The sequence below is a fragment of the Eleutherodactylus coqui genome, chromosome 7 (genome assembly GCF_035609145.1).
Source record: "Eleutherodactylus coqui strain aEleCoq1 chromosome 7, aEleCoq1.hap1, whole genome shotgun sequence".
Lineage (NCBI taxonomy): Eukaryota > Metazoa > Chordata > Amphibia > Anura > Eleutherodactylidae > Eleutherodactylus > Eleutherodactylus coqui.
The window spans coordinates 48,458,182-48,530,270 of NC_089843.1; the positions used below are offsets into that span (position 1 = coordinate 48,458,182).

General features: G+C 46.1%; 1 protein-coding gene across 1 annotated transcript; it reads right to left on the reverse strand.

The window, feature by feature from the left end:
• Positions 1-268: 268 nt before the first annotated feature.
• On the reverse strand, positions 269-34,279 carry KDM3A (lysine demethylase 3A). Its single transcript, XM_066572976.1, has 27 exons — positions 34,117-34,279; positions 33,290-33,468; positions 22,727-22,882; positions 20,279-20,389; positions 17,768-17,870; positions 17,255-17,379; positions 17,060-17,129; positions 16,885-16,961; positions 16,614-16,781; positions 16,148-16,308; positions 14,835-15,343; positions 14,423-14,624; positions 13,405-13,619; positions 13,164-13,310; positions 12,932-13,030; positions 11,159-11,286; positions 10,915-11,077; positions 7,304-7,473; positions 5,791-6,027; positions 5,457-5,628; positions 3,786-3,876; positions 3,485-3,615; positions 2,706-2,825; positions 2,478-2,617; positions 1,961-2,137; positions 1,649-1,783; positions 269-1,116 (listed from the first exon to the last, which is right to left on the reverse strand). The coding sequence occupies exons 2-27, from the start codon at positions 33,458-33,460 to the stop codon at positions 1,036-1,038; spliced, it is 4,059 nt and encodes a 1,352-aa protein (XP_066429073.1). The 5' UTR covers positions 33,461-33,468; positions 34,117-34,279; the 3' UTR covers positions 269-1,035.
• Between the last annotated feature and the right edge of the window lie 37,810 nt (positions 34,280-72,089).

Genomic DNA, 72,089 nt, shown 5'->3' on the forward strand with positions numbered 1-72,089 from the left:
AATATAAACAAGAAATGTGTACGACGCATGACAGACAGATAGAGATATATAATATTTTTTTCCCCACCCGTTTTGTATCTATGTTACTATTTTCTACGGGATAAACATGGATAAGTATTTGTCCCGTTGCCCTGTAGACAAATGACAGTAAATGCGGATCAAATATGGACATGCACTTGTAGTCATTTGTAACACGTTAATACACTTGTCTGAAACGGACCTTAAGCAGAAATAGCTTATAGAGTAAAACAAAGCAAAAACCACCAACTATACGAACACAAATTAGTTTATTTTCTTCTCAAGTACTGAAGTAATAATAATAAAAAAAAAAAAAAAATTACAAGTGTTCTGAAAGGCCCACTGCTAATGGGCCCCCATCCTCCTCCCTCCCACCCTCTCTCCAATATGGTCAAAAAGAGAACCCAAAAGAACTGTTAAATTAAAGTCAACAAGCCAACGAAATCTAAATCAAAAAGTATTTAATTACACAATTCCAGGCACGTCAGTGCTAGTTCTAAATCAATGTAAAATTATAAGAGCCTGCTTATTTACATTTTACTTAGAACGCGCATTCTAGTAATGCTTCATGGCTACAATAACTCATTTAAAAAGGAAAAACATTTTTTTATCTAATGTTAACCGACCTACGAGCCCCAAAATATGGAAAAAACAAACAAAAAAGCATATTTAAGTCAGATTTACACAATGTTTCTGGAGGTTCTCCAAAAACGAGAGGTATATTTTGTACAGTCTAAAAAAACAACAAAAAACTTTTGGTTTTTCATCAACTGATATAGAGAGTATGGCACCTCTGAAGAGAGGAGTTTTTAGTAGTTAGGACAATGCAGCTCTGGAGAGTAGAACCAAACTTGTGGCGATCGCTTGGAATTTATCAAATTCCATCCCAGGGACTGTAAACATCTCCTAAGAAGTTCATGTTGTGTACGAGGTAACGTTCATAGAACTAGTGATGGGAATAGAAAGGGGAAGAAGCAGCTGCCAGTGGAAGTCTATCCGTGAATCCATGCATCAGTGTTAAACCTTCCCGAGGCTGCTCTCATTTGCTTTCAGTACTGCAACCGCATCCTTCACAGCATGGTAGATCACATTCTTCACCTGCAGGGAAAACACAGTTATACAAATGAAGATAGCGAAACATTTACCTATTACACATTGGCCATTGTGTAGGCTAAGGCTGCTCACACACAAAATAGGCGTCAGTTCAAAAGGTCCTATGTTTATAGGGGTTGGACTTGACTTACTTTGGCTGCCTACACTATGGGGAGCTTACAGAAGAGATTCAGTACGGTGCTCACTTGAATCCATATACAGTACACTTCACCGCTGCTGACACTTTTTTTAAATTATAAAGCTGTTTTTCAATGTTAAAAAAAAACCCCAAAAAACAAAAAAAAAATAACTTTTTGTAATACGCGGAAATAGTTAATTGTGGGATGAACAGATGATTTATTTAATTGTTCCCGTTAGCATCTGTTTAAAAAAAAATAAATGTACTTAATGGTGTGATGTCACATGAACACAGCACATCTCTGCAGCGGGCCTCTTTTCATTGCAGGCAGTGTTAGCAATAGCTGGAATATATGGCAGTCATCCTACCAATGATGTACACCCGGCATAGGAAAGGTACCTGAAGCTTGTCCTCATGGTTTGTGTGCGTATGGGAGAGATAGCGGAATTCCTGAGTCAGGCAGAAACAATGCTTCACGTGTTCTGGAGATACAAAGTCCTCGGCAACTTTTATGCAGCTGTATAAGTTATGAACCTGAGAAGATGAATGAGGATATTAGAACAAGCACACATTTATCAGTAATAAGGTAAAGGGGTTGTCACAGCTAGTCAGTTTTTACATAAACAATCTCCCTATTCTGAGAACCCCTTTAAGGCCACAGGAGGGAGGGTACATTAGAAGTATTAGGCTTATAACTTAGTCAACACATACCTGATGGGGAGCTCCAGCCGGAATGAAGACTGCATCTCCCAAGAACTGCACAATGGCCCATCCCTGAACCCCATGTTCTTGGAGCAGTCTTTTCCTCAATACAGTATCCAGGTACCAGCTTTGATCATGGATGGGATCATGGTCAGCTGGGTTCTCTTGGCCTTGTTCTTCTGCCACCTAATGAAAAAAAAAAAAAATGATCTCAATATACAGCCATGCAGGGAAGATGCAGCTCGTGCTGCTGCTCCATTCACTTCACTGACAGCACAGGAGATTACAGAGTTCAAGCACTTCAGTAATCTGCAGTGCCGTCATTGAGGTATATGGAGCAGCGGCATGCCTGTGCAACCTCTGCTCCATTCACTGAGGGACTGTCTCCATTCTCTGCATCGGTGGGGTCCCAATGGTCAGACCCCCACCAACCATAAAATTATCACCCATCTTGTGGATAGTCGATAACTACAACTTGGCACAACCCCTTTAATTTACATGGCACAGGAAAGAAGCAGCCAAATACCTTTTTTAAGAACTGTCGGATCTTTTCAGTGTCCTTGGCTGCATAGATATGCCACAAAGCTCCAGGCTTCTCCCTGAACTCCACAAACCGCTTAACGGTCAATTCATCTGCATCTCCATCACCTAAGGTCCTGAGCACTTCTGTTTAAAGTAAAAAAAAAAATGTCATCTCAAATTGCGAGAAAAAAAACCCCACATTCTTAATACATGAACTAAGCAAGAATTCTACCTTGCTCCTGATCACCCCCATCCTTTGGGATGCCTACATAGACCATCACATTAGCAGCATCTGATACATCCAGGTGAAGGTTTGTTGTACCAAATTTCCGATCCTCTGGCGTAATTAAACCTATTGGAGAAAAAAAAATAATGTAATACTTAAATATGATGTACAGCAATATGGACAGTGTGTAATGCCCATTCCGCTCAACAAAACCAGTCAAGTCGAAAACGCTGATAAAAAGATACGTTCCCACGCAGCAGAAATGTTGCGGATCTTCTACATCAGAAAATTTGTGGCAAAAACACACTGCATAAAAAACAAAAAAAAAAAAAACCCTACAAACACACGCACACCATTGATGTGGATTTTGGCCGACTTCAGACAGCACAAGCTACTCTCAACTTCTGAATACTGAGCGCTGCTAGCATCAAGCGGGCCAAGTGCAGTCACCTAGCAAATGCCACTAAGCGCCACCACTGATCAGGTGATGACACTTCCGGATCACCTGACAGGCGGTGGCGCTCAGCAGTGGTTGCCCAGTGATTACGTGCGCTGGGCTCTTGATGCTGGTAGTGCTCAGTATTTAGAGATGAGACGGGCGCCCCTATGTGTAGGCTGAAATCAGCTGTAAACCTGCATCTGAATCAGAGTCAAGATCCACACCATTGATTTTTTTTTTGATGTGGAAACGCTGTGGATTTTGTGTAGAAAATCCACAGCATTTCTGCTACGTGTGAACATACCCAATATAGAAAGCGCAATTCAAAAATCTAGTAATGTCTCACCGTAAGCATTGTACATTTTAGGTCCCAAGTCCGGGCGAACAAAGTAAGTAGGAAGCCGAGCGGCAAGATTTAGCTTGCCCTCTCTCCTTGTGTACTCAGGCAGTGGAATATTTTTCATCAAGTCATCAAACCTGTAAGTGGGAATGATCAGGTTACCATGTGCACAATGTCTCTATACTATAGCATAACATACAGGTAAGATCATCTATGGCAGCGTCCCCCCCCCCCCCCCCCCAACCTTCTCAGATCCTCACCTTTATAAATATACATACAGGTCAGAAAATTGTGATAGAAAACATACCTAGACAGCATCATATCTCTGAAGTCTTCACCAGGGGGCCAGTCCTTCAGTTTTAGCACCATAGGATCCCCAGCATCATTTTTAATGCGCTCTATTAAACAAGGATAAACATATTAAAAAGGAGCAGTAAACAAAGTCCGCTCACAAAACCACAACTCCGTCACACCCCTGTAGATATTTCTGGAAGCCCCCAACACAGCATTCCATTTGAAGACAGGCATTTTTCTAGACTTCCTATTAGTGTTCCCACTATTGTGCAGTCAGACATTCCCTAACTTTAGGATAGGGATACGAGATTCTACCTAGCCAGACATTAATGCCACACTTTTGGCCTGCAGAAACCAAGATGGCCACACTGGCTTCACTGACTACCTGATGTACACTGAGTATTAGTATATTTTATTATTCCAAGACACTACTATCTACACTGCTTAACCAGCGCTGGCCAGTCACAGCAGCTAACAGTCAGTGCCTTGGGGTTCCGTTACATGAAACCATTCTAGTTTATAAAAAAATAAATAAATAGTTGGATCGTGTGAATGATAATTGTTCAGTGTAAACCCGAGCAACAACTGGACGAACAACAATTTGTTTGCCATTCATTTTACACATGCATAAAAAAAATCTTGTTTGCTCGTTTCGGGTAAACGCCAATTGTCGAGTGGCACACATTCACCAGCATAGCGAACATGAACAACTAAATGATCTAGCAAACAAAACTTCAGCTATTTAACTGACTGCATAAAGTGTCTGCAAGAGCGAACTCTTATTGGTTCATTCGTGTGAACGATTTCTCACTCTGTATAAAAAGGCGCTTTAAGCCTGGTTTAGACACAAATCGACTGTTGTACAGCTAAGCGCTCCGAGCGGGGGATGCAGACGACAAGCGGGGCCACTTGTCTTCTGCATGTAGCCGTTTTCTGCACAAAGCGCCCGGCTGTTATACAGCTGAGCGCTAAGAGCGGGGTAAACAGAACACAGCTGGAGCGCTGTGTTTTTCATACCCCACCTGTGTTAAGGGGGCGGGTCACAGCTGAATGAATAGTATCAGCTGTATTCTGCTGTGAATCCCTGATCGTGCTGAAAGAGAACGATCAGCAATCCCCTAACGAAAACAGCACAATGTCAGTGCAGTTAGACAACGATTATCTCTCAAAAGACGTCTGAGCGATTTTTGAGCAAAAATCGTTGTGTCTAAGTCAGCCTTTAGACTTATTGCATACTAATGCACAGTGTGCATCAGGTGGACAGAGAAGCGGTTCAGGCATTTTTGTCTAGGTCGGGAGTCCGTGAGGGTCGGACCCTGACTGAAGCAGTCGCAGTGCTTTTGTGAGCAGGGTGTACCCCTCACTGTATAGTAGACACCGTGCTGTACATTTTGATGTGATTTGCCTGTTATTACTGTTCAGTCTCATTCAAGTAACCAGATAGCTTCTCGACCAAGTCTATGGTGCACTTGCTTTAAAAATTTGGACTGTCCAGGTCAGCTGATCTACGAGGGTGCCATGTTATCAAATCAACAGTGATCTGATATTGATGGCCCATTCTACAGGAATGCAACATTCTTTTAGCCTTGGTGAATCCCTTTAAAGAAAACCCTCTAACATTTTATAGAGTCTCAAAAATGTCAAATTCTGGGCAACTGCTTTAATTTGATCAAATCATACATACTGGATATGTCTTCAAAGCCTTCCCAGAAGTCGCCAACGGTGGCTCCTGTGATTATGTCATTAGTCCGACAATTCACCAGGTCAGCCTCTTGATCCCCAAACTCATTCCTAAAGGACTCTGGTCTCCATAAATCAGTATTCAGTTTTTGGTGCACCCCAGACACCATGACAGGCTGGAAGAGAGAGATTTGGTCATTAATAAGTGAACTTCAAGTGCTCCTGCTACTTCAGAAGAACTAAAATGTACCGTAAGCAACTATGTTCTCTGCCTAAAATCGTAGCTCTTAAAGGGCATGGATATATTTACAACCATGACAGCGTACCAGGCGACGTACCTGTCCTTGTTTCCAACATTCACGGAAGACATTCCAGTTGCTCTTATTGGTAGGATCTTGCAGACAAAGCAACCTATTGTCACAGAGCCAGTAGTGTGGTGTATTGAAGCCCATCAGACTGGGCTGAACAGCAAGGCCATGCGATACCTTTACTGGATCAGATGGAGGCTTGGTTTGAACCAAAGATGCAAAAATATCATCAAGCAACTTAGGCGTGCTCTTCTCACCTCCCTCCGGCTGCAGATAAAAAGAAAGAATGGTTTAAAATCAGCTATACTAAAATCTTAGTAGGTTCATCACTTTCATGTATGGGTAGGTCTAAATGCTGTCAACTTTCTGAAGAACATGAAAATTAGTTTTCCTCCTAAAAGCTGCCTTTATAGTGCAATCCACAAGGTGGCTACAGTGTAAAATCAATAAAAGCCTTAGGCCGGATGCCCACGGACAGATTATCGCTGCGGAAATTGTGGTCAGACACCCGCTGCGATTTCTGCAGTGATGTCTGTCCATAGACCTGCTGTGTAAAACGATTCTCCCCTGCCCACGAGCGGAAATCAGCTGCGATTTTTCCACTTGCAGGGAAGAAATCAGAGCATGTTCTAATTTGTGAGAACGCAGACGGCTTCCATTGCAGTCAATTGGAAGTCGTCCATCCCGCGATACTGCGCACAGCGGAAGTATTGGGGGAATCTACGTCATACGCCAGCGCCGGTTCGCCAGCCGACACTCTCGCGGCAGATCCCTAGAGGAGAGTATGGGGTTTCTGGGGGGCGCCGGGTCCGATTCCGCTGCAAGATTTTGTAGGGGGGAATTCGACCCGGCTGCGGGCATGAACCTTAAAAGGAAAAAAACTAAAAAATCCACTTACCAGCCAAACCAGAGACACCATCATTGTTTTGGAGTTTTTGCTCCCCATCAGTACAGAGTGGGGTTCTATTTATAGTTAGCATGTTTCAAGACCCTTTAATGAGTGGGACACTGATTCACATGGTAGTTACCTATAGGTGGCACTAGAGAACACTTCCTTTCTTCTGAAGGAAGCATTGCCAGTAAAGGCTCCCTACACTAGCTGGATCTGCGCAAGGAGGCCTATTATTAAAATATAATGTAACCATTTAAAACTACAGGGATCTCTCAATTCTGTCAGCTTCTCACATCTCATTGACCAGTTAAACACACTGTTGTAAAGAGTCATAAATTAAAGGTTTCCACCTCCTAACTGATGACCTAACCTCAGGATATAGCTGAATGGCAGGGGTCTACTGCTTGAGATTCTCACCGATCAGTTGCACTTGTACTACCAAAAGCAAGCGGCTGCAACATGTATGGAGCTGTCCGCTTCCTGCTCTATTCACACTGACAGCAGCCCGGAGAACAGACGATCAGCAGGGGTTTTGAGTAGCACATTCTCGTTAAATCAACTGTAGCTGACCTATCCTGAAGATAGGTCATCAATAGGAGAGAGGGGAAGACCCTTTTAAGGAACAGTAATTTGACAAAATCCTAAGCTCACCTTTACACTTGAGGAATTCAGTAGGTTCCTTAAGAATCCAGAACTGTTACTGCTCATAGGAGAAAGAATGGAGCTACTGAATGGCTGCAATGCCGAAGCTGGCTTTCCAAAACTAGCAAAAGAGGGTAGTGCTTTGTTTTCAGTTTTCAGTGCGGATGTGAAGAGGTTATCTGTGGGAAGATGGCAATGTTAATGAAGCTTATTCTAGAGGTAAGCAATTACTCCAATGAGAACTTACAATTGAACCCCCTCAGGACCAGGGCATTTTTCTCATAAATTGATGTTCCATTAATAAAATGTAGAACAGAAAACATCAAACATCAGATGTAAAAGCATTAAAGCACGGTGCACATCATTTTAACGGAGGGATATATCGAGGAGCAAATGTCAAGCACCAGAACAAGACTTTTGTATTTACCGTAAAATCCCACTCGTCTGTCATTGGGGGACACAGCTGCACGTTCCAGAGCAGTCCCACGGGGGTGGGTGGAAAAATATTTTAAAAATAGGCCGCATGTGGTCAATTTATAGACATTTGTAAAACTTTGACCGAGGGAGAAGACAGTATGCAAAAATATGCAGCCTATAAAACTTTTTAAAAAGTGTGTAAAGAGGTTCATGTAGTGGTCTTACACATTTGTATAGCGGACACACCACGAGGCACCCACCGCCCAAGGAAAATGTGCCAGGGAAGGGAGGCACTCCGCTTTCGCGACAGTGGGCCTCTACAACTGATTGGATCCAGTGAGAGATGACCACTTTGGAAGCCGCAAGACTACATCTTGTGCCATCAGGTATTACGAACAGAAAGTCAGAACATCTGAAAGAGGCAAGACCGCAAGACTCAGATCGAGTTTGTGAAAAGCACACACTCTCTTGGATGAACAAAAAGGCGGCAGAACAAGGTCTTCATTGATGTGGAACACAGACACCACCTAAGGTAGAAAGGAAGGCACAGAATCACCTTGTCCTGATGAAAGATGGTGAACGAAGGCTTGGCTGACAAAGCTAAGAGCTCTGAAACCTGGCAGATCGATATGACGGCTACCAAGAAGGCCACGTTCCAGGTCAACAAACGAGCTGGAACATCTCTAAATGGTTTGAATGGATGAGACTGTAATGCATCCAGTCAGATTAAGATTCTATTAAGAACAGGTATGGAGGAGCGGGATGGGCAACCCCCTGTAGAAAAGAATGAATAGTGCAGATACTGGACCCTTTAAAGAACCAAGACTCAAACCCCTATACAGACCCTCCTGTAAAATGATAGACGATGGCAGAGAAGCACACAGGGTGATGATTGTGGTGTTTATTGGGACATTTTTCCAAACGCGATAATAAACCCGAGAAATTTATGAGTGACTAAAGTTTTGCGAAAAAGGTTCTGGGAATTTAAAGGAGTCAAGTTTAAAAGAAATATAATACTCAAGAAAGAATGTCCATTTTTACGGCCTCCATTCGTCCAAATCAGGCTAGAAAGGAGGGTTCCAGGTGGCGAGATCTAGGACCAGGCCGTTTTTGACCTTCAGAACAATTCTTTTTTTTATTTTTTTTATTATTTTCTTTTGATCGTTTTGTCGTCCCCCCCCCTTCCCTAAATTTGGCATCATTTCACCAATATAGGGTCTTGTTCTTTTGCAGGACAAGTCTTATTTTAATTTAATTTTGAGAAGACAAGAAATAAAAAAAAACACACCCATTTACCTTATTTTTTACATTGTTAAAGTGACTGTCCAGTTTTGGGACAGCATTCTGCCCCAGTAAGGGGAGGGGAGATGGGTATATGACCTGTAGTTTTGCTTTGCCGTTCCTCCAATATGCTGGTTTCAGTTCCTATTTTTAGCTGGACAAGATGACTGCAGCAATGTCCTAACTATTTAATGCACTGCTCTGATTGGCCAGTGCTGATCACATGAGCAAATGTGGCCAGAGAGCAGATACACTGCACTGTTAGGCCTCATGTCCACGGGGAAAATCAGGCCCGCTCTGGATTCTCCATGTAGAATCTGCAGCGGGTCCCTCCTGCCCCGCGGACATGAGGGCTGAAAATAAGAATAAATCAGAATTAACTCCCCTCTCGCACGCTCCGGATCCTTCCTTCGCTGCCGCGTCATCTTCTCTGCGTCGCGGCCGGATCTTCTTTCTTCGGCCCGGCGGATGCGCAGGATGACGTCGGTGACGTGCCCCGCGCATGCGCCGGCCCGAAGCAAAATGATCCGGCCGCGACTAAGAGAAGATGGCGCCGCGGCGAAGAGAAGAAACGGAGCGGGTGAGTAAAATCAGATTTTTGTCTCCCGCGGATCCGGACGGCTTCCATAGGCTTCAATAGAAGCCCGCGGGAGACCCGCACGAAAATGGAGCATGGGCCAGATTTTTTCATGCTCCATTTTTTTTTAAAATCACTTTTATTGACCATCCGCGGGTATTTATCTACCTGCCGGTGGTCAATGCATCCCTATGGGGCACGGATCCGCGGGCGGGCGGAAGAGTTAAAATCCGCTGCGGATTTTAATTCTTCTTTTGCCCGTGGACATGAGGCCTTAGTCTAGCATAACCAATGCACTATGGGGATTAGGTAGTCTGAAGATTGTGTCGGCCATCTTTGACAGCTGAAAACAGGACCAGGAACCAGCAGATCGAAGATACGGCAAAGAACAAGTGCAGTTAAATGTATCCTAAGCCCCCTCTGGTCCTGGGACAGAATTTTGTTCTGAAATAGGAGATTTATTGTAATTTGGAGAATAAAGCAGTCAATACATCTATAGTACCGTGGTTCCCCTAAAAGCAGACACTGTCTTATATTAATTTTCGCCTCGAGAGGCTGGAAAGGGTGTTCCAGGTGGTGTCTTATACTTACCTAGTCGACGGCGTCCCGGTGCCTCGCACTGGTCTACGGCGCTGAGGCAGGGCGACGTGTCCTCCGCGCTGACACCATTCTCTTCCTGGTAACTAACAGGGCTTTAAATACCCCGCCTCCAGCAAGTGGGTGCTGCGATTCGAGCACGAGCACCGCTGGCTCAGCCAATTAAAGACATCGCTCGATGTACCATTCACTGAATGGCTGTGAATGATCGAGCGCCGGCTCTGATTGGCTGAGCCAGTGGCGCTCATGATCCAATCACAGCACTCGCTTGCTGGAGGCGGGGTATTCAAAGCCCCACTAGTTACCAGGAAGAGAATGCTGTCGGCGCGGAGGACACAGAACCCTGCCACAGAGCTGGAGACCAGCGTGAGGGACCACGCCACTACGGAGCCACCATGCTCAATGGATATTGCCTTTACCATAATAAAGATATGGATGTTATTATAGTGTGCCTCTGTATTAATAGATATGCATATGCACAGGCAACAGTTAAGGCATACTATTGACAAGACTTTTATCTGGGTCCGAAGCGGTCTCCATAGGTCCCCACTGTACAGCACTACGATAAGGCCTAAAACTGTCAGGAACAGCCTTTATTTCAAATTCTCCAATACTGGCAGTTGCGACTCTAGTACGACTGTGCGTTACCGTCATCCTCCTGATAGTGATTGCATAATGACAGTAACTAGTGTAGTAATAGTAAGTTAAAGTGCACCAACTAGTAAAAGCGGTAAACTGCCAGCCTCACCTTTGTTTTCCTTGTTCACGTTTGTGTTCGGAAGATTCGTTAGCCAACTTAAAGGCCCAGAGAGTGAGGATGAAGGCGCTTTGCTACTGCCTGATAATGGATCCTGTGTGGGAAGTTTGCTCGGCTGAGGGGATCCATCAGAGGGATCAGAACTAGAAGAACTCTGGGAACAGAATTGCACATTTATGAACTATATCTTCCCCTCTAAAATCTCAAAATCTACAAAAAGAGCAGCCAAAAATACCTGCTTTGGCTCTTCCTTCACAGCTGGTCTAGGTAAAGGCTTTTGGTGCTTGTTGGAACAGGGACAATTTGACTTGATACCCCACTTTCCTCTTACAGAGTGAACAACATCTCCGACATCATACAGGGCTGGAAAAGAAAGCTTAGTTTAGTAAGGGTTCATTCACATGGGTGTATGATGCGTGTAAAAATGCAAAACACAGCAAATGTATGCTTTGCATATTTTACACACCTATATTGGGGTGTAATACGTGCCAAAAAAGGACATGTTACATTCTACATGTGCAAGCACTTATTTTAATTGTAAAACTTGCAGAAGAGTTGTCTGCTCACAGGAAATGAAGTGTCGTTTTTATAGGCTGGATTGGTGACACTTAGCCGAAGTAAATTTAAATTTCAGCAAAAACACTGTTGTGTCTCTCGGTCAAGTGTTATGTTGTGCTCCTTACAAAGGCATGATGTTCTGGGCTGTTCATGGGTGGTCCATGGGTCACTTTCAAAGCAGTCCTGCGGTATTAGTGTACCATGTCTCCACTGAAAGTATTAGTGGAGACATGGGTTGGCAGGGGCGAGTTCCAGGGAATGCCCACAGCTGCTGATTGGCTGGCCGGACATACACCTTCACAATTCCGCAGCATCCTGGCCGCTCTACTACTTCTGCTCCACGCTTACTTTGCCCTTGTGAGGAGGAGGAGATGAATCCTGCAGAGAGGGGGTACTTGGGGCCGGCGGCTCAAGCAGCTTGGTGTACTAGGCCACGTGCAGCTTCGGAGCCGCTGACTAGCAGTGCGTGTGTTTCAGCACTCCTCACACTCGGCCATAGGAGGATGCCACTCTCAGCCAATGGAGAAGCGGCTGCTGGCGAAAAACGGATGCATGCCTTCCTTCCTGACAGCCACAATCAGAGCAGTCAGGATGCTGCAGACGGTCCATGGGACTCAGGCGTCGGGGGAAGCCCTCTCTTTCCACCTGAATGGCTGTGCAGTCCGCCAGCTGCGGAGCCGCCCCCCTGCCACATGGAAGGAGGGAGTGCTGAGCCAGCAGAGGCTGCTGTGGACATGCGCATTCCATGTCAGCTCCCAGGTGGGGATGATGGCCGCTGTGTTGTCACTGTAGGTCTCCAACCGGAGGAGCCAATGTGGGCGTTTTTCTGTGAAGGTGTGTCGGGCAGTCAATCAGCAGCTGTGGGCGTCCCACCCCCGCCTCCACCCACACCTCCGGGGTAGACATACTGCACTAATACCCAGTCTCGCCTGCTCAGACAGAAAGAACTGGATGGCCAATTATACAAGGCTAGGCATTCCATGTGAGGTGGAGGGGTTACTCAGAGTAGCCCATGTGACTGGCAGTCAAACCTCCATGCCACTGTTAGAAAAGCCAGACAGCATGTCATACGACCAGGGGACAGAGATGGTGTTCTTGCCCAAAATTGAAAAAGGATTTTTATAATTAAGTGGCTGCAATCCAACCTAGTTGTCCATACGGCAGCTTTGCCGTCTCTGCAAGAAGAAAAATACCCTAGAGCCTGTGCATATAAATGGTATGCATTAAGGCTAAGCAGTTTATAGTAGAGAGCTCTGTGGACCTGTTAGTCCCCAGTCTAAAATAAGCAGTCCCGGTGATTGTAATGCAAAGGGTGGTGGCGCGATGGAGGCAGACCCCTCTTCTCAGCACCTCAATCTGCATTAATCACAATGCAGAAGGGCTTATACAGCCAGGATCACAATCACCAAACATTAAAATTGATTATTCTTATAGAAATAATAAAAATTACCTTTTCCCGGTACAATCTGAGTTGGCATTAGATTGTCAGGTTCGTGTAACTGCCCTTTGCAACACTTCAGCCAGGCAAAGGTCTCTACTCCCTCATTATCTTTAACAAAAGGGAAAGGAAACAAAAAGTTGATAATGCCAGCTAGAATCAGAGACTGATAAAAGTAGATTAAAAATGCTGAAGTCAAGACCTACGAGAAAACAGAATTTCATTTTCTATTAGTGACACTTACTCATGCTTTTCTTCTTCATCCGGTGACAGTCTACACACACCCCAAAGCCACATTTGGGACAGACAAAATGGAGATTGAAGATGGTTGTGTCACAGACATCACACATTTCTCGCACACCACGCACAGCACGTTTCCAGGCTACTTGTTCTGCAGGAAACAAGCAAAAAAAGGTTAAGCAGACAAGAAAAAAAAAAGGATAGAAAATAGAAGATTAAAGTGGCCAACATCATGAAGTTCTTACTTTGTGGATCTACAGTAGCCATGACTTCCTTTTCTGACATGACGAGCTTACAGAAGTGGTCTCCAATGTTTGCCAGAATGTACTTGGCGGTGTCAAGGTCTAAATCCACAACACTGTTCACTAGAGGAAGCCACAAGTTTATTGCTTCAGCATCATATTTATTAGGAGTCAAGAAGCCTCCTTCCCGCAGTAATCCATGCTTATTGAAGTATAATCTGGGAACAAGAACAGATGGGTTAATTTGGGGCAAGTACAGACTCAAAGTATTACTGTAGTTTACAAATTCTACCAAATGCCAGAGACTACCAATAAATATCCAACAGCCACCTGAGCGGTACATTGAGCAAATATATTCTGACTGTACAGTTAAGGCCCACAATTCCACTATCCCTTTAATAATCTTCATAGGCTCAAACTCCTACATGGATTAATTTGCTTAACTATAACTTAACAGCAGTTGAAGCTCCATTTTTCTAATACAGAGCTCCAAATCTCCAGATTTAAAGCCCAACATTCTAACTAACTGTATCCACCACTAGAGGGAGCTGGCGTGTCCTCCTAGCAGTGGCTTTAGGTAGCCAGAATGTTACATTTAAAAACTATGGGGCAAACTGATTGAAAGAGTTGTCCAACTCTGAATGATTTAGGACCAATCCACCCACTGAAGGAGGAACTGTGAAATGGCCCGGCCTGGCCTTACAAGCACCATGTCTGCTTCTTGCTGTTCACACCAAAACAATGGCCCGGCAATCAGCAGGAGTCAAGGGGTTGCATACCCTCACTAACGAGCTATTTATGACCTACCCAGAGGATAGGTCAGCAATTTTTCACAGTTGGAGGATCTGCCCTTTGGGCTAAGCCCCACGGCAAGAAAAGTTCAAAGGAGCACATTTTAGTGCAAATGTAACATGAATCAAAGTTTGTACTTTTTATGCTAGAAAACTGGTGCAAAAGTGTTAACCCCCACTTGTAACATTTACAAAGCTAAATTTCGAGACTTCAAATAACAGACACTCACCTCCGAAAGTGAAAAAAGCGGCAGAAGACTGCTGCATCCCTCTGCTCCTTGCTGCGCCCAAAGCGATCCAGACGGCACTCCCTACACTTATGCAAATGTGGAGCAATGTCATTGCAAGAGCCATCCTGCACAAAGCAATCACCGCTTGCTTGGAGCCTTTTCAGCTTCTGTGGGTCCAGCAATATAGATCTGGGATATGTGACTAGAAAAAAAGGGGAAAGAACACACACTGAAATTAGTTACACCATACACAATATTCTATCTGATAGCATCGGGAATATAAGAAACACAAAATGCTTGCATCAGCTCCATCTAGATTAGATTTATGGAATTCTATAGATAAAATATGCATCTACATGCAAACTGAATCCAGCTTAACTGTAATGGGAACGTGTAGTTGATGCTCACTTACCCCCGTCATTTTTAATTGGACTCTTGTGCGGAGTAATCTCCATTTTTGAGGCATTTTGAACAGGAAAGTTTAGTGGCCTGGCCTTGAATTCATTTTTCACAGGCGGTAGATGAGCAGCAGGCTTGGTCTGAGTCGCTGGAGCTTGGCCAAATACACTTGCCGGCTGCCGGGCTAAGCTTTTACAAGCCTCAGAGCTTCCCAGCCGTGGAGAGTCTTTCACAGTCAAAGTGTTTTTATCAGGAAACCGTTCCACAGAAAACTCAAAGCCTTTTGGGAACACAGTTGAGGGTTTTGTAAAGGCCGCAAAGAGGTTTTCTGACTTAGGTCCATCGTCGCCATTAGCGTGGCTGGCCCAGGATGAAAATCCTCCAGTAGATTTGTCAGTCAGGCCAAATCCTAGCCCCTTGCCCTGTGACATTGCAGCGCTGAGAAACAAGTTCTTCTCCTCCCCTTTTCCATCACCGTTCAGAATGGAGGAAGTTTCACTTGGCAAGTTCTGAGAACATTTCCTGAAAAGTCAGAGGTATTGTTCTTTTAAAGTAAAAGTGTTGGACGTACAGAAAAAGCACTTATACACCAACTTCGGACAATGGTAACCCCCTAAAATGTAATGTTCAAACACTTTATTCATTTCTTCCCCTACATATACTGAGGTGAAGGTTTATTCTTGTCTTATTACGTGATGGCATATCGCTAGGGTATATATGCCACCACTTTATGACAGGTGGTGGTCAGACTTCTAGGACCCAAACCAATCCCTGAACGAAAGCAACACAATGCTAATTTAGTGTGACGTCCCCATTCACGTTTCCCCTACACGGTGGTGATCCCAGCCACCTGGCCGAGCCTTTACATCTGCATCAGAGGCGCTGTCTAAAGCCTCCAGTACACATGCTGCATAAAGTTCCAGCCAAAATATTGCAGCAATCCGCGCTATTATACCGGGAAAATGCTGGAAAGCATACCAGAAGGACCCCGTTATAATCAATGGGTGTCAAGTCAGCGCCATTAAATTCCATCACAAGACTGACCCCCTTCCCAATCACATAATGGAACAGGAACACTGAATCCTAAATGCAGATATGAATGTAGCCTTAGGGAATGGACCAATGCTTTGTCACCTTCCTTCTTAAGATTTTATCAAATATCTTTGTCTGCAGTGGATTTGGCGCTCTAACATAATACTAAACACTGATCACGATGGAGATGTATTCTGAAACCGACACAGAAATTTGGATATAGTTAGGAAATCAAGTTCTATATTAGTACACAATGTCTAAGCAGAAATGTACTTTTCTTTCAAGTAATTTTACCCTGGAGGTGTTGCAGCACCAAAGCTTGGAGGAGAATTTGCTTGGGGTGGAGTCGCACGCGAGGTTTGGTTTTGGCTGGAAGGCGTAGAGGCGGTACATCCCAACAATGCTTCTCCAAATCCAACAGGCACAGACTGCTTAGATGACGGACTTGATGTTGTCTATAAGAAAATAGAATTCCCATTACAAGTAAAACAGAAACAGACCTTTAAAATCAATGAAGATGATTTTATTAAGTCCCCAATTTTACTGAAAAGATATTGCTAAGGGAATGGGAAGGGAGTAAAAACACTGTCATACTAAAGTACACTGATTCAGCTCCAGGGTAGACCAGCAGGGAACAGGGAAGTATAAAAAGCACTCTCCTCTGACCTCAGCCGCCCCTGTCCTATGTGCCCATAAACATAGCTTATAGTACGCATACAACCTCACGGTTTCTTTAAAAGTACATTAGCAGCCTACTTACTGTTTGGTCAACTTTTCCACTTTCCGGTGGCGTTTTCATGAAATTAAGAAGAGAGTTCCCTGAGGACTTGGGGTTGTCCACCACTACCAATGTCTTCCCATCATCTCTGGAGTAGGTAAGGAAGTTTGGCTTCTTAGCAGATGCTTTAACAGATGCCTTAACAGGTGCCTGAAAAGGACATAATGAACATAAGACTCTGCATAGAGACGCGTGCAATGATATTAATTCCCAACACAATGCCAAATCTTTTCATATAGCTCAAGTCATTTACCTTTGCAACTCTGCTCTGTTTGGCGTTCACCTTTGCGGTCCCTCCTTCAGATGGCCTTTTCATAGGTGGGACAAATACTGAAAGAAACATGAGCAGTCTGTCAGCCACGTATATATGTCACACATAAAGCCGGTCATTCTGTAAGTAATGCTTGTGGCAGATGGTGAAATCTTACCTCTATCAGCGTAGTTATGTACGAGTTCAACGTGTATTAGAGCTGGATCAATAATCTTCAGATTGGGGACCTATTGGAGAATACAGACAATGCATGCTAACTAGCAGGAAAACATATCAAAATCAATAAAAAAAAACGATTCAAAAAGGTAATCTAAATGACCCCCAACCCAATAATGCATAACTGGATGTTTACCTGTTCACATTTAATCTCCAAGGTCCGATGTGTAAGGCTCGAGTTCATCACTGAGGCACTGAACCACTGGCATCCTTCACTCATACTATACACTCTTATAGATGATCCAACTAAATTCTTGGCTCCTTTAAACAGACAGGAAAGAAAACCATGGCGATCTAGTGATTCAGTCATTCTTTCATAACCATTTTACGTTTTTACAGAAAGACCTTAGGCTCCGAAGTGAAGAATAAAAGGCCCTCATAAACAAACATTAACAGCCCGGACAGAACCCATCAATAAAGGTGGAGATGAACAACTGTTTTGGAGTGACTCAACTTTCCCATTAGTTCCTCTAATTGGGACATATGGAAAGACTGTCCAATGTGAAAAGCTCCTAGATCAAACAAGACTACTCTAGAAGCTTCATTTTTAGCAAAAATCACTTTCAGCGCCAAAAAACCTGATTCTGTAATTACACATTTCTACTTGTAGAAGTCTTCATAAGATCCATAGCAGAAGATGCCGGCTCACCTTGCAGTATACGATTTTCATCCACACTCCTCCGTATGAGCTCCTGAAAGGACTTGTTAAATGTTCGGTTTCCCTGCATAAATTGCTTCAAGCTCTCACGATCCTGTAATAACGAGAATAAGAGACCAATCAGCTTATGGATGGAGGAGCAACTCCGGCATCTCATGGCCTCCTGCAAGCCTTTATGCACTATAAAGCATAACTATGCCTGGTCATTAACAGGTGAGAAAACCTACCTGGTCTGAAAGGGAACCTGTCACAGCTCCATAAACCAAGTTATGGTGCTATTAGGGAACATGAGACGGAGCCGGGTATGGTATTTTTATACTCGCCTGTGAGATCCAGAGTCCCGCGCACTCTCCTATACAAGTCTATGGACTTCTGAGACAGACACTGCTAAATCGTGATATATATCTGTCACGTCCTCTTAACAGCACCATAACTTAGTTTATAGTGCTGTGGGGACGTGGCCGGACACGGACACGGACACACACACACACGGACACACACACACGGACACACACACACGGACACACACACACGGACACACACACACGGACACACACTTCCTATTGTTGTCCGATTTCTGGATGAGAACAGTACTTGTCAATGTGTTGTGTTCAGCACACAGATGGGATGTCCAAGTGCTGTCAGCTGCAAGTTGCACCCCAGAGTATCGTATGCATGTACCCCAAGGGCTCGTTCACATCAGTGTTTTGGTTTCTGTTTTAGTGACAAGACTATTTTTTACCTTAAGGACCAAGCAATTCATCGATTTCACTGCAAGAGCCATAACTCATTGGACAGTCGTATGAGGGCTTGTTTTTATGGGAATCGGTTGTATTTTTAATCGCTCCACTCTGTGGTACATTTATATTGTGTTGTAGAAAAACAACTGAATTGGCATCACCGCATTCTACGATCCATAGCATTTTTATTTCTCTGGCAACCAAGTCGCAGTTTTCTTGGTACCATCTTGAAGTACATGTGATTTTGGATTACTTTTTATTGCATTTTTTTGGGAGTCGAACAAAAGAAATCGCAATATAGCAATTCTGGCCTTACTTTCAAATTATTTTTACAATTATTTTTCTCCCATGTTCACCATGCAAGATAAGTAACAATATTTTCATTGTCTGGGTCGTTACGAACGCGGTAATACCTATTGTTACAACTTATTTTGGCATTTCATCTATTTAAAAATAGCTTGTGTGCGCAAAATCTATTTTTATTAAACCTTATTGAACTTTTTACACGTTTCAGGCAGGCATGCAAGACGGCACATGCTCTGTTCCTTCATGTCTGTCTGGATTGTTTAATAAAGACTGAAAGCTTTTAACCCAATGCTGGATTTTCTCCATTTTCCTGTGCATCGGTTGTGGTTTCCAGCCAGTCCTTGCATGGGAGCGACTGCAGAGGAGCTGGTTTCTGGTTTGTATTTCTTATTGAACTTTTGGCGCCCTTTTTTCAGTTCCTCTATGGGACTTGAAGATGTGATCATTCGATCACTAGGATAGGACACTGCATTACTTGTGTAGTGCATTCAACAATGCCTATGAGAGCAGCCTATTAGACTCTGCTTATAGGCTGAGGGAACATTGAAGCCTTTATAAGTTTTCCGGCTGCCATGGAAACCCATTGATACCTTACAAATGGACTGCGGGGTGCCAATGGGTGACAGAAGGAACCCCTCAGGTCATCTGCTTACATGCTGCAGTTGCTATTGGTTATAGCATGTAAGGGGTTAAAACTGGCAGGATCTGCGGTTTCTCCGCTCCTGGTTGTTAGAGAAGGAGCCTGGCTGTCAGTAGAGATACAGTTTGATTTTCTTTTCTCCCCCCACCAGTCTGCACTGTTATTACCTTTTAAAGAAGGGTAATCAACACAGAAGGGAACTGATCTGAGCATAAATGAAGCTCAGAAAATCACTGAAATCTCAAAAAATGCCCAGCGAACACCTGCACACGCTTAACAATTAACAGGAGTCATGTGTTATTAACTAATAAGCTGGAAGCCAGCAAAGACAAAGGAATATGTGATAAAGGTCATCCAAAACCATTAAACATTAACCCACATATTCTAAGGCAAGAGCTTCATTCACATTGGCTTGCCTGGCAGGATCCCCTACATACGCTTCATTTTGTGACCATTTTACACCAATCTATAAGAGGATATAGTTCATATTTGCAGAACAGCTCAGAAAGAGTGTTAGCTCTTCAGACAGTTTACAGGCTCATCTCCTTAATTTACATATCACGGTAAAAGGGCTGTGCCCAATTATATCGTGGGAGACGGCCGCGCGTATGTACTTGGCAAGTTCCAACATCGTCATTGAAATTAATGGAGTGGCATGCACAATACTTGCTTTATTCATGCAGGGACCTTTGGGGGTCTCAGCAGTTGGACCCCCACCGATCATACAGTTATTCCTATCCAGTGCATAAGGAATAACTTTAGAACTTGACACAACCCCTTTAAGCTAAACAGATAAGAAAGACAGAAGACAATTACCCGTAAAGCCTTCACGACATCCTTATTCATAAAAGCTTTGTGTCGGTCTCCAAGGAACTGTATGCAGGTCATGGGCTCCATGGAGGTCTTGCTCACTATTACTTTATATTGCTGCAGGATGGTAACAAAAGGAAGATTTAAACAAAACTGAAGAACAAAACAAAAACACACATCCCATTAGAAAAAGGTCATTCCCCGTGCGCCGCAGGAGCTACAGAACTGTCAAGAGATGGTAATGGACAATGAAATCCACAGCATAATACAGTACAAGTAGAGGCTCCGGTGACGCTGCAGAGGGTTATGTTCATGTGGGGTCTCTAAAGATCCAGAGGCCAAAACCACTTTATTTTAGGCCATTAAACTCAATATTATGACGCTGAAATGACAAAATGATGATTAAAAAGAGACACCCGTCTCTACATATAGGCATCTCTCCCTCCCTATTCCTGCAAAGGAAGAGTTAAAATGCATGTGGCCGATGCTTCAGTGCATCGCAGGCGTGCCGTATGTAGTACACATGACGCCTCCAGAGAAGGGGTGTATTTTTAAAAAAAAAAAACCCTTTTAAGCAGAAGAGGGCAGGAGAGAGCCGGACAGCCTGCAGATGGGAGCTGCCCATTGGACGGTCTGAGGCCAATTAACATATGTGGTAGGAAGCCTTTCTGTGGGTATATCTAGAGGTGGGAGCTGTGGTGCAGAGGTAATGGTGCTGTTGTAATCAGTCACTCATGCGTCAGTATATTGAGTTTAATAGGCAAAAATTAGCTGTCAGACCTCCTTTAAGGCCTCATGTCCACGGGCGGGTTGGACTCCACATGAAGGAGCCCGCAGCAGAATCCACCCCTGCCCGTGAATGGCGACCACATGTACCTGTCCAGGTCTTCTTCCATTTCTGTAACTCCTCCTTTCCCGCGGCCCGTCCATAGTGTCATGAAATGGAGCATGCTGCGATTTGTTTTCCAGACCAAAGGATCCGCAAAACAAATCTGCATGCTTTAATTCAGGTGCGGACACCCATGTGTCCCTATAGGCGGGTTAAATTACAGATCTCCCACAAAACAAACCTGGCCATGGGCCTAAATCTCATCGGCTATATCGCTAATATGAACGCTGCGAGTTTTCTACACAGAAAATCTGTAGTATTTCCCCCGTTGGAGCGCCACACTGATGTACCTGTAGGAAGATGCCCTGTCTACATACCATGGTGTATAGGAAATGCCAGACAGCGCACAATTGTGAGAAAAGTTGTTCAGATGGATGGGTTTGCACAATAATTGTTTGATGTAAACATGTGCAGCGGTCAGTAATTAATTGTTTCATCAGCAATAATCTTTCATGCAGTGAAAGCCACTATTTGTCGGCCGCTGCATTGTACGATCCGCTGAACAGAAAGCAGCGGCAGAAGGCTGACCGGAGAGGTCGCCATGTAGGATGAACGATTATTGTAATTATCATAAACTATTATCCAACTATTGGTTACACGCCCATCCTAATTTATCCGCGTGTGTAAAAGGGCCTTTAGGAGGCCTCAGTAAGGTCTCAGTAGGAGCTGTAATCCAATTGCCGGTGGACTTTATTTTTTGGAAACATGCCTATAAAATTAATCCAGTCGGCTCGCCAATAACCTTGCTTAATAAAAAGAACAAAAGTGATTGTGCAACTACTTGGTAATCACTGCTACACACGGCGTGCTGACTGAACACTATAAGGGTAGGTTTACGTAACATATAGGGTGTTTTCACGCGGCGGAAACACTGCGGATCATCCACCAGTAAGTTGTAATTAATGAATCAAAATCATTAAAACAAAAATACATGTTCAGCACCGCTGCATCCGTAAAAGTCCGATCTATCAAAGTAACGCATTATTTACTCCACATAATAAATGTCCGGAGAAAAATAAATAAGAACGCCAGAAATGCAATTTTTTTTGATCATGCTGTCTCTATGCAATAAAAAGTGATCAAAAAGTCATATATTTCAAAATGGTACTAACGCAAGCTACAGGACGGAAGTGAGCCTTTGCACAACTTCGTGGACGGAAAAATAAAAAAAAGCTATTTTCTGCTGCCATCTTCTGCTCACAATAATTTAAAATAAATGATCTTTGAAAAAAAAAAAAAAATTGTACAGCAAGAAAAACAAAAACAAACAAAAAAAAACTACATACGTTTGGTATCGTAATAATTGTACTGACCAAAGAATAAAGTGACGATAAGGGGTTAAATAACTGGAATTGGGACGTAATACTATCATTTCGTTTTATCAGTGTAATCAGCAGGTTTTAATTTTACAGAAAAATATCAATTCCTTTCTGTTATAAAATTTTTTATAAAGATTCGCTGCAGTGTGATCCCCCTGTCTAAAACCCCTTTGTTTCCTCGGCCACTTCTCTCCGGAGAGAAGAGATAAACAGAAGTCATTCAGCACTACGGCATGAGATCCTCACCATAGCCGGGCAGAGGACAGACATAGAAGGGTTACTCGGACATTTGCGGTCAGCGATCACCAAGCTGTGCTCCACTAGAAACATCTGGACGTCTGCGCCGTACACCTCGATCCACACTCTCTTCTCCCACGGCTCGTCTTCAAACTCCACACAAACCTGCAAGACATAAGATGCATGTGAGTCTTAGCTGATAGAACCCCCCAACAAGGAGGTCGGCTGGGCGACACACCGACCGGAGGAATAGTGACTAAGGTCCTACCCGGTAAAGCGTGGATCCCCGCCAGGTCACGACTGACATAGACTGCTGACTAGACGCATCTAGATGATCATCTAACCAGTAGGGTCTTCCAGCAGTCCTCACCCCCCCCCCCCCCCCCCCCCCTCACCATCTGCACTTCTCTCTGGGGAAATTACAGAGACGTATTCTGCGGGGTACTTTACATTGTGCCGCGGCCCCAGCTGTCTGCAGGCTGCAGACATGACATGTTGGGTCCTCGTGGCATCACAACCTTAACAACGGGAGAGCTGCCGCCGGTAAAGGAAACTAGAAAGAATAGAAACTGACCGGGAATTGTTGTGGAGTTTAGAGTAACACCGCCTCCCTGATACCACACTCATACACTGCAATACTTGGAGGGATGGGCGGTGTATTTATTTCCAGCTTCATTCACAACAGAGGACACCATAGTGGGGAGTACAGAGATAACCTAGTAAAAGCTTCCCGTGGGAGGGACATACTGGAGACACACACTGTATAGTCAGTATAGCATGCTGCGCTCTTTATGGCACCTGCAATGATGGGGACCAAGTGTTTTTACAGATTGTTTCTAGGAAGTGGAGTACAGCGCCCCCTCTGGGGCCTAATGTGGATTACACTGCCCGTCAGCATATAAGCGGAGTACAGCGCCCCCTATGGGGCCTAGTGTGGATTACACTGCCCGTCAGCATATAAGCAGAGTACAGCGCCCCCTATGGGGCCTAGTGTGGATTACACTGCCAGTCAGCATATAACCCCAAGTCATATAAATCTCAAGGAGAGCAATCTGTCCTGCAGCAAAAACGGGTCCTTACAAGAGCTAAACCACCACAGGCAGAGCTACGCTGATTGCGGCCGGCACCGGGACTTGCCTGTTCTATCACTATGACGAGTCCAGGTGCCAGTCACAATTAGCAGACTGCAGGGAAGCGACGCTGCACCCTAATAGCATCCCAAGTGATTATGAAGCAATTCCATCTGCTTTGGTGCAAATGAAGGTGACAACAGGAGCGCCGGAGAGGAACAGCAAGACACCCCAAAAGTGACCGGAGACAATCCCTCTCCTTCCTGACCGGTTTTAGTTTTGCTGGTGTCCTTCTCACTTCCAGTACACGAGGCGCCCCCTGCAGCCCAATCAGCTTGTACAGGTAGTCCTGCTCCTCAATACGTGCCATCACAGGGTTTGCTGGGTCACCCAAGACAGTCTCCAGAGCCTGGAACAGATACCAGGACATGGGCCGTTACACTGGAGAGCTGGACAGGGACGGACTATTATCCTACACGCTTCTGATAAAGCTGTCAGCCTCTACAAGGGAGGTACGAAGGCCCAATATCCTGTAGTGGGACCAGTGCTCACAGCGCCCCAGAATGCCAGGTCCACCACTGGTGCCCCATTCTCCTCACTGAGCACATGGCAGGATCTGGAGACATGGTAACACTATCGGATGCATTCATGTTTGCAGCCGTGTATAATTTTCAGATTATATATTCCCTTTATGACTAATTAACTCCTCAGTAGAAGCAGCGCTGCTTACAGATACCAGGCTGTCAGGTGTGCAACGGGAAAGTCTGGTTGGAGCCAAGAAACAGCAAGAAGGAGGTGTAGTCCTCCCGTTCAGTGAGACGGGGCGGGCCTGCACCCACCACCGCCCTCTGCTGCTGAGGGGAGGGATGTGCCACCACGTGGCTACTGACAGTGTGTTTACATGTGCGGGGAGGAGGTGACACAGTAACGACAGTCTGGGATTGGTCAAGGTCCCCTGCAAGCTGCTGCACAACATCGGCCGACTGAACAGAGGGCAGGAAAGCTTCTCCATGGAGATTGTGCCATCTACTGGCGGCTCCGCTCACAACAGATACACATCAGTCACCAAGTCTGGATCCGGGACACTGAGGGCCGAACGGGCAGAAGCCTCGCCCAACACTGTGCCCCATCATCACTCCTCGACGGCTCTTCTCGGCTGCAGCGATCAGTGATCGTTTGTCAGCTGGTCCTTTTACACGGCACAACTGTTGGGCAAACGCTTGTGCCCACTACTCAGGGCGTGTAGAAGGACCTGTAGTATCTGGCGGTGTACAGCGTGGTTGGGATGGACAGGACGTGCAGAAGGACCTGTAGTATCTGGCGGTGTACAGCCCGGTTGGGATGGACAGGACGTGCAGAGGGACCTGTAGTATCTGGCGGTGTACAGCGTGGTTGGGATGGACAGGACGTGTAGAGGGACCTGTAGTATCTGGCGGTGTACAGCGTGGTTGGGATGGACAGGACGTGTAGAGGGACCTGTAGTATCTGGCGGTGTACAGCCCGGTTGGGATGGACAGGACGTGTAGAGGGACCTGTAGTATCTGGCGGTGTACAGCCCGGTTGGGATGGACAGGACGTGTAGAAGGACCTGTAGTATCCGGCGGTGTACAGCATGGTTGGGATGGACAGGACGTGTAGAGGGACCTGTAGTATCTGGCGGTGTACAGCGCGGTTGGGATGGACAGGACATGTAGAAGGACCTGTAGTATCTGGCGGTGTACAGCCCGGTTGGGATGGACAGGACGTGTAGAGGGACCTGTAGTATCTGGCGGTGTACAGCCCGGTTGGGATGGACAGGACGTGTAGAAGGACCTGTAGTATCTGGCGGTGTACAGCGTGGTTGGGATGGACAGGACGTGTAGAAGGACCTGTAGTATCTGGCGGTGTACAGCGCGGTTGGGATGGACAGGACATGTAGAAGGACCTGTAGTATCTGGCGGTGTACAGCGTGGTTGGGATGGACAGGACGTGTAGAAGGACCTGTAGTATCTGGCGGTGTACAGGACGTGTAGAGGGACCTGTAGTATCTGGCGGTGTACAGCGCGGTTGGGATGGACAGGACATGTAGAAGGACCTGTACTATCTGGCGGTGTACAGGACGTGTAGAGGGACCTGTAGTATCTGGCGGTGTACAGCGCGGTTGGGATGGACAGGACATGCAGAAGGACCTGTAGTATCTGGTGGTGTACAGCGTGGTTGGGATGGACAGGACGTGTAGAAGGACCTGTACTATCTGGCGGTGTACAGCCCAGTTGGGATGGACAGGACGTGTAGAAGGACCTGTACTATCTGGCGGTGTACAGGACGTGTAGAGGGACCTGTAGTATCTGGCGGTGTACAGCGCGGTTGGGATGGACAGGACATATAGAGGGACCTGTAGTATCTGGCGGTGTACAGCGCGGTTGGGATGGACAGGACATGTAGAAGGACCTGTAGTATCTGGCGGTGTACAGCCCGGTTGGGATGGACAGGACGTGCAGAGGGACCTGTAGTATCTGGCGGTGTACAGCCCGGTTGGGATGGACAGGACGTGTAGAGGGACCTGTAGTATCTGGCGGTGTACAGCCCGGTTGGGATGGACAGGACGTGTAGAGGGACCTGTAGTATCTGGCGGTGTACAGCCCGGTTGGGATGGACAGGACGTGCAGAGGGACCTGTAGTATCTGGCGGTGTACAGCCCGGTTGGGATGGACAGGACGTGTAGAGGGACCTGTAGTATCTGGCGGTGTACAGCCCGGTTGGGATGGACAGGACGTGTAGAGGGACCTGTAGTATCTGGCGGTGTACAGCCCGGTTGGGATGGACAGGACGTGTAGAGGGACCTGTAGTATCTGGGGGTGTACAGTGTGGTTGGGATGGACAGGACGTGCAGAGGGACCTGTAGTATCTGGGGGTGTACAGTGTGGTTGGGATGGACAGGACGTGTAGAGGGACCTGTAGTATCTGGGGGTGTACAGTGTGGTTGGGATGGACAGGACGTGCTCTGCCGGCTCACTGGATACAAACTATTCTACACAAGCCAAGTTCAGCGATGGCTACAGATGACTACATATATAGAAAAAAAGGTTTTAAAAAAAGCAGTTCACCAGCAGCACACAATGCCAACCAACACAGCGGGACCAGAGAAATGCCACAGCCACAACAGGAACATGGACCATTAGTCCAAAATAAAGACCCAGTGGGTGGAAACGTAGCCTGCTCCTGGCATGGAGGAATAAACCTACTGATCTGTTTTGCACCAACTTATGGTGCCACCGACTGTTCCTCACTACAGATGGCGTCCAGCGGGAACACTCGGGGCTGGAGCTCACGGTCCTGGCCGCAGGAGGTCATCTGGTCCCAACTCAGGACTACACAACTGTCACCACCTCCTGCTGTAGGGAAGTCCTACCCAGGTTTTTACTTCTCTACATTTGCCACGCAGCTGAATGCCGTCTATTGTTCCCTGTAAGCAGCCGGGGAGGGGCAGGACTGGAAGACCTCCAGCAATATTTACATCCACGTGAGTGATCTCATCAGGTCTTTTCTAGCTCCTTCACGCTCTCATCTAATCAGACAATCCCCATTACTGATGGTTCCTCTCCTGCTACACAATTATGAACATACAGACGGTGTTGTGAGGGGAACACATGCTTCCATGTTAGAGCCTATTGAAGGCGGCAGCTGCCGGTATAATCCCCTCGCTCCCTCCCGGCAGCAGCACAAAGCCGGCATGGATGCCTTTTATAGTATGCAATCTGCAATGCCAGCAGCAGGCAGTCCGTCCCCTTCCAACTCGCCGCTGCAGCCTGCCGGGAGACCGCCAGAGCCACCCCGCCGCTGCAGCCTGCCGGGAGACCGCCAGAGCCACCCCGCCGCTGCAGCCTGCCGGGAGACCGCCAGAGCCACCCCGCCGCTGCAGCCTGCCGGGAGACCGCCAGAGCCACCCCGCCGCTGCAGCCTGCCGGGAGACCGCCAGAGCCACCCCGCCGCTGCAGCCTGCCGGGAGACCGCCAGAGCCACCCCGCCGCTGCAGCCTGCCGGGAGACCGCCAGAGCCACCCCGCCGCTGCAGCCTGCCGGGAGACCGCCAGAGCCACCCCGCCGCTGCAGCCTGCCGGGAGACCGCCAGAGCCAACCCGCCGCTGCAGCCTGCCGGGAGACCGCCAGAGCCAACCCGCCGCTGCAGCCTGCCGGGAGAGCCCCAGAGCCAACCCGCCGCTGCAGCCTGCCGGGAGAGCCCCAGAGCCAACCCGCCGCTGCAGCCTGCCGGGAGAGCCCCAGAGCCAACCCGCCGCTGCAGCCTGCCGGGAGAGCCCCAGAGCCAACCCGCCGCTGCAGCCTGCCGGGAGAGCCCCAGAGCCAACCCGCCGCTGCAGCCTGCCGGGAGAGCCCCAGAGCCAACCCGCCGCTGCAGCCTGCCGGGAGAGCCCCAGAGCCAACCCGCCGCTGCAGCCTGCCGGGAGAGCCCCAGAGCCAACCCGCCGCTGCAGCCTGCCGGGAGAGCCCCAGAGCCAACCCGCCGCTGCAGCCTGCCGGGAGAGCCCCAGAGCCAACCCGCCGCTGCAGCCTGCCGGGAGAGCCCCAGAGCCAACCCGCCGCTGCAGCCTGCCGGGAGAGCCCCAGAGCCAACCCGCCGCTGCAGCCTGCCGGGAGAGCCCCAGAGCCAACCCGCCGCTGCAGCCTGCCGGGAGAGCCCCAGAGCCAACCCGCCGCTGCAGCCTGCCGGGAGAGCCCCAGAGCCAACCCGCCGCTGCAGCCTGCCGGGAGAGCCCCAGAGCCAACCCGCCGCTGCAGCCTGCCGGGAGAGCCCCAGAGCCAACCCGCCGCTGCAGCCTGCCGGGAGAGCCCCAGAGCCAACCCGCCGCTGCAGCCTGCCGGGAGAGCCCCAGAGCCAACCCGCCGCTGCAGCCTGCCGGGAGAGCCCCAGAGCCAACCCGCCGCTGCAGCCTGCCGGGAGACCCCCAGAGCCAACCCGCCGCTGCAGCCTGCCGGGAGACCCCCAGAGCCAACCCGCCGCTGCAGCCTGCCGGGAGACCCCCAGAGCCAACCCGCCGCTACAGCCTGCCGGGAGACCCCCAGAGCCAGCCCACCACTACAGCCTGCCGGGAGACCCCCAGAGCCAGCCCACCACTACAGCCTGCCGGGAGACCCCCAGGCCCACAAATGTACAGGGCCCAGAAGCACTTTCATTAAAGAAAAAGAGTGTGTTCAATACTACAGGTGAGGCGTTGAGAACCCAAAACCAAATCCAAGTCTGAACACCAAACCCTAAACACATGCTCCGTCAGTGCAGATGGACCAAACCCATTCATGGAGTACATTAGGGAGGGCACTGGACGCACCTCCAACGGCAAAGATCTCCGGACTTCCTCTTGGGGTCATCAGCTAATGAGCACAAAGCTGAAACTGAAAGGATGGCTTGGATTGGCTGGGATATCTGGTGGGAGGAGTCGTTCGTATAAACAACTGGAAGTATGCAGATAATGGTAACAATGTAATAAAAGCAGGAGACGCCTTCGGCAACCATATAGCGCGGACCTAAACACTGGTGCACCGACCGCGGCAGCAACTATACAGCCCGTTAGGGGTTTAATCACCAATACCCCATATAGAGGACCACAGCGCCGGCGGTCTGACCAGATGAGTATGTCTATCCAAATAAGCACAAGTATATAAGAAACTATTTGCTACAAAAGGTCAGAAAAGCATCAGAGGCGGCGGCCGGTCTGGGATCCCCCGGGGGCTGCACACGGACAGGACTCGGTCTGGGATCCCCCGGGGGCTGCACACGGACAGGACTCGGTCTGGGATCCCCCGGGGGCTGCACACGGACAGGACTCGGTCTGGGATCCCCCGGGGGCTGCACACGGACAGGACTCGGTCTGGGATCCCCCGGGGGCTGCACACGAACAGGACTTCGGATAACACCAGATTTACACTTTCCACCACTAATACATCAAAAATCAACGATCAAAGTAAAAACCATCCATGGCCGACTCTTCAGCAGACAACCCCCACTACCCACGGCTGCACAATACAGTCATGTTGGGAGCAGCCTGACTACGTCTCCAGCTCCCCCTCCCGTGTCTCCAGCTCCCCCTCCCGTGTCTCCAGGACGCGCTCCCTCCCTCCTCCGTGCTCAAGAATGTACAAGTTTACACACATGATAAGCAGGACCCCCTCCCCCACGGCAGAGGAACTCCAAACAGCTGGGGGTGGGGAAGAAGCCGCAGGACTACAGAGGAAGACAATGGCCAACTGCCTGGACTCCGCAGCTTGCTGGCCGCAGACAATAAGACCGATAGTCCTGATTACACCACAATCCGACATCGTCCCCGGTAACACAACACACTATGGTGCCAACTCCTCTACTGTACGTCGTGCCCACAACAAAGGACGCCCGGGTCGTACCCACGGACGATAGACATAACCCTGCATTTGCCTCCGTATTACACAAGCAGCCGAACCCAACAGGAAGCACAAAGGAAGAGCTGACTTACGTCAGCAGCGCATGAGAGCCCGGTGTACGAGCCATATGATGGCCGCCCGTAGCCGGGTAATGCCAGCAGGCGTGATGACATAACACTTGTGATGCCGCTGGTTGGACTAATCCTTCGCAGTCCCTGGAAGACCCGACTGCCCCTCCATGAGACGGCAGTCCTGCATACCAAGACTTCTGTCATGGTGGCCACATAAAGATGTCACCAAGAGACACTGACAGGCCACCAAGATGGTCACCTCCATCCACAAATACCTCATGGCTAGGGAAAGCTTCCCAGCACACCGCTCACTCTGTGCCATATACTCATCACTTCTCCCCCCACCTAACAGAATGGTCAAGTACTGCCATGTTGTGGAGCAAGAGCAGTGTGCTGCACGTGTATACACGTCACGCCTACTACACATACAGGCAGCATGGGCACCAAAACAGGAAGTCACTGACAGCGGAGGAGAAGGAGGAGGAGCCAAGATCAGACTGCACAATGCATTAACATTATTAGACTATAGGATAAGTGTTGTGTGCAGCTCCAAGAGTTCACCATGGTTATTGGATCCCTGTGAGAATTGGTACGAGACTGACACTCTCTACTACTATATGTATTGCAAAACTCATTTGGGTTTTGAAGAGTTCTAGTTTTTGGCCTCAACAGTCCCAAAACAAGCCATTATGCCGGCCCTCCAAGAAGTGTCCACTTGTGGACGAGATAATAGTTCAAACTGGGGCTCATCGGACGCAGGAACATCATCAAGAACACAAGCGAAGACTACCAGGTTAGTAGACGGCCAGAACAAGGAGGTAATCCTCACAGTAAGTCATTACCAATCCCACCAATGATGGGTCCCTGTGTACGGTGTTGTAGTATTACACACGTATCGCTAAATGACCCCAGAACCATCAGAAGCCACCCAATAATAAAGCAGACAGATCTCTGCATTATGTGTAATGGGACAACCGAAATGATGATCCCACATACCATATCATTGGGAGTTACCGGAGAGGAGGCCATGTTGGAAGATTTATTTATAGGGAACACGTGATCCAATCGCACATCGAGAAGCAGGACACGATCATCTGAGTGACCGGATACTCCATGTATAACTAGTGAGCAGAGGGCTCATCAATGGACTTTAGGGGTGCTGGGACACGTCCCCCTTCTGCAGAGTTGTGAGACAATACTTCCTAGGAGGTGCCCATACAAGCGAGATGACCAGCCCAAGCCAACGACCAACCCAATGTGTCATGTGTGCCAACTCTTCCTGGGCACAGGGGAGAAACCCCAAGTAGGTATGGTGGCGGAGGGGTACAGCTACACCTTTTACTGTCAGAATGACATGTTCATCAGGTAGTCCTACGTTGAACCCGTAGCGTCCCTCTGTGACTCCAGCAGCGTCAGACCCCCTCCTGTCCTCTCCGGGTCCCCACTACATCCGTGGAGCTCACCAGCCCATGCCAGCAGCAGATACAGTTGGCACATATTACCCTCACCAGTGTTGTGCCCGCTTTCACTACTAACACAATTACCTTACGGAGGGCCCTATACCCCGCACAACCTTTTTCTGATTTGGTCTCTCCCAGTTACAGATCGGCCATGTGTGATTGTAACTTGTCCAGCCCTCGTTCTTCCAGGTAATCAGTCTCTGGCGGTGGATTATTCCCATCACTCCACTGTAAGCCCAAGCAGAGCGGTGCTTGTATTTTGGTGGGGGGATGAAAGAAACAGCTGTTGACCACATGAGCATCCAGCTGACAGCTGAGTTATACGGGCGGCTCCCCAAAAGCCCCTTCCCCCCCGCCGGCTGCTCTCCAAGACTCCGACTTGAGGAAAACCCAATGAGATCGTTTTTCACGCTGCGCATTTTTAGAAAACGTCTGCAGCAAATTTTCAGCAATATTCTAGAAAACATTTCCCCGATATTACATGAAGGAGCCGCGCATTAACCCTTCAGCTCCAAGGAGAGACACAAGACGACTACAGATTACAGCGAGGCACACCGAAGACTCCTTGTGGGCAACAACCCAGTGAGGACGGCCGACAACACCCACCACAAACCAACCAGCGAAGACCTGCGCCGGGCACAGTGAAGTAACAAGCCATTGGTGGAGCTGCCGTAACCCGCCGGTCATACAGTAATCTGCGATGGCGACCGCCTACTGGCCCAGGAGAACTTCTCAACTGTGGAAAGGTACAGTTGGTTCCTGAACAGTAAACCGCACCGCAAGAAGGCGAGCTACTAGTAGAGACCCCCATACATGGGTTCAGTCATCCAAACCCGTGGGTAACATCGGGGCAGTGATACTCAACCCGACGGGGAAAAGATCAACCCGACGAGCCAAGAGCTTTAACATACCCATTAGGTACCCGTCAGACATCTCTCCGACCCCTCCCCATATCCATGCATGGAGGAAGTTGTACCCGTACACAGTTGGCAGCGGTCTACCAGAGAACAAGAAATTGGGCAGCCGAAGCTCCGTACCCTCTTCGATAACCGCCATCAGTGGAGAGTCAGGAGACACCAGTCACATTAGACAGTCGGGTACTGGCGTCACGTTCGGACACTCTCTAACATGCAGTACCAAGTTGTCTAATAGCGGGCTCACACAACCGCAACTCGTGGCCAATGTGAGGCCCGCAATGACGCTGTACTTTCTGCACGCCGTCTGTCGCCATTTACTATGGGCGTTTATGTGCGCCAAGATAGAACATGCCGCAATTTTTCGTGTGTGTGGCAACATGGATGCCTATGGGAGATCGGCACAGCGTATCCCACGCGGAATACGCTCTACTGGAGCGGTCATGTGACCCCGGCCCAGGGCAGATCTGTGAATTAGAACATACTTCACTACTAGACGTCGTCCCGGACGGAGATCATCACACGTCAACCAAGAGGTAAACAATAAGAGTCAACAGTAAACAAAGAGGAACTACAGGGAAACAACATAAACAACCACCCATAAACAGCCGTGTCAACAGCGCACTCCTCCACGGAAACCTCCATAAGTGCTGCCGCCACGGACGTACCTTCAGCTCGGCGCAGTTGACATCTTTGTGGGAGGCCGCCCGGATGATGCCGCTCCTCCACGGCCAGTTCTCCATCTGGTTGAAGTCCAGCTGCAGGTCGCCCCCCAGGACGCAGGTGAAGCGCTGGCCCACCAGGACCTGGAAGCTGTCTTGGTGCATGAGCACCATCATGGTGACGCCTACGGGCAAAGAGGGAAGAGGCGGGCATTAATAACAACCTTTATTAGCACAGCGCCAACTTACTCCGCAGCGCTTACAGGAATGAGAACCGGCTGGGACTGCGCCGGCCGCCGGTAGACTTGGTGGTAAAGGGGTAAAGCCGCTGCCAGCAACCTGCCCGCCCCCCCCATTACATGCCAACACGGGGGCAGGTGGCTCAGGAACGGGCATTTTAACCCAAAAATGTCACTTAGTGGACAAAAAGAAAGTGCCGCCCTGACCCCCTATAATTGGCACGGGTGAATGTCACCACGGCATCTGCACTCAGCATAAGGCCACCGAGTCACAACTGTGCCAAGCAGCGTGCCACCAGACGGGTCCGCGGGCACACGCACTCCGCAACTGTTAATAGTGGCTCAAAAGTGCCAAGACCACGGATCAGCGGACATCAGCAACGAGCGGCACAACGACTGCCGCCGACCATAAAGTAGACGAGCCAATAAAAGTAACATTGTTATGGTCCCCCTAATTAGCATATATGCAGATTACACCCCCATGCACAAGGCGGTGTTTAACCCTTCCTCCGCCCCGTGGGGGTTATGACGTCGCGGATAATTAGAGAAGCCGGCTAATACATCGCGTTATAACTGGTACCGGCCGGGACTCACCGTTTAATGTCGTTCTGGCATACACCGGAAAACAAAATGTCAGCCAGGCAGCGCCTCGGCGGCTCCAGCAGGGTCTACGCAATCAGCGCCCGCTCTATTGTCGTCCCCTCAGAGGACCGGGCGCAGCTCTCGCATCGGGCCAGGACACTACTATGCAGGAGAGGCGGACAAACACTACACGCGCACCATCCAAACCACGCCCCTCCGAAGCCTATTGGAGGACGAGAAACAGGAGGCGGGCCGATCTGAGGTAATACGGTTAACCATTGGCGGAATGCATCTGTCAATCAAAACCTGAGTTGCTAAGCGCCAGTAGCTCCGCCTTTCGCCGCCTCCACTTTCAACTTAGAGCAATTCTTTACAGCGCAGGGGACTCCAGCGCCAACCAACGCAAAACATATCCCTCCGCCGCCTTAGGTAATACACACGAGCGGCCATGAGTCGAAGAAAAAGTCCGCCGTCCGCCTATTTGCTTTATGATTACATTAAATGGCCTACACACGGCGCGGGATTGTCGGATTACCTACTGCTTATCGAAGTATACGATACACAGGCGATGTCAAAGCGCGGTGAACGATAGAACGGGGTAAATTAGTTCCGGCCGGCGGAAGAAGCCGTTTTGGTGCTTGGTCTAGGCCTACGTGCAGCTCTGTGCATCCGCAACGGGGGAAAGCGTCTAAAGAGGGGGTGGGGCAGGAAGGCAGCTGGTGCCGTGGGAGGGGTTCCGAGCGAAACCATTAGTCAAAGCGAGGCTGCGCCTTGTTTTCTTGGCTGCCATCTTGGTTCATCCGACGTGTTTGGCAAAATAGAAGCCAAGAAATAACGGTGATTTAGGCGGCAATAAAGTCCCGATTTGTATACATAATTCTCACCCCCGAGCAGTGCCTGTTGGGCTCGCCCATCCCCCGCCGCTTCCAAGCTTTGTCTCACTGAGCGGCGAGGCTTGGAAGGGCGGGAACTCCAGTGATTGGCGGCCATTTTGTGCTCGTCAAGGAGTTGAGTAGAGCCGTAATGGCGGCCGTTGTTGGTCACAAGCCTCCCATTCTGCCTTGTGTGCCGAGTCTGACTGGAATGTGGGGGGTTTTACTGGATTTTCCACTGAAGTCCCATTGTTTATGACGGAAAATAGAGTTTAGGGGCTTTTGTTGGATAGAATAGGCGTTTTATAGAGCTCTACAGAAGTCTTTCCAGAAAGCCCTAATTAGTCAGTCCAATTAATGATGGTGGCTCCATAATACCAGCTGAGGAGGAGGCATTACTGGTGCCCAATGACCATACATGGTTTAATGTGGGATCCAGCCAGGATATCATACTTTGTATCAGACAGTTCAGGTTTATTATAGAAGCAATTAAAATGTACAGGGATTGATCAAATCTACATTTTTAGAGTGTGTATATATATATATATATATATATATATATATATATATATATATATGTATATAATAAGCATTCTGTATATATATATATATATATATACAGAATGCTTTTAGAAATACCAAAACATTACACCAAGGTAAAAAAATAAAATTGTATATGATATATATGTGTGTATATATAATATCATATACAATTATATATATATATATTGTTAATATATATAATAGTATTAAACTCCCATATTTTTTTTATTTTTGTTATTTTATTGCTTAATTATGTTTAATTTTCTATTATAAGCTAATGAAGTCGAGATCTTTTATATAAACGTGTAAATAAGGCGTGTTGGTCTGGCGTATTCCACATGCGATATGTTGCCACGTGCGAGGAAAATCGCAGCATGGCTCATCTTAGCGCATATTATGTGAGCATAGACGCCAAGATGGCACACGGCGGTGGGCGGCACGCCAAGATGGCACATGGAGGTGGGCGGCACGCCAAGATAGCACACGGCGGTGGGCGGCACGCCAAGATAGCACACGGCGGTGGGCGGCACGCCAAGATAGCACACGGCGGTGGGCGGCACGCCAAGATGGCACATGGCGGTGGGCGGCACGCCAAGATGGCACATGGCGGTGGGCGGCACGCCAAGATGGCACATGGCGGTGGGCGGCACGCCAAGATGGCACATGGCGGTGGACGGCACGCCAAGATGGCACATGGAGGTGGACGGCACGCCAAGATGGCACATGGAGGTGGACGGCACGTCAAGATAGCACATGGAGGTGGGCGAGACGCAGCCAGTATGTAATATCCATTGCTTACTGACTCCGTGCCGCTCGCACTTATCTTGCACCCTGCACGTTTTGAGATACGCTCGTTTGCGCCCGGCCTGAGATAGGGGACCTGATCATGTTACTTTATTTTACTTTTATTTGTAAACAGCAGTTTGCGGTATTCATCTTTTCCGCACGGCGCGGCGCTCTCTAGATTTCTGTATAATACCCGTGTTCCATCATGGTAAAAGAACAGCCCAAATAACTGCGTGACGGCTCCATCATGTGACGGAGCGGCGGTGCCCAATGGACTACGATGGGTCCTCGCAGGCTTCTGTCATGGTGCCTGTCACATTAGCACTGGATGATGCACCGTGTTCTCCGAGATTTATACTGGACGCCACGGCTGGACATGTGAACAGAGCCCAACATCTCCGCCATACAGAAACAGGCAGATCCAGCACCGAAGGCCGGGGATCAAAAAAGATCTTTAGAACCAGATTAAAAATGAATGCCGCAGTCATGAAGGAAAGCTCGCGCGGTTCACACCCCGTACGTCACTAGGAGTACGAACACCATGTGCCATATTGAAATGCACACAATGTTTTTTGTGTCGAAATACTTCCTTTCAGTCCCTGGCGCCCACCTTGTTACATACCTGGCGCAGTGAGATCTTATCCGTGCGCCGATCAGACTCGCTGCTGACGTGGGCACTGGAAGCCGAGGCTGTGAACGGTTTGTGGTTTTTTCCTCTTCATCCTACGATCGCAGCCCGACACTCCAAATTTGAAACTTTTCATCCATCCAACCTGCACCTTCTACATTTAAAAAAAAAATGCCCAAAAAAAGTACAAAAAAATTAGGAACCGCGTAAAGCCACCAATGTAGTATTTGAAAATATTTTAAAATTGTAAATAAGATTAAATAAAATATAATTTTAATGTAAACTTTTGAACTCTTTTTGGTAAACATTTTAAGCTCATGATTTTAGAAGAACGCAGCAGATGAACTGAACCAAATCCATCATTGTGTCGGTACGTTTCTTGTGATTTATCCCCGTTTTCAGACAATCAAAAGCATGGATTTGCAAAGGGTTAAATGAAGAGGCCATTACACAGTCAGCGTTCTGGCTCCTCCATCTTGATTTGTTTGGGGCTGTGGGTCAGACGCCTCGGAGGCTCGCACCTAGGTTATTTGTCTTCAGTGTTGCTTCGCCTTTTAAACTTCATCCATATTTTAACATTTTATGAACCAACAATATAAATTCAAGTACTCTTGTTTGACAAAATGTTTGCATGATAATTAAGGCCTCATGTCCACGGTAAAAAGATGATTTAAAATCCGCAGCGTTTTTCCCGCACTCGGATCCGCGCCCCATAGGGATGCATTGGACACCCGCAGGTAGTTAAATACCTGTGGATGTCATTTTTCCCTTCAGACGTGGATTGCGTGTGCGCGAAAAAAAACGCGGCATGGTCCATTTTAGTGCGGGTCTCCTGCGGGGACGGCTCCCGCAGGCTTCTGTTGAAGCCTATGGAAGCCGTCCGAATCCGCGGAACACCCGTACCTGAATTAAAACTTACCTGTCCGGACGCTGCGGATCTTCCCTCCATCGTGGCCGGATCTTCCTTCTTCGGCTCGGCGGATGTGCCCGGCGCATGCATGCGGCATGCTGCCGGCGTGCCGAGCACATCCGCCGGGCCTAAGAAAGAAGACCCGGCTGCGACGGAGGGAAGATCCGCGGCGTCCGGACAGGTAACTTTAATCTTTTTTTTTAGCCTCATGTCCCCAGGAAAGGAGGGACCCGCTGCGGGATCCTGCATGGAGAATCCGCGGTGTTCCTGATTTTCCCCGTGGACATGAGGCCTAAGTATGTGTGTGTGTGTATGTGTGTATAATATATATATATATATATATATATATGAATGAGACAATCCAAATAAGGCCAGCTGCACACGAACGGATTTGCATTGCGGCATTGACGGTGCGGATGCAGCAAATACCGTTGATTACATGCTATTGAGAAGCTCTTCTCCCTGCACACTCGCGGAATTGAATCGTGATTTTCGGTAGCGGAGGAAAAATCGCAGCATATTCTATTTTAGTGCAGATTCCTGACCCATTAGTGATTGTACGAGGGGTGACTGAAAAGTTCTCAGCCCACCCATGAAATACTTGTCCTAGCCGAATCTCAGTTTAGCAACTAATAGTACATTCCTTTGCTTAGTTACATATCCAGGATATCATCATGGCAGACCGGCATGTGACAGAGCGCTACATTGCTGAGAGAGTGGGCATATCTCAGGAACGCGTTGGACACATCATAAGAGTTGTACTTGACTTGCACAAGGTCTCATGTCTTTTGGTTCCCAAGAATGTTGGCAGCAGAAAACAAACGCCAGAGACATGTCATGTCCGCCGAAAACTTGACCCTTTTTGAGGCAGATCCTGTGACATTTCTCAAACGTTTTGTGACAATGGATGAAGCATGGGTTCACCACTTTCAACCCGAAACCAAGGTTCAATCGAAACAGTGGAAACACCCCTCCTCAACCTACCCCAAGAAGTTCAAGTCAGTATCTTCAGCTGGCAAGGTGATGGTCCCTGTTTTTTGGGATTCGAGAGGTGTTATTCTGGCTGAATACCTGAAAAATGGTGAAACGGGGAACGCAGCATATTATCCTGCTCAACTAATGCGTTTGAGGGAGGCCATCAAAGTGAAACGCGTCGGGGTGTTGACAAAATGAGTGCTCTTTCATCAGGACCATGCGCCGCGCACACATCCGCCATTGCGATGTCTGCCATCGAGTCCTGTGGCTTCAAACTGCTTCGGCACCCACCTTATTCACCCTATTTGGCCCCCTCTGACTTTCATCTCTCCCCTAAGCTCAAGAAACATCTAGCTGGAACCCATTTTCGGTCAGATGACGACGTCATGGCTGCGGTGGAGGACTTTTTTGCCATGCAGAAAGAAACGTTCTACAAGGAGGGTATAAGGGCCTGCAGCACCGGTGCCAAAAGTGTGTGGCCCTAAAAGGGGACTACGTTGAAAAGTACCCATAAACATTTAGACTACTGACCACCTTTATTGGGTGGGCCGAGAACTTTTTAGTCACCCCTCGTATGCCTGGCTTAATTCTAGAAAAATTGTTCTAATCATTTAATTTCCTTTCAATTTTATCATATATGAAAAGAAATTGATTCAAATTGTATTTTTTTTATTCATGTTTTCTGTTTCTTGTAAGCAAGTATTCTTCTATTGTGTATTATTGGAAAGACACAGACTAAAAAGGCTAATTTTTTTTTTGTCAGTTCCATTGTATATGCACTAAAAGACTAAAAAAGAACAGATGCGCCACATAAAGCTGCTTCATAAACTGCTGACTGATCACTTCCGATATAATCCCTTCATTGAAACATTACAGTTTCTTGTTGATTTTGTAAAAATTGTGTGGTAATTTTTTTTTTTAATTTTCCCCTAGTTTCTATGGCCCCAGCATCTGCCAGAGCGCTGTACAAAGATCATCACCCCGATTATACATGGTCATTAATGGTAAGTGATTGTGTTACACATCAGACTACCCAACTAATGATGGGATTAACTTAAAGGGGTTGTCCCGCGAAAGCAAGTGGGTCTATACACTTCTGTATGGCCATATTAATGCACTTTGTAATGTACATTGTGCATTAATTATGAGCCATACAGAAGTTATCAGAAGTTATTCACTTACCTGTTCCGTTGCTAGCGTCCTCGTTTCCATGGAGCCGTCTAATTTTCAGCGTCTAATCGCCAGATTAGACGCGCTTGCGCAGTCCGGGTCTTCTTCTTTTCTGAATGGGGCCGCTCGTGCCGGAGAGCGACTCCTTGTAGCTCCGCCCCGTCACGTGCCGATTCCAGCCAATCAGGAGGCTGGAATCGGCAATGGACTGCACAGAAGCCCTGCGGTCCACCGAGGGAGAAGATCCCGGTGGCCATCTTCAGCAGGTAAGTAAGAAGTCACCGGAGCGCGGGGATTCAGGTAAGCGCTGTCCGGTGTTCTTGTTTAACCCCTGCATCGGGGTTGTCTCGCGCCGAACGGGGGGGGGGGGGGGGGGGTTGAAAAAAAAAAAACCTGTTTCGGCGCGGGACAACCCCTTTAATGTAAGTAGTTGAAGATATATTTTGAAACAATATATTTTTTAGTGTTGACAATTTTTTTATTTTTATTTTTTTTTGTTGCCAAGGGGAATTAAATAGATTATTATTTGAATACATTAATTAATACATTCAATAAAAAAAATACTAAAATGCGTTACAAATATGGATTTGATTCCTTTTCAGTGAGGCCTTGTCAGATGTGAGGAACCTTCAAGCGAGTTGTGAGCTTGCATACTTTAGCCAAAACATTTAGGCTGCATCCACATGGGCGATGTGATTTCGACACAAGACAATCGCAGTGATATCTCATTGGTGGTCTGTGCTATATCACTGCGTTTTCTCGCGGCGATAACGTGATTTTATGTCGCTACAAAATCGCCTGTGTGGATGCTCGTTCACAGGGGTGTATAGCCAACAGGTAGTATGCGGTGAATGAAGTCCATAAAAGTCAATGGACTTTCATTGTTCCTTGCACAACGGCATGTGGACACTGCGTATCGATACGCAAGAGAAATAAATCACAGCATGCACTATTTCTCTGCGTACCACACAGCATGAGCCATGTACCTTGTATGGACAGTGTTTTCATACACATTAAAAAAAAAATGAAGAGTCGCACTGCCATGTTCATGTGTAATTGGTAAATTGGTATGCGGCCATTCGCAGCGCACTTGCAGGAAATACACGGTCTCTGCTGGCTCCTGCTGGCAGTGTGTTAGGCTGCTAATGTCTAAAACGCTGCCGGTCTATCTGCAGTTACGCCAGTGTGAATGAGCCCCAAGAGTGTAATAGCAGTACCTGGTGGGGTTGAGCCCTTGGCACTTCTATGTTGGCTTAGAGAGTAAAATAAACAACCTGTCTGCTTTTGCACAGTTTAGAACAATGCCTGTAGTCAACCCAGGACCAGTTAAAGCGACCCTCCGGTCATAGAGAAACAAAGATGGCCGAACCGCTTTTCTGACCACCTGACGCACACTGTGTATAGCATGTGTTGGTAGTCTAAGACACTACATACTGCTGTGACTGGCCAGCACTGGTTAATCACAGCCGGTGTAGTGTCTGACTAATGGTGCATACTAGTGCACCGTGTACATCAGACAGTTGGAAAAGCTGGTTTGGCCATCTTTGTTTCTCCAGTCATAGAGGGACACTTTAATGGTAGGAAAGGTATTCTCACAAGAATCTTTTTGATGCTGGGCACTGCTGACCCCTTTCCAATAATCACAAACCCACAAAGGATGCCCGGAGACCCCACACCGAACATGCTGTAATAAGTCTTTTATTTGAACACATGACCCACAGCATAAATTAACTTGTCATTCATACTGCATGGTGATTATCATAAAGAAAATGCCTTAAAACAATGGTGGAATTGCTGTTTTTGTTTTCTATTCTTTGCGCCTTGCGCAAAAAATAAATTTTTCAATACATTATCTGTACTGCAAAATAAAAAATACAACTTGAACCACAAAAAACAAACCTTCATACAGCTAAAGGCCCTTTTACACACAACAATTATTGCTCAAAATGTGCTCAAAAGCCATCTTTTGAGTGATAATCGTTGCGCTGTAAATGTGCCCATCTTTCACTTTTCTGCCGAACGATGATTGTATGTTCGGCATAAAATCCATTGTTGGGCAGAAGAGCTGATAGGAGGGACTTCGCTGTGTTGTCCACGGGGAGCGCTGATAACATAACATCTCCGCTGTCAGCCCCAAACAAAAGGGAACAAAGGGAATGTAGTCAGAGAACAGACCACCTGCTGTTCTCTGAATAAAGGTGCATTTACACACACAGATGATCGCTTGAAATTTGTCAAAAACTGACAGTTTTGAGAGATCATTCTGCATAAGTACTAATGGGCTAATCAGCCCTATAGTACTTCATTGCATGTATTTAGAGAACAGCGAGGGGTCTGTTCTTTAAATACATTGCTATTCTCCAGCGGGACAGCGGCTGTTAAGAGCTGTTAAAGGATATCAGCTGTTATCAGCGCTGCCCACGGAGAACAAAGCGTGCGGTCTGTCCTATCTTATTGTCCTGAGGGACGAGGATTCCATGCAGACCTGAAGTCAGCGATGGGCAAAAAGTGCACGATGGGCACACATTTACACACAACGATTATCGCTTAGGAGATGGCTTTTGAGCAATAATCATTGTGTGTAAAAGGGCCTTATAGCTCCCGGCCATTCACACTCATTAATAAGCTAGTAATCTGCATTAGTACCAATTAGTAGTTTATGCAAAATGATCGCTCAAAGCCATCTTTTGAGCGATCATCTTTGTGTGTAAATGGGCCATAAGTCAGCAGTAAAATTGAAAAGTCATGACCTTTGGAATAAATCACTACTTCTTCAAAGCCCAAAATTGCTGCTCCTTTAAAAAGTAAACTGCATTCGATGATCTTTTAGTTTTATTATTAAGTATCTCTAAAATGTTGTGTTGGTTAATGCAGAACTTCTACATTAAATGAAGTTTCGGGATTTATGGAGACTAATTTATAATGGCGTTTATTTGCAGTAGACTGCCCCTAGAGATGATTAAAGGCAGCATGAATTTATAAATTTATTATTTATTTGACAGCAGCATTAAAGGGGTTGTCCCGCGCCGAAACGGGTTTTGTTTTTTTTCCAACCCCCCCCCGTTCGCCGCGAGACAACCCCGATGCAGGGGTTAAAAAAGAAAACCGGAGAGTGCTTACCTGAATCCCTGCGCTCCGGTGACTTCTTACTTACCTGATGAAGATGGCCGCGGGGATCTTCTCACTCGGTGGACCGCAGGGCTTCTGTGCGGTCCATTGCCGATTCCAGCCTCCTGATTGGCTGGAATCGGCACGTGACGGGGCGGAGCTACACGGAGCCGGCATCCAGCACGAGCAGCCCCATTGAAAAAAGAAGAAGACCGGGACTGCGCAAGCGCGGCTAATTTGGCCATTAGACGGCGAAAATTAGTCGGCTCCATGGAAACGAGGACGCCAGCAACGGAGCAGGTAAGTAAAAAACTTTTTATAACTTCTGTATGGCTCATAATTAATGCACAATGTACATTACAAAGTGCATTAATATGGCCATACAGAAGTGTATAGACCCACTTGCTGCCGCGGGACAACCCCTTTAACGGGGTATTCCAGGCATTTAACACCCTTTAAATACTTATCACCTAATATCCTATCAGTAGTTGATCAGCAGGGGTCTGCCGCTCGGGACCCCCAGCGTTCACCTGATCTCAGGCCCTGCACACACTGCAGTGGCTGGATGTTATGGCTCCATCCACATTGGGGTGGGAGTCAGAAGTACTCCTGTTGTTTTCAATAGGAGCAAAGACTATTACATTCTGGCTTCAACCTTCTGGATGTGTAATAGAAGGCTTTGCTCCCATTGACATCAATAGGTGCTCTACTTCCTGTAGCACTTCCAAATCTGATCCCAGTTCAGATGTCCAGCTTTGCTATTGTGAGTGTGGGATGAAAGATCAGGTGATCACTGGGGGTCCTGATCGGCAGACCCCGCCGATCAACTATTGATGCCCTATATATCAGTACTAAAAGGGATTAAATGTCCCAAATACAGCTTTAATTCCAGGGCACGGTACATATGAGAATATAAGGAGGGGTTTGAGTACTTTACATGAGAAAAAACAAGACAAACAATGAACATTAACTAAATAAGTTATAAACTGATAGAGAAGAGGAGAGGCTCCTGCCTGAGGGCTCACACTCTACAGGGGAGGGAAAGGAGACAGCGGGTACAAGTTGCTCACACACTGCTGTCTATGGTGAAAGGCTCCTCCCCTGAGGGCTCACACTCTACAGGGGAGGGAAAGGAGACAGCGGGTACAAGTTGCTCACACACTGCTGTCTATGGTGAAAGGCTCCTCCCCTGAGGGATTACAATCTACAGGGGAGTAGAAGGAGACAGCAGGTACAGGCTGCTCACACACTGCTGGCTATGGTGAAAGGCTCCTCCCCTGAGGGATTACAATCTACAGGGGAGTAGAAGGAGACAGCGGGTACAGGCTGCTCACACACTGCTGGCTATGGTGAAAGGCTCCTCCCCTGAGGGATTACAATCTACAGGGAAAGGAGACTGCGGCTACAAGCTGCCACACTGCTGGCTATGGTGAAAGGCTCCTCCCCTGAGGGCTTACAATCTACAGGCGAGGGGAAGGAGACAGCAGGTGCTTGGCCTATAAAAAGGCTCTCGGAGGCTCCTTGTCTCTGTAGAGCTTGTTGACCACTTCTATTAACTGTCACATTCATAAATCTGTCACATTCCTCAGCTCGGTGGACTGATGAAGCATGTATGTCTTTGCTTAGATTGGTGTTAGTTTAAGTCTCAAATTTCTGTGTGAACATTTATTTTGATCAAGAACGGTGTCCCTCCTCCCCTCTGCATTTGCGTATTATTATTGTGTGCCCACTAGAGATGAGCGAGTACCAAAATGCTCGGGTGCTCGTTATTCGAGTCGAGCTTTTCGTAATCTTCGAGAGCTCTATTCGAGTAATGAACCACATTGAAGTCAATGGGAGACCCGAGCATTTTTGTATTTGTATTTTGTATCTCTGTCTGTCTGTCTGTCTCTCCATATAAAGTTTCATTCAATTCCGACCACTTCTAGGCGCGTGAACTTATTTGACAGTGTAAGTATATTTATATATGTTGTTTTCTGCCTTGCGGCCGGATCACATCAGCGTATGTGTATAACGCAGCGTGTATAACCGGCGGTGAGCAGGCCATTGCAGCGAAGGGCAGTGATTTTTGCACAGCACATGACAGCGCATCTCCCACATTCTGTGATCTGCGGTCTGACTTGTTTTCTAATTTCTCGCTGTCCATTAGTGACGTTGCCTATAAACATACTCCATGTAATTGTATATATTCTGTGTTTATTACACGCCCATAAAGAACAATAGGACTCTATCACGTATAATACGAGGTAAAATAGAACATGCCACAGGTCCTTTTTACACGCGTGTTATTCACATAAAACTAGTGTGAGTGGGTTAATGAGGATCAATGTACTTCCATTGACCCCATTTACTGCGTATTTTGCGCATAATACGTGATGAAATTACGCTCGTGTGAGCCTGCCATTACTGTTTCACTTTTCTTGAAATGATATAAATCCCTGCTCGTGTAACTAATGTGATCGACCGCATAGAATCATAGCAGTGTTTGTATTTCCTGCGCCGTCGCCAAGCGATGATTCGGGTACCCGCAGCCCATTCGCAATGTTAATTGCGTTTGGGCTGCGGGTCGGACGGCTTCCATTAACTTCAGTTGAGGTCGTCTGAGGGCAAAATAGAGTATGCTGCGTTTTTTTTCTTCCACTCACGTCAAACACAATTAGTATCTGTAATCATGCTTTTTAATGCCTGCAATTTGCAGTGTATCCCGCAATTGGAATCTGTATTACATCATACTGCGGGAGTGACCAAACTATCACAAGTTCATGTCCCCTATGGGGACTTAAAATAATGTAAAACTCCGTTAAAAAGTTTTATTAAAAATAAAAAGTAATAAAATTTAAATAAAACCCTTTCGCCATATTTATAATTTACAAAAATGTAAGAAACCCACAAACATATCTGGTATTGCTGCGTCCACAAAAGTCTGATCTATCAAAGTAACACATTATTTACCCGAACAGTAAAATATAACGTCAGGATTATGCTTTTTTGATATCCCTCGTCTCCAACAAAAAATGTAATAAAGAGCTATCAGAAAGTCGTATGTACTCCAAAATGATTCCCAGGAGCAACTACAGGACGTCCCGCATAGAACGAGCCCTCGTGCTACTGTGTCCACGGAAAAATAAAAGGTTATGGCTGTTGGAAAATAATTTTATTTTTTTCCAAAGTTTTTTTATATTTTAAAAGTAGTACAGCAAAGAAAAATGGTATCGTAGTAATCGTACGGACCCACAGAATAACGTTATCGTGTCATTTTTGCTGCAGTGTACGCCGTAGAAACAAGACCCCCACAGATGGTGTATTTTTTTTTTTTGTTGCCATTTCACTCCATTTAGAAATTTTTCAGCATATTACATGGCACATTAAATAATACTATTGAAAAACACAACTCGTCCCGCAAAAAACAAACCCTCAGACATCTATGTTGATTAGTAAATAAGAGTTACAATTTTTTTTAAAAGCAGTTAGGGAAAAACAAAAATGAAAGAAAAAACGGTCTGCGCTACTAAGGGGTTAAATAATTTTCTTTGTTCTTCTAGTAATAATGCACAGTATGGCAAAAATAGTTTTTTTATGTAATATGTTGTGTTACTAACATTCAAGCTGTGAAATACATTCATTAGTGCACGTTAACATATTACAGCGCTCTACGCAGCGCTGAGCACCACATGGACAACTGATGTAGAAACAGCCGGCAGGGAGGAAAGTGCTGAGATTTACATAAGAAGGAACGCCTGCTGTAAGCCAACCTCATCTCTTATTGTTTGGGCCACATCTTTGCATATGTGGGGGTTATTTGCCCCCAAACCAATTTTCTGGTGTTAGGCTTCTAATTCTATAACAAAGTTGTTACTTCTTCATCCTCTGTCTGCTTTAGGGTAAAGGCACACGGCCGTATTCTCATGCCGTGTGGTATTCCATGGGTAGCACACAGACCAATGGAGAAACATGCATGTCCTCCTATTCCCACAATGTTCTGCGTCTGCATATCGGATAGCATATGAACTGGTGTCCGCGTGCCGTACAATGTGAATTATGTCCGTGTTCCTCAGCCGTCACTTGCATTACAGCCGTGAGCCACCAGCCTTATTGTTAGCAGATAAACAACCAGGTCTCAATAGATCAGTTGTACAAATTTTCATCCAATATTTGTGTAGCTCCTCAAATGGATATTGCTTACCTATAGAGGACCCCTGGCTGCCTTCCAGTGATTCGTTACTTTCCTCCAGAATGATGTCTTATGAGAAACTTAATTCTGATTTTTGCATGGATGCTGCAGACAATTTCCTAATCTATGTGGCATTCCTGCCTGACAGGTGTCGGAGCTGTACACTCACTCATAGCAGACCCCCTCATGCGGCCAAAGTGGCTCTGACCTGCTGAGGCCCGGACCCCACGAACCCTCTGAAGGGGTTTTGTGGTATCCAGCTGCTGTCAGCAGATTCTTTAGATCCTGTGAGGTGCGGCGGATCCGACCTGTCTTCCAGCACATCCCACAGATATACGATCAGGTTGAGAAATGGGGGCTTGGAGGACAGATCATTCCCTTGATCTCTGTGTTATTTCCTTAGACCATTCTTGAACTATTTTTGCAGTGTGGACAATGCATTATCTAGCTGTGAAAGAGGCCACTGCCATTAGGAAATATGGCTGCCATAAATGGTGGTTTGTACAGTGACTGGGTAGATGGTACATGAGATATTGACATGAATGCCAGGTCTGGAGGGTTCCCAGCAGAACATTGCCCAGAGCATCATACTGCTTCCGCCAGATTGTCTTCTTACCATAGTGCACCCTGGTGCCATCTCTTCCCCAGGTTAGTGACATACATCTGGCCACCTACAGAAAGCATGATTCATCAGACCAGGCACCTTCTTCCATTCTCCATGGTTCTGATGCTCACCTGCCCATTGGAGGCAGTTTTGGTGGTGGACAGGGTCAGCAAGCTGCAAGGCTCTGAGTGATCTCACACCTTTCTGTCATTGTCAGTAGGAACACATCTCTTCTGTGGGATCAGACAGGCAGCCTTACTCCTCTAGCACACCAATAGTCCTTGGGCGTCCATGACCCTGCTGTTGGCTGACGGTTGGACTACTGCTGGTAGGTGCTGACTACTACCTACTGGGAGCTCCAAACAAAACCGGCCGTTCCAGAGATGCCCTCACCCAGTCTTCTAGGTATTACATGTCACCGTCACTCATTTCCAAAATGGGACAGTTGTAGACAAGACTAACCAGGTCAGTGGTCTCACACACATAAGGGCAGATTAACTATTCAAAATACAACAATTTCTGCAACATTTACTTTGTGTTTTTAGACACTTTTGTGAATCCACCAGGAAAAGGGGCAAAGCCTAACATGCACGAAAAGTTGTGCTAAATCAGATAGCATCGAAATCACAACTAAGTAGTAGAAACTGCACAGATGTAAAATTCAACAGGTTAACCATCCACAGTGATGAATCTGGTACCTTTTAAGGCTGGCTGCATAAGGCATGCTTGCATTGTGGAATCCGGAGTGGGCATCCGCCCCGGATTCTGCAGCATATACCGCCCATAGCATGCAATGGAAAAGCGCTTTTTCCTGCACACGAACGGAAATCAATTGTGATTTTTTTATGCTTTCAGATGAAAAATGGCTGCATGCTCAATTTTTGAGTGGATTCCGTTAGGAAAACTTCTAGTGAAGTAAATGGAAGCTGCTCAACCAGTGGCTCCTCCGCAATTAACATTGCGGAAAGGTTGCGGTACCCACGTCATTGCCTAGCGACGGAGCGGGAGAATCTGTACTGCGCATGTTCAATAGCGAGCCATCCAGACCATCTACAGTACAGAAAAAAAAAACCCGACAGGTATATGGGGTAGGATTCCAGTGTGGGGTACTGCATCCAGAATCCAACCCGTTCATGTGCAGCTGGCCCAAGGCTGATTGTTTGTCTAACCTTTGGATAGTATCACTTAGGCTGCCTGTCCACGGGCAATTGTTCATTGCGGTATTCACGGCAATAATTTGGCCGCGGGTTACGCAGTGAACGCTTTCCATACCGTTGCTATGGAAAGCGCAGTCGCGGCATTTACAAACGGAGAATCATAGCGATTTTTCACTCGCGAGATCTAAATCGCGATTCTCCGTGGTGAGCCTATCTGTCAGATAGGCTCACCGCAGCGAACTTACAGCGGCCATGGACAAGGGGCCTAAATGTGTGTGCCCAATAGTCTTTTTAGTGGGTTTTTGATATTGGTATGTTTGTGACTTGTCACTTGAAATTCACAGGTAGGCTGCATCTAGGATCCAGGTTTAGTTTTTTGAGGATGGCAGCCCCTTTCTGTATGCTGCATTAGGATATATGGATGTCCTAGAAGGGGCAGTACAGCGCTTGAGGCTCTCATTCCTTGTAACATAGTATATTGGACTGAAAAAAGACATATATATCCATCCATTTCAGCCTATTGCCCACCAATGTTGATCCAAAGTAGGGCAAAAAAACCCAATGAGGTAGAAGCCAATTTTCCTCATTTAAAAGAAGAAAATTTCTTCCCGACTCCAATCTGGCAATTGGAATAATCCCCCAATCATCGACTCTTCTGAAGTAATCAGTGACCATAACATGTAATATTTTAACGCTCAAGAAAGGCATCCGGCCCCTCTTGTACTCTTCTAGTGAGTTCACTAACACCACGTCCTCCGGCAGAGAGCTCCATATTCTCACTACTCTTACAGTAAAGAACCCTCTTCTCTGTCGGTGCAGAAACCTTTCCTCTAGACGTAGAGGGCGCCCCCTTGTTTCAGTCATAATTTTGGGTATAAAGAGATGATGGGAGAGATCTCTGTATTGTCCCCTGATATAAAATACATTATTAGGTCGCCCTTTAGCCTTTTTTCTAAACTGAATAATCCCAATTGTGATAACCTCTCTGGGTATTGTAGTCCGCACATTCCATTTATTACTTTAGTTGCCCACCTTTATATTCACTGAAGCTGTGCCAAAATAGAGTGTGGTTCTAGCAGACGCGGTGTGTCCTTGGATTACATGTTGAAGTAGAAATCAGCAGCACACATAACAGCAATAGCTGATGGAGCAATGCAAAGAGTCAGTGCACGCCTCTCCTGATGCTAGACTCCAAGCATCAAAACCAGGACAATTTCAAAATAGAAAGGACAAGGCAGCACTTAGGAACGCTGATACTTCAGGTGGACGTGTGCACCGCCGTAATGGGCGCGGGTCAGCTGATTGGCCTTTACATTTTTCCCCTGATACATTGCTGAACGCGGTGACGCATGTAGAGACGTCCCGTGGAGCTCATATGACTAGGAATGAAGGGCGCTTACCTATGAGGCTTATGGAGACGGCGCATGTGAATGATGCTTTGATTTAACCCTTTGGTGGAGCGGCACACAGCGGACCTTGAGGAACACCTGTAAGTAATTTTATTGATTGATGTGTTTGTAATTTAGTTGAGCACTATATATTGGAGACAATGTTATGTGTGGTATATGCTTGAGAAAGACCATGGATGTTTAATGGTCGAAACGTCGCATGTAAGTTTGGACTGCAATAAAAGAACCTTTTTTATTAACTACGGGTAAGAAGATTGGTTCCTAAGTGCTGCCTTGTCCTTTCTATTTTGAAATTGTCCTTGTATTACATGGACGGTTATCGCAGGCCGAGGCAGAGGAAATTTACACTTGGACAAGGCTTCTCCCAGCAATAATAGTTGAGCCCTAGAAAGACCCTGCTTTTGGAAAAGTAGTGTGCAAGTAATACAAGATGCCTGACAATTACTGTATTACCTGTATTTCGGCACTCTTCTCATCTTCTAGGTTACTTATGCCTAAATGTATTATTGTGGAAGAACCTCTGTGAGATTTTCTGACATCCTGGGAACCACAGGTTTCCTAATTACCACAAAAATGTGAACACGTCAAAAACTACATCTTGCTTCTACGGTTTTTGTTGCGGAACTGCATTCAGATTTAGCCTCTTCAGTCGGCAAATTCCATGTGTTAAATTCTGCTGTCAGAATTCTACATGCAGCTTTTGCCCACTGACGGCACCAAAAACCATGACAGAAAGACGGGGATTTCAGAGGCGGAATTCACCACAGAAAATGCTGCAGCAAATTCCACTGTGTGCACATACTCTTACGGAGTGAGAACATACTCTTACGGACGCTCACACCTAGTGGAAAATCCTGAAGATTTTTTGCAGTGGAACATCTGCGCCAAAATCTGCATCAAAAACGACATCAAATTCCACAGCAATGATGCGCCTTTTGACAAGTTTATTATTGCGTTTTTGGTGTGGATATTGATGCAGATTTTCCCCTTTACATGAATACGTACCATGACATATTTTAGTCCATGTTGGCACTAACAGTTGTTCAAACTGGCCGTATGTGTTCAATGACTGGTGACTAACGAGAGATCTTTCTGAGAACATTCTTCTAATGATAGTTTGTGCACAAAAGGTCCTTCTTTGAGTGAAAGATCTTTCATTATCAGGCAAAAAATTGAAAACATGGCAGACTGCTTTCCAGATGACAACAGCCTGCCATTGGTTAGGTAAACAAATGTTCGCTGTTACATTTCACCTGGCAAACAAGCGTTTTGGTTGAAATTATCTATTTTCATCAACTTTAGTCTAATGTTGTAATAAGTGTGTCTGGGTGTAGGACAGGAGTTAAGGCCCATTTACATTGGATGAGTGTCGGGCAAACGATGCCCAACATTCGTCCCTGTATCCCCGCGCTCTCGTGCTCCTGCACGGGAGCTAGCACAGCTGGCTCACACACGAGCGGCCAGCAGGGGGCGGGCAGTGCAGGAGATTTCTCTCCTCTCGCTCCCCCGCCCCTCTCCATTCACATAACACAGGCGCTGTTCGCTATGGAACAGTGGCTGTTTAAACTGCACGATGAGTGATGATCGTCATCGCTCATCTTTTGGGCTGCAGGAGCACGGGGATACAGGGACGAGTGTCGGGCATCATTTGCCCGACACTCTTCCAATGTAAATAGGCCTAGGCGTATGTCCCCCCCCCCCCCCCCAAAAAAAAAAATGGTATGGAAAATACAACATGATTTCAACAACACGATTAAAAACCAAATCCTTTATACATTTGGCTTGGCTGGTGATGTCTAGAAGTCAGAAAATACAATCTCTGCCTTTGGTTAGCAGGCAAAGATTTGCACAGCAAATTTGCACAATTTTCTGGCTTAATAAATTTGACTGAAAAGTTGGAGACCATGCCCACCTATGTCATCACTTTTGAACTTTAGCGAGTGAGAAGAAAAGTCTAATGTTTGCGCAAAATAGTACAACTTTTCTTCTAGTCAGTTATGCCAAAAACTGATGTGAACTGCTTAACACCCTAATGACCAGCAATGTGTGTTTTTATGATGGTCACTATGACCTTAAAAACACTGTGGCCTAGTCTAAGGCCGGCATGAAAGTAATGTGCCAGGAAGAGCTAAAGGCCTATTTAGACACAATTTTGATTATCATTCAAAATTCGCACAAAGCCATCTTTTGAGCGATAACCGTTGCGTCTAACTGCACGGACATAGTGCAGTTTTCGTGTGCGATTCGTTCCTCACTCAATTCTAGTTTTCTAGAACTGAGCGATGAACTCTTATCAGCGGTGCAGGCTGTTATGACAGTCGACAGGGCTGATCAGATTCTATCAGCTTGTGTCCCGCTTGTAGTTCACAGCGGGACATGAGCTGTAAGCGCGCATAACAATGCAGCTGTTTGCTTATGCAAAACAGCTGTATCGTTCTCGTAGTAATCGCAGCAGTGTCCTGCTCCGCCTGCATAGCTCTTTAGCTACTATAGACTTTGCAAAGATGATCGCTCAAAACTGTCACTCAAACTGTCGTTTGAGCGATCAGCTTTCAGTGTAAAGAAGGTCTAAGGCTCTGTTGTGTACTGACAGTCAGGCTCTTGCTCTAACATGCCGGTGCAGAGAAACCTCAGATCTAAGCTGTTTAACCCCTTACATGCCCCGAAAAATAGTGATAACCCCGTGTAAGTGGTTGATTGGGGAGGAGCCTCCCCTCTGTTGCCCATCAACACTTTCCAATGCTTTCATGAGATGCTGATGGGTTCCCATTATAGCTGGAGGGATGATTAAAACCTCTGGGTGTGCCATGCAAGTCAGTCGATCAGGGTTTAATAAGAGAAACGTCAGAAGTATATGCAGCGTCCCAGAGGGTGACCCCGGACACAGGGCATACATTGAGGAGCAGGGAGGGTAAGATACTGGCTTGTCACGGCGGCACTTACCACGCTCCCTCCCAGAGGGGCGCACGTATCCTCGGCCAGGGCAGCGCTGGGCCTCTTCTGGACATCACTGGGAGAGGGATGCCCAATAAACCTGCGAACAGGGATAGTAGTTGTCATGGGTGACTCCACCGTCCTGCTACACACTGGAATGACCTTCGGCGGAGAATAAAGGAGCCGCAGACAGATCTAACGTACCTCAGGTCCCTGGGAATAGTCAGGGACTCGCGGAACTTTACTTGAATAAAACTCCAACAGTACAAGGCAGAATAAACAATGTTCCAAGTGCAGGCATTAAGACAGACTTGAGTAAGAGTACCTCCAGACGGTGATCCCTGACTTTAGGACACCCGTGTGTGAACAAACTCAAGACGAGTACCTCCACCCGGCGGTCCCTGGCTTCAGGACGCTGAATGTATGAATTAAAGACAAGTACCTCTGCACTGGGCCTTGGGAAGAACTCACAGTTTGCTCATGCTCTCTCTGCACTTGGGGCTCACTCTTCTCTCATGCTAGAACAGTCAATTTAGGTAAACCTCTCTTCTTCCATTCTTCAGCTACATGAGGGTACCTTCGACCCTCATGTAGCTGGCACTCTTGGTCAGGAATCCAGAAGATATAGATCTCTTCCCACTCTCACACACTTCTTTTTATAATCACACTCATACCATGTGACAGGACATATACTGATACATTCACAGGCTTTTGCAAACGCTTAACCCATCACACGCTGCAGCTGTGCAATACACATAACAGAATGACTAGACACTTTTGCACAGCGCACCAACATAAGACATGACATGTATGACACAATGGAGGGGGCCAGGAATGGATATACTGGGACACTACATATACTACACTGTACTACATAATTTGTTGTTGTTAGCCGTTCGCGACCCTTAGCGACCCTAAAGGCGTGCTCCCTCCATGTTTTTCGGTTTTGCACTACTTCTTTCAGTTGTGTGATATGCATGCCAGTATCAGCTCTAACAGTATCGGCCATCGTGTTGTTTGGCGGCCGGGTCTTCTTTTACCACTGACCTGTCCAAGCATTAGAGATTTTTCTAGCAACTCTGCTCGCATTACATGGCCAAAATACGTGAGTCTGAGTCTGGTCATCTTGCCCTCCAGTGATATTTTGGGTATTATACGATTCAGTACTTCTCTGTTTGTTACTCTTGCCGTCCAGGGTATATGCAACAGCTTTCCCCAGCGCCACAACTCCAACTCATCAATTTATTAGCTTTTTACACTGTCCAGCTTTCATATCCATACATGGCTATATGGAAAATGGTGGTTTTAGTTGCGATGCCGATATCCCTACTTTTCCAGATTTTGGCCATATTTAGCATTGCACTTCACCCCAATACTATCCTACGTTTTATCTCTGGCATAGATTCTCCAGCCTGGTCAATTTTTAAACCAAAGAAGATCAAGTCCCGCATGCATTCTGTGACCTTATTGTCCATTTTGATTTGAATACAGCCATTTTTTGCAGTTGTCATAATTTTAGTCTTTAAATTCAGACAGAGGCCCATGTTTTTTGACTTTCAGTTTTAATCTTACATATCAGCTGCTTCAGACCTGCTTCTGTTTCTGCAAGCAGAGTTATGCCATCCGCATAATGGAGATTGTGATGTTTCTGCCACCTATTTTCATCCAGATTTCCAATTCGTCTAGGTCCATTTTCCGCATGATCACTTCCGCATATAGGTTAAACAAGAAGGGTTAGAGGATGCAGCCCTGTCAGATGCCTTTGCCAATCCTAAACCACTGTGTCCCCATTCTGTTGCAGCATCCGAGGAGTGGGCCTGCAGCCTAGGAGACAGTGGGGTAGAGTTTGGGCCTTGTCACAGGGCTCTGCCATCTCCCACCCTGAGGGTAGCAGGGGGACCCATCCAAGGAGCAGAGAGCAGGCTATTAAATGAACATATTAGGTAACCGTGCATTTATAACGAACCGTGCAAGAAAACCATGTCCATTATTCTGCACGGCGAATGGTATAAAATAAAAAACTGGGGAAAAAAATACCACAATTGCTATTTTTCATTCACCCGCCTTCCCAAAAATAACATAATAAAAGTTAAACAGTATATTACTATATATTCCAAAGTGCCACCATTAAATATAACTCATTCCACAAAACAAAAACAAGGCCTCATATAGTAATGTTGATGAAAAAATGTTAAAGTTCTTCGAATGTGACAATGTAGAAACAAAAAAAAGAACTGCCTGGGACTTTTTGGATTTTTTCTACAGGTCAGCAATAAAATGATTGGCAGGGATCCGCTGTTCGGGATCAGCTGCTTCCCAGTGCCACTGTCGCTAGCGCAGTAGGTGGATTGCGCTGACCGTAACATGCAATCCCAGCAAATTGTATGCTTACAGCGCATCTTTCTAAATTAATGAACTGCTGTATGCATGTTAACCCCTTAATGACAGCCAATACGCCTTTTTACTGACCTCGCTAATGGGCTTTTCATTTGTATATACATCTTGGCTTGGCTGACCACTGACAGTCAGGCTTCTGCTGTAACAGCCAGAGGCGGAGAAACCTCAGATCCTGGCGGTTTAACCTCTTACCTACCACAATCAATAAGAACTGCAGTCTGTAATCAGATGACAGGGAATGCGGGCTCTTTCTGTCAGCCATCTGCACCCCCAGCGCAATCACGAGGTAGCAGTGGGTTCCCATGGCCGCCAGTGCCTGGCAAAGGCCTCCATGTCTGTCATGCAGCTCAACCTATTAGATTGCTGTTGTAGACTTAGTAGAATGCACTACATAAGTAATACAATGCACTATCCTAGTGATCGGACTATCGCAACTTCAGGTGTTCTTAAGAGACTAAACAATAGCAGCAAAGAAGAAAACTTCAAAATCCCACAAAACCCTTTTCAAATGGACAAAATACCAAAGAAAATGTTTTAAAACCAACAGGTAATAGGTATTACTGCGTTTGTTATGACCCAGACAATGGAAATATTTTGTTATTTATCGCACAGGGTGAATGCTGTAAAAATAAATTTAAAAAACTAACACCAGTATTGCTATTTTTCTGTGGATCGCCTCCCAAAAACCGCAATAAAAAGCAATCCAAAAGTTACACTTACCTCAAACTGGTAGCAATAAAAACTACAAGTCTTCTCGCATAGAATGAGCCCTCATCGAGCTCCATTGCACAAATATTAAAAATGGTATCGATCTTCTGTGACAATGCAGATTTAATTATTTTTCTTTAAAAATGTGTTTTTATTGTGAAAAAGTAGTAAAAATAAATCTTTATAAACTTGGTATTACAGTAATCATGTTGATCCAGATAAGAGACTTACGTTATTTTTACTGACTGATGAATGCAGTAAAGACGAAAGACCAAAACAATGGTGGAATTTCTGAGGGTTTTTTCCACCTTCTCCTAAAACAAAATAAATAAAAATTATACAACACATATGTACCCTAGATTGGTTCCATTAAAAAGTACAACTTGTCCCCCAAAAAACAAGCCCTCAAACAGCTTTGTTATGGCTCTTGCAATGCCGCAATAACAATCGCTTGGTCCTTAAACCAAAAAATAGTCACCAAAGAGATTAAAATCTTTCTGGACATTGTTTTGCAAGTATTAACATTTCATTTCTGCACTTTGTTGTGTAGTAATCATCACTGTGTAGAAAGTAAAAGAAATGTCACCATCTAGTGGTGACATCGTTATAAACATGCAGTTCCAATGGGCTGCGTTCTGCTATATTTTTATCCTGGCTAATAAGGGAGATGGAATAAATCCTCCACAGTGCCACCTATTGAAAGGCAGCATTCCTTTAAGCCAAAGTCAGACTTTTTATACAAGCCTTGTTACAATGACCGGGAATTCAAAGCAAAGCCAGACTCCATGTACATACAGCTGTTTCAGGGTTTTTGCCCTTCCTCAGTGTACAGTAGGAATCTGACCTGGCCATTTGAGTCTCCTCACTTAGTTTATAGTATAGTTGCTCTCCCTAAGGAGAACAGATAGCGTTTCTGACCCCCTTTATACTGGCTGATATACCCGGCTTTGCCCGAGCTAATTTGATTATGTGAAAATTTTATGAAGTTGTGGTTATTTAGAGGAACCAAGGAATAAAATATGTATAGAAGAGCGTTATTCTCCTCAAGCTGCATGTACCGATGTCCCACTGCAAAATGTGCTACCCCTTCCACTCTACTCACTTAGGACCTAACGAATGCTTGCACCAAATGTCATGCTTGTTCAACAACAGGAAGTTACAATACATAGGGGTGCACCTACTTTTGCAATTAGCATTGAATAATCGAGTTGTGACCCCTTTACTTTTCCTATGTAGGACCTAAAGAATGCTCCTGCCAAATTTCATGTTTGTATGACATCAGGAAGTTAGAGAATTAGTGGTGAGTCAGTCAGTCAGTGAGGACTTTCACCTTTTCATATATAGATGAAATATGGATTCATTATTTGCTGTTTTTAAGCAAACTTCTAGTAGCTGCAGGTCTAAAATGAAGACGTGGGAAAAGGAGAAGTAAAGTCTTGAGGTGCATTAAAAGAGGTGTAGGGGCGAAGGAAGAGAACATTATCCCCCTACTATATAAGGCACTTGTCAGGCCCCACGTGGAATACTGTGTACAGTCTGGACATCCGGTGCTCAGGAAGGATTTTGCAGTACTTGAGGGGGTCAAAGAAGAGCAACTAAATTAATAAATGGAATGAAGGGACTGGAATACCCAGAGAGGCATCAAAATTGGGATTATTCACCCTGGAAAAAATACGGTTAAGAGGCAATCAAATAACTATGTATAAATACATGAGGGGACGATACAAGGATCTCTCCCATGATCTGTTTATACCCAGGACTGCGACAGTAACAAGAGGGCATCCGCTACGTCTAGAAGAAAGCAGGTTTCATCACCAACACAGAAGGGGGTTCTTTATTGTAAGAGCAGTGAGACTGTGGAACTCTGTGCATGAGGACATGGTGATCGGAAAATCCATAGAGGAGTTTAAGAGGGGACTAGATGTCTTTCTCGAGTGGAAGGATATTACAGAATATAGACATCAGGTGACCAGCGAATCTGTAGTTCCAGGTCTTCTAGTCAGGTAGAAACTATCAGAGGTTGATCCAGGGATTATTCTGATCGCCATTATGGAATCAGGAAGGAATTTTCCCCCAAATGGGCTAATTGGCTTCTGCCTCTTGGGGTTTTTGCCTTCTTCTGGATCAACTAGAGGGTGGAAATAGGCTGAACTAGATGGACATTGTCTTCATTCAGCCTCACCTACTATGTTGCAATGTAAATAAACCTCCAATGATGCGTTTGATGCATATTTTTGGGGCTTTATTCCTTTAAGGGTCCCTTTCACACAAGCATATGTGTATTTGCGTGCCTGAGCACTGTGTATTTGCCAAATCAGCAATAGCAGCAAAAAAAGTTTAAAAAAAGGCGTAATTTAAAGAAGAAGAAAACAATTTGAAGAAATATACATATTCTTTTCCCACAAAACCCTTTTCAAATGGATAAAATACCAAATAAAATGTTTTAAAACCAACAGGTATTAGGTATTACTGCGTTTGTTATGACCCAGACAATGGATATATTTTGTTATTTATCGCACAGGGTGAATGCTGTAAAAATAATTTAAAAAACTAACACCAGTATTGCTATTTTTCTTTGAATTGCCTCCCAAAAACCACAATAAAAAGCAATCCCAAAGTGTGCATTGACGTATTTTACTGTGCTTTTTTATGGTGTGAACGCTATTAAAAATAAAAAACTTACCAGAATTGCTGTTTTGGTAATCTTGCCTCTAGAAAAAAATGTAATGAAAAGCAATCAAAATGTTATTTGTTCCCAAAAAAAGGATAAATGAAGACTAGAGTTCCTCCGGCAAAAAATCAAGCCCCCATAGAAATCTGTGGATGGTGAAATAAAAATGCTCTGGCTCTCTGAACGCAGCGACACAAAAGCAAATCGTTAATTAAAAAAAGTGTTTTTCTGTACAAAAATAGCAAAACCTAAAAAAAACTGTATAAACTTTGTGTTGCTGGAATCGTGCTGACCCGGAGAATAGTGTTATCACTTTATTCATTCTTCACAGTGAACGCCATAAGGCCGTATACACACGACCGGGTCGGATTAGGCATGCAGGAGCCCGCAGCGGAATCCGACCCTGCGTCCAGCCGGCATCCGTGTGTACCTGACTTTTCTTTCTGTACTGTGGATGGTCCGCATGGCGAGCTGTCAGACATGCGCAGTACAGTTTGTTGTTTTTTCTGCATTGTTGCTAGGCGATGACGCAGAATTCTTTCTGCAATATCATTGTGGAAGGGCTGCTTGTCGGACGGCTTCCACTGACTTCAATGGAAGCTGCCCATGCATAATCCACACAGAAATAGAGCATGCTGCAATTTTTCCTCTGCGAGCGAAAAATTGCAATTGCAATTATTGTATTGCTGAAAGCTGGCCATACGTTTTAGGCTATGTTCACATCTGTGTTGGGGATTTCATTTGCTTCATTATGAGAACTAGAAAACAGAAAAAAACATGCATGCTGGACCTTTTATATTCAACATTTCATGCCGGACCTGCACCAGAGGCACTGGAGGGGATGAGATCAAGATGCTTGACAAAGACCCCAATGGGGTCGAAACGTAGCAAGATTTTGGAGGAATAAATTACTGCTTTGCATTATGCCCAGGATGCTGCCATTCCTTTATTGAGACATTGGAGTATATCTTTTTGGGGTTTCTGGAGCTCTTACCCCTGCATGTTTGGCGTGCATCCTATTGACTTGTTAGTCATCTTTAATAGGTTTAAAAATCCTGAGGAGTGCTGGGAGTTAATCGAAGTAAAGTGCAGATGAGATCAGAGCCTACGGCCTCTTTCACATGACCGCATGCGTTTTTCCATTTGGCTGTATGCGCTGAAAAATCACAGAATGAAGAATAGCCACAACCAAGTCCCGATCTTAATTAGCGTATTATTGGACATTCACACGGGCGGCTGCGTATTGGCAAGAAAATACGCTGCAGCGCGGAAATCCTCGGAATGACTGCTAATGCTTTAAATAGAGCTGGCTATCTTCTTTGCCCAGGCTGTCTTCTTTTCTTTTGACGCAGCTAAACCCCCTCCCCCTCCCTTTTTTTCCAGCTCCTATAGAAGTCTATGGGAGCTTCCTGCGTATCTCCGGCAAAGATAGGGCAAGACCTAGCTTTTGACGCAGTGTATAAAATTGTCGACTGAAAACAGTCTTGTATGTGCAATTTTTCCCGACATAATTTTTAATCTAAATAGCGGCATATATACGGTCGTGTGAATAAGGTCTAAGACAAAGATCACCTGTGGGATCATAGTGGATAATCAGGGAGTCAGTTTAACCCCTTTAAGCCATTTGCAGACAGCTGGGAAACAGTTCCGATACTCTGTCACACGTGAATTTTGTGCGATAGGATCGGAATTTCATAGATACAATACGTTTTTGTGAGGCATTCTCAGACCAATATGGCGCTCGCCCATGTGCAGGTAGCCTTAGGACCACGGTGTTTTGCTCCTTAAGGACCAGACACTTTTTAGTGATTTTACCCATGTGATAGTTTTACTGTCCTATTTTTTTCCTTCAGCTACCAAAATTATTTTTAATGTGCTTTTTTTCTTCGTGACATATAGGTCTATATTTTAATAGCTTTTTTCCACTGTCTTTTTTTAATTTAAACTGTTTTTAGGGCAATATTAGGACAATTGGTCCATGTGCAAAAAAATCACTATCACTACATGCCCTATTCTCATCTGTTGCACCCATGAGAATAGGATATGCAGTGTGCAGGGTCTGTGGAGATCAGACAGCACACGCAACTTGTGAACAGCACTGACCAATCATAGCAGCATGTTAGCAGTGTTTTAAGACTACTGATGAGCATAAGGTAGTCAGAGAACTGATGTGGCCATCTTGGTTTGTCTGGCACCAGAAGGTCGCTTTAAATGGTCGGAATGAGAGTTCTCTCCAATCCTGACCATTGCAATAGAGTGTCATTTGTGACATACAGCTTAGACCTGTTATGGATAGCGTGGGCTCAGCTCCAATCAATACACAATATTCTGCTTTTAGATATAAATGCCTTCACTGATTTATATCATAACTAGCTGATATACCTGACCTCACCCGAGTAAATTTGATACAGGTGTTTACGTGTTGTTTGCACGGAAAATTTTTTGAAGTCGAGATTACTTTTGAGTAACCAAGGAATAAAATATGTATACACATAGAGGAGCATTAGATTCTCCTCAGGCTGCATACACCGATGTCCTTCTGCAGAATGTGTCACCCCTCCCACTCTCCTCATTTAGGACCTAAAGAATGCTTGTGCCAAATTTCACGCTTGTACAACACCAAGACGTTACATTACATAGGGGTGCACTTACATTTGCAATTAGCATTGAATAATCGAGTTGTGACCTCTTTGCTTTTCCTATTTAGGACCTAAAGAATGGTCATGCCAAATTTCACATTTGTATGACACCAGGAAGTTAGAGAATTAGATTAGGTACATTACATAGGGGTGCCAATACCTTTGCACTTAGCATTGAATAATCGAGTTACGACTTCTTTACTGTTCCTATTTAGGACCTAAAGAATGATCATGCCAAATTTCATGTTTGTACGACACTGGGAAAATGTGTTTCTCTGACTTAAAGGGGTTGTCCCGCGAAAGCAAGTGGGGTTAAGCACTTCTGTATGGCCATATAAATGCACTTTGTAATATACATCGTGTATTAAATATTGGCCATACAGAAGTTATATACTTACCCCCTCCGGTGTTGGCGTCCCCGTCTCCATGGCGCCGACCGAAGCCTTCTTCTGCCTGGATTAGACGTGCTTGCGCAGTCTGCTTCTGTCCCGCTGAAGGGGCCGCTCCGGCGTGCTTAAACACTTCTGTATGGCCATATAAATGCGCTTTGTAATATACATCGTGCATTAAATATTGGCCATACAGAAGTTATACACTTACCCCCTCCGGTGCTGGCGTCCCCGTCTCCATGGCGCCGACCGAAGCCGTCTTCTGCCTGGATTAGACGTGCTTGCGCAGTCTGCTTCTGTCCCGCTGAAGGGGCCGCTCCGGCGTGCTTAAGCACTTCTGTATGGCCATATTAATGCACTTTGTAATATACATCGTGCATTAAATATTGGTCATACAGAAGTTATATACTTACCCCCTCCGGTGTTGGCGTCCCCGTCTCCATGGCGCCGACCAAAGCCTTCTTCTGCCTGGATTAGACGCGCTTGCGCAGTCTGCTTCTTCTGTCCCGCTGAAGGGGCCGCTGCGGCGCGAGCATGCCAGAGCGGGACAGAAGACGCAAGCGCGTCTAATCCAGGCAGAAGAAGGCTTCGGTCGGCGCCATGGAGACGAGGACGCCAGCAACGGAGGGGGTAAGTGTATAACTTCTGTATGGCTCATATTTAATGCACGATGTACAGTTAGGGCCAGAAATATTTGGACAGTGACACAAGTTTTGTTATTTTAGCTGTTTACAAAAACATGTTCAGAAATACAATTATATATATAATATGGGCTGAAAGTGCACACTCCCAGCTGCAATATGAGAGTTTCCACATCCAAATTGGAGAAAGGGTTTAGGAATCATAGCTCTGTAATGCATAGCCTCCTCTTTTTCAAGGGACCAAAAGTAATTGGACAATGGACTCTAAGGGCTGCAATTAACTCAGAAGGCGTCTCCCTCGTTAACCTGTAATCAATTAAGTAGTTAAAAGGTCTGGGGTTGATTCCACGTGTGTGGTTTTGGATTTGGAAGCTGTTGCTGTGACCAGACAACATGCGGTCAAAGGAACTCTCAATTGAGGTGAAGCAGAACATCCTGAGGCTGAAAAAAAAGAAAAAATCCATCAGAGAGATAGCAGACATGCTTGGAGTAGCAAAATCAACAGTCGGGTACATTCTGAGAAAAAAGGAATTCACTGGTGAGCTTGGGAACTCAAAAAGGCCTGGGCGTCCACGGAAGACAACGGTGGTGGATGATCGCCGCATACTTTCTTTGGTGAAGAAGAACCCGTTCACAACATCAACTGAAGTCCAGAACACTCTCAGGGAAGTAGGTGTATCTGTCTCTAAGTCAACAGTAAAGAGAAGACTCCATGAAAGTAAATACAAAGGGTTCACATCTAGATGCAAACCATTCATCAATTCCAAAAATAGACAGGCCAGAGTTAAATTTGCCGAAAAACACCTCAAGAAGCCAGCCCAGTTCTGGAAAAGTATTCTATGGACAGATGAGACAAAGATCAACCTGTACCAGAATGATGGGAAGAAAAAAGTTTGGAGAAGAAAGGGAACGGCACATGATCCAAGGCACACCACATCCTCTGTAAAACATGGTGGAGGCAACGTGATGGCATGGGCATGCATGGCTTTCAATGGCACTGGGTCACTTGTGTGTATTGATGACATAACAGCAGACAAGAGTAGCCGGATGAATTCTGAAGTGTAACGGGATATACTTTCAGCCCAGATTCAGCCAAATGCTGCAAAGTTGATCGGATGGCGCTTCACAGTACAGATGGACAATGACCCCAAACATACAGCCAAAGCTACCCAGGAGTTCATGAGTGCAAAAAAGTGGAACATTCTGCAATGGCCAAGTCAATCACCAGATCTTAACCCAATTGAGCATGCATTTCACTTGCTCAAATCCAGACTTCAGACGGAAAGACCCACAAACAAGCAAGACCTGAAGGCTGCGGCTGTAAAGGCCTGGCAAAACATTAAGAAGGAGGAAACCCAGCGTTTGGTGATGTCCATGGGTTCCAGACTTAAGGCAGTGATTGCCTCCAGAGGATTCGCAACAAAATATTGAAAAAAAAATATTTTGTTTGGGTTATGTTTATTTGTCCAATTACTTTTGAGCTCCTAAAATGTGGAGTGTTTGTAAAGAAATGTGTACAATTCCTACATTTTCTATCAGATATTTTTGTTCAACCCTTTAAATTAAACGTTACAATCTGCACTTGAATTCTGCTGTAGAGGCTTCATTTCAAATCCAATGCGGTGGCATGCAGAGCCCAACTCGCGAAAATTGTGTTACTGTCCAAATATTTATGGCCCTAACTGTATATTACAAAGTGCATTTATATGGCCATACAGAAGTGCTTAACCCCACTTGCTTTCGCGGGACAACCCCTTTAATAAATTATGTATTTTGACTGCATGCAGCCACCACTAGAGGGAGCTCACTGCATATGGATTTATACAGCGTGTATTGATCTCAGTAGATGTTCTGTAAATCTATGTGCAGAGTGCTCCCTCCAGTGGTGACTGCAGGCAAACACTTTAGGTACTTTTACACGGAACGATTATCGTTCAAATGTGAACAATAATAGTTTAGCATAAACACGGCCCACGATTGAGCTCTGTCATTGTTAGCTCGCTCGTGCAAACAATAAATTGCTCAGTGTTAAAGTACCCTTGGATGGCGTTCAGTGGCGTGCTGCTTCCACCACCACTGCCCTAATAATAGTATTGTTTTATACTGAGCTTAACACAATATCCAGCTGTAAACAGTCAGAATGTATGTAAAACCAGGAGGCCACGTACCGGCGGTGGCAGCTCGTGTGAACAGGAAGGCTGATTTACTTCTCTGCATAACATAGAAACATGTGAGCGCTTCAGATAATAAACGGACAATAAGTCAATCACTTCCAGAGGACACTTCAGTACTTGGACTGTTCAATAATATCTCAAGGCGCTTCTTGTGATCAGCAGCCGCTGTAAATAAACGCTCCCTTCTATTACACTCGTGTTCTGTGCTGCCGTAATAATATTTATAATACACACTTGGCAATCAAACTCCAAATAAGGAGAGAGACAGATTCTACAGACTTACCAAATAAGTCATCACAGTCACTGCAAGATTTTTAGCATTCATGTTTTCTGGCACTTTGTGCTTTTTTGTTTCCTTTCTTTTCCTAATTGATGCTTTTGTATAACTTTTATAGCATGGAAAATGCATCTGTTTGTATGGATAATAGTCTATTTTAACAACTATGAAAAACAAATATACACTGAACAGCCACTTTATTAGAGACCCCATCTAGTAGAGCGTTGGACCTCCTTTGGCCATCAGAACTGCAGCAATCCATAATGGCATAAATTCCACTAGGTGTTGCAATTGTTCTGCAGAAATATCGGCCCCTGTGGACAGGAAGCTTCTTGTACCTGCAGTAAAGTACATGGAGGTGCTGACAGGAAGGGGTCATCGATTCATGCTGCTTTTGTTTACACAAGCCAAGAATCACAGCTCTAAGGACCTATGATGCTCTGAGGGATCAGTAGACCCGCGGTCAGATGCATGACTGTGAAACTAGGCGTGAAGGAAACCTGTCACCAACGTTTACCACTATGAGCTTAGCTTATGGGCTGAAAGTAGGTGACTTGTGGAGTCGGGGATGTAAGTGTTATACCTACCTTCCCTCTCTTTCCTCTGATGTGAGCGCTGCAACCACCGCCGCAGTGCATTAAGCGGCACTGCTAACTACTCTGCCCGTTCTAATTTTATAATGGACAGACTACTTAATGTGTCGCTCAATGCAATGGCATGCCCAAAGATAGGACTTGCTGCGATTTGTTTCCCGTATCGCACCACAAGAAAATCACTCATGTGTATGACCCCATTCAAAAGAATGAGGTCCATATTCGTGCGAGATTTGTACGTCTCGCAACACACAAATATGTGCGATTTTCTCAGGCACATGAAAACGGCCTAAGGTTACATTTACACAGGCGAGTGTGATATTGGGCCGCATCTCAATCCTCTGGCGTCTGCTTCGCACGTGTCGGAAGGTCAGCAAGTCTTTCCTATTGATTTCAATGGAAAACATTCCATGGCACTCGCATGTGCATCACACAGCATGCGATGTGTCTGACTGCTCCATTGAAAACAATGGGCAATGCGTTCAGAGGGAAAGTGAAAACATCGGCCATACAGTGTGAAGGAAAACGCCGCTCATATATATGACTCCATTCAAAAGAATGGAGTTCATATTCGCGCAAGTTTTGTGCGTCTCACAACGCACAAAACTCGCATGAGATTCACGCTCTTGCGAATGTAGCCTAAGTAATGCTCCTTTTACATGGAACGATTCTCGTTTGCACGAGCGAACAAGCTGGTGACATCATCATCAGATCGGTCGCACTTGTGCAGCCCGTCTAGACAGGCAGATTGATAAATGACTTGTTCTACAATAATTGTTCACTTCTTGTTCCGTGTTCACATTCCCCCTTGTTCCGTGTTCACATTCCCCCTTGTTCCGTGTTCACATTCCCCCTTGTTCCGTGTTCACATTCCCCGTGTCAAACACTGAAGGGAAGTGTTCAAGCGGAACAAGTGACCGGGCCAACAATGATTTTTAGTCCTGCAGAAACTAAAGGACGATTGAGAAGCGCACGATTCGTGTTCGTTGATCAGTCGTTGGCTCATGCTTAGACTGAACGATTGTTCTGCACTTTCGTTTGTTTTATAATCCGGTCCGTCTAAAAGTATCTTAAGAACGCTTTCCAAAACAGAAGTGTTAATAGTTTTTTGCTCAATTAACAAAATGCAACGTGACTGAACAGAAGCGAAATGTAAATGAGATCAATATTTGGTGTGACCGCACTTTGCACTACTTTTAGGCACACTTGCAGACAGCTGGGAGGTTGTTCCAGACATCTTGGAGAACTAAGCACAGGCTCTCTCAGATTCTTCTGTCTCTTCATGTAATCCCAGACAGACTGGATGGTGTTAACATCAAGGCTCCGTGGGGGCCATATTGTCACTTCCAGGACTCCTTGTTCTTTCTTATGCTCAAGATAGTTCTAAGACCGCTCTCACACGTTTCAGAAAACGCTACTCAAGATCGCAGCATTTTTACTGTGATTTTGAGCAGCATTTTTGAACACGTCACAGCGTTTAATAGCGTTTTTTAACGCAACCCATCATTGTGATGGCTGATGAGCTGTGTTTAAAAAAGTGCTAAAACACGCAAAAATAGAACAGCCAGCATTCAAAAATTACAGCCTTGGAAACGTGTTCGAGTTCATGTCTGCGAGGCCCCATTGAAATCAATGGCGGTTAGCGTAGCGCTCAGGATGCCGTGCTAATCGCGGTAAAAAGCGTCATGTGTGAAAAGGGTCTTAATGACATTGGCTGATTTTCAGGGTTGTCGTCTGCCTGTAGAATAAATTTGGAATCAATCAGACACCTTCTGCTTTTGCAGCATTTTTTGGACACCTGCCTAAAACTTTAACACTACTAGAAATGTAAAGCGATACAACTTTATAATATACTTTGTATTTAAGCGCCTCACCATATTCAAGAGATTTGCTTGCCATCAGTAAGTGAGGGAACTCTTGTTCACGTTCACAGACTGCAAGCCCTGCAAACAGCTAGTCCTGCTCTCTGCTGAGAAGTGGAGTCAGTCGTATCCAGTCTACCCCCAGGGTTTCCAAAAGTGTGCTCCACGGAGCCCTTGGGGCTCTGATGGGGGGTCTAGGTCCTCGCTCTACTCACCCCTGAGGTGGTGTCTGGATAGTCTGTACCGAAGAAATCCGCATACAAGACCTGCAGTCGGCATAGCTACGTGGATCGCATTAGCCGGCTCCGGTCATATGTTCTGCATTGCTATGCCAACCACGGGTCCTGCATGCTGATTTCCTTAGTACAGGCTGTTGGGACTCAGGACACCACTACAGGGGTGAGTAGAGCCAGGACCAATGTGGATTATAATAGGGGCAATTGGGCAGAACACTCCAGGCCTGAGATTCTAAGGGGGCCCACGGCCATCCCAATTAAACCTATTGTAATCTGCACTGCTAAACCTCTCTCTGCATCTGAAGAGCATAGCGGCAATGAAAGACCCTAATACTACTGGGGCAGCAATAGGGGACCCTAATACTACTAGGGCAGTAATGTAAGGCTCTAGCACTACTAGGGCTGCAATAGGAGACACTATTACTACTGGAGCCGCAATAGGGGTCAGTAATACTAGTGGGGCTAATATAGGGGACGCTATTAATACTGGGGCCAATATAGGGGAAGCTATTACTGGGGCCACCAATATAGGATGTCAGTATTACTACATCGGGCAGATTTGCTGCAGAATTCACATTAGCTGTAGCAGCAATGTTAATAAGATTTTGAAAATCTCACCCATCTCATCCACACACTGGAAAAAATCTGCACAAAACCCGTGAGGATATTGACATGTGGTGCAGGGATTAATTCCAGAGCATGTTAGTTTTAAATATAATGTATATCAACAGCCCATCCAGCGCTCCAGCGTTACTCCCCTTTTTTTTAAACTGCTCTGTCCATTATATAACGACAGAGGTAAAAATCGTTGCGATATGTCGTGATAAGCCCCGCGCCTGACCTCTCCCTTGGCCACACCTTGGGGCTCCACGAGTAACATTTAATTCAAAACGGGTACCACAGCTAAAAAAGTTTGGGAACCACTGATCTAGACAATGCTCTGTGAGCTAAACACATCACCAGCTGCTGAACAAATCTTGGTAGTTTGCTACAATGTAGCAGTCTGTACACCAGGCTGTGTAGCCCACACAGTTGTTTCCTTCTCACCTGAGAGCAGGACTAGCTATGTAGAGGTGCGGGACGCATTAGACGGATGTATTTCCTGTCCGTGTATTTCACAAACGGCTCACGGACTCTATTATAGCCTATTAGGTTATTCACATGTGTGAGCTTTCAGATGAATTGATGGTCCATGTGAAAATGCAAGAGTATCTTTTAACTGCAGTCGGGTACACTATATCAGTGAAGGAAAGAGTGATATGTTTTCTTCTGTTAGGCTGGTCTCACGCGACCGGATTTGAATTGTGAATTCTGCGATCACTGTCCGCGCGGATGATCCTTGGTAATACCCTGGCATTAAAAGCCATGTATTTTCGAAGTTTCCTTCAAACCTGTGGGTACGAATTGCGGATTCCATGAGCGGAAGTAAAATTGGAGAATGCTCTATTTTACCGCCCATTGTGCTCTATGGTCGTAGATATACCCGCAGCTAATACACAATTACATTGCATATGGGTTGTGGGTACCCACGTCATCGCTGAGTTATGCGCCATACGCAGGGTCACCAGCCGGGCTCACAGACGGAATCCGCTGTATGCCTATCACATGCGGAATCCGACCCAGTCATGTGAGCATGGCCTTATGTTAAGCTTACAGGGGATTGCTCACATTGATAATGTGTCATTAGGTGCATTTTGGTTTTAAAGGGGTTATCAAGGCTTTAAAAAGCTCAAGAAAGACCATCAATATCTGATCAGTAGGGGTCTGTCACTCGGGATCCCCAATGATCAGCTAAGTAAAGGGGCATTAAAACTCATGCAAGTAACTTTATAATCTTTAATGTCTATGTCTGAACACGATCCTATCAGTGCTCAGAACGCCATATTACACTCATTGCCAAAACGAAATCCCTCCCCTAGAAGGAGTTGTTGGAATCAAATAAAACTTTGTGATTGTAATGTTTATATAAGTGATTAGCCTGTTGTACTGCCTCTAGCTTGGAAAGAAGATGTGATATGAGCGGACATGGAGGCTCTAGTACCCTGTTGTACTGCCTCTAGCTTGGAAAGAAGATGTGATACGAGAGGACATGGAGGCCCTAGTACCCTGTTGTACTGCGTCTAGCTTGGAAAGAAGCTGTGATACGAGCGGACATGGAGGCTCTAGTACCCTGTTGTACTGCCTCTAGCTTGGATACAAGATGTAATACGGATGGGCATAGAGGCTCTAGTACCCTGTTGTACCACCTCTAGTTTGGATACAAGATGTGATAGAGGCGGGCATGGAGGCTCTAGTACCCTGTTGTACCACCTCTAGCTTGGAAAGAAGCTGTGATACAGGCGGGCATGGAGGCTTTAGTACCCTGTTGTACTGCCTCTAGCTTGGATGCAAGATGTAATACGGATGGGCATAGAGGCTCTAGTACCCTGTTGCACCACCTCTAGTTTGGATACAAGATGTGATAGAGGCGGGCATGGAGGCTCTAGTACCCTGTTGTACCACCTCTAGCTTGGATAGAAGATGTAATTAGGGGCGGGCATGGAGGCTCTAGTACCCTGTTGTACCACCTTTAGCTTGGATACAAGATGTAATACGGATGGGCATGGAGGCTCTAGTACCCTGTTGCACCACCTCTAGCTTGGATACAAGATGTGATAGAGGTGGGCATGGAGGCTGTAGTACCCTGTTGTACCACTTCTAGCTTGGATACAAGATGTGATACAGGCAGGCATGAGGCTTTAGTACTCTGTTGTATCGACTTTAGCTTGTATACAAGCGGGCATTGAGGCTCAATGATGTCATTCAATGAATGACTGTGATTGGTTAATCGAGCGCTGGCTCTGATTGGCTGAAGCTCGATGAACCAATCAGAGCATTAGCTTGCTGGAGGTGGGGTATTCAAGCCCCTCTACGAGGAAGAAATGCTCTGTCTGCGTTCAGGAGTACACGGAAGCCTGCAGCAGCGATAGAGACCAGCGCGAGGGACCCGAACGCTGTCTACAAGGTGAGTTTTATACCCTGTTGTGCTGCCTCTAGCTTGTATACAAGATGTGATACAGGCAGGCATGGAGACTCTAGCCCCCTGTTGTACCACCTCTAGCTTGGATACAAAATGTGATACAGGCAGGCAGGGAGACATACAGGTTCTGTATGGTATCCTGCAGCATATCGGTCACATTTGCTGTAACTGAGTCTCTACTTTGTGAAAACTTGTAGACTTTCGAAGTTGGCGTCCCATATGGTCCCATACATGTTCTATTGGCTATAAATCTGGTGACACGGAAGTGCGACAATGTTGTGGGGGCTTCCTGTGACCCCGTTGTGTGCGGCCGAGCATTATCCTGCTGCCTCTTAGAAACGACATGAGAGGAACACATGTGGCTGCAGGATGTCCTGAACACATCGCTGAGCTGTCATTGTCCCTCATACCACTACTACGGGGGATCGACTGTTGCATGTGATGACTCCCAGACCATCACAGTGTGCCGCTCCACACAAAGGCAGGATTGAGGACTCACCCCGAGGTCTTTGGACATGAACACGGCTGTCGTCAGTGCCCAAACTAAACCTGGATTCCTCGCTGAAAACGACCCGGTTCCACTATGTTACATCCAGTTTTGTCATTCACGACACCGCTGCAAACAGAGGTGATGGTGGGTGTCAAAGGCCGTACATGTAATGGGCACTGTAGACCAAATGTCCTGCAGCCAAACCCCTGGAAGTGGTTCTGACAGACACAGGGGTGTAACGATGGCGCCCCGTCTCTGGATTGTGGATAATAAAACAGTTGGAGCTGCTCATGCTTGTTGGATTACCAGACGCTCCTCTCCACGGGTGGTCTGTTGGAGGGTCCTGAGCCCGGTGACCACGCATCCACTGGTCCCAACACCTCCTAACAGTTTGGTTAGAACGGTCCGGTGGGGGACAATTCATCGATACGACCATCCAGCTTTTCACATCCCAATAATGTGCCCCCTATCAGACTCTGGTAACAGGGTGAAATCTCTTCTCTGTGTCGTAGAGGCGTCTAGTGGTCATCAAGCTCTACACAAGCGGAAGAAGAGGTCACTACACACAAGGAGCCTCTGAGAGCCTTTTATAGGCCAAGGGGGGAACCACTTTTAGGTATCA

Coding starts and splice junctions, on each gene's coding strand:
- KDM3A (XM_066572976.1), bottom strand. CDS start 33,460: ATGATGGTGCTCATGCACCAAGACAGCTTCCAGGTCCTGGTGGGCCAG. Junction 20,390..22,726: donor CTGTCCTCTGCCCGGCTATG/GTGAGGATCTCA, acceptor ACCATCCTGCAG/CAATATAAAGTAATAGTGAG. Junction 16,309..16,613: donor GTGGAAAAGTTGACCAAACA/GTAAGTAGGCTG, acceptor ATTTTCTTATAG/ACAACATCAAGTCCGTCATC.